The sequence below is a fragment of the Primulina eburnea genome, chromosome 1 (genome assembly GCF_022965805.1).
Source record: "Primulina eburnea isolate SZY01 chromosome 1, ASM2296580v1, whole genome shotgun sequence".
NCBI classification, from domain to species: Eukaryota; Viridiplantae; Streptophyta; class Magnoliopsida; order Lamiales; family Gesneriaceae; genus Primulina; species Primulina eburnea.
Genome location: NC_133101.1, coordinates 21,931,780 through 21,994,640, shown reverse-complemented (window position 1 = coordinate 21,994,640; position 62,861 = coordinate 21,931,780). Strand labels below are relative to the sequence as shown.

The window sequence follows — 62,861 nt, the reverse complement described above, 5'->3', positions numbered from 1 at the left end:
TATTCTGCTGTTATTAACTAATTACTATTTTATATTCATTAATCGTGATTAAGATAACATGCCCTCACATTTGTGCTCTCTCCTTTGTGATGTATAGTCTATTAGCAACTCTAATTGACGAAACTGAAATGCGATATGTTAGGTCAGTGTTGGTAGTGTAACCCCTATCCACGTTTTCTACTAGAACAAAAACCCAATGTTGATGAATAAATGAGCTGTTCAAAATTAAACATCATGGGTGTCCTCTACTCAATAATTGAAAAATAGCATAGGCTCCACATCAACTCCACACTAAATGAAGGAGAATATCATACAAACATGAGGGGATCCTGCAACTAATGTTCTAGTTTATTGGATTTTATGTCATCTTACCCAAATTATAAAAGAAAAATATAATAACCTTGTGCCATCGATTTTAAAGATCTCTAAGTTGCTTGAAAATTTAGTACCCCTATCTCATCTCTCTCTCATTAATGGTCAGCATTGTTGGAGTACTGTTTTCTCGCACCCAAGACGCAACAGAAGTTTAAAAATTTTAGTTTTGACATTCAAAACATTCCTTGGGAGTTGTATAATTTTAAATATTCATAAAGTGTTTAATTCTATTTACCTTTATGTATTTAACGCTGGACACCAAACCATTCCCTGATTAACGTAGTTTTTCTTTCTTGTAAATCTCTACGAACCGATATTTCTTCTTCTTTGATCGTCAAAAAAGGTTTTATCAGTGACTGGATTCCTCGTATAGATCACAATACAGATCTAAACGAAATTTGCGTTGAGATTAGATCGCCTGAATTTTAGAAATCCGGCGGCACTGGAAGTGGCCAAAATTTTTCTTTAAAATTTGTGTGGTGGCCAAAATTTTGCAAGGAAAAGAGAAGGAGAAAAATTTTGGTGCAAAATTATCTCATTTCATATAATCCTTAATGAAATATTTATAGACTTTAATTCCCGATCAAATCAGAAATCTCACTCTTATTATTATTCATAATCCTAATCTCATTAGAACTAATTTATTTCAATTAATTAATTAAAATTCTCATGTTGTATATATCACGCAAATTCATATCTTGCTAATGCATTATATATATAAACATTATTTAAATTTTTAATTAAATGTTAATTAATTTATCAATTCTAAACTCCTCTAGAATATTCTATTAGAATCTTGTACATATTTAAAGTCACAACTACTAACACTGTAATATAATTAGTTGATTTTAAATTTATTAAATAATAACTGTGTAAGGTCTAGAAAATTTGAACTACGTAACCTAACTGCATGCAATCTAGGATTTTATTAAAAATATGTGTTTAATTATTTTTATGCATTTTTAATGAATGAATATTGCATGGATACATGTTATGTCATGCGTATTTTAAAGTTTCATGCATTAGGTTTTAAGTTTCATTTCGCTCTCGAACGAGTAACGGAGACCGGGAATAATCAGGAAAAATATTTTTATTAAATAATTAATTTTATATTTAATGTGAGGTGTATTTAAAGGTAATTTTTGAATATGGGCCATGTTTTTTTACTCGCCGAGACATATTTTTAGTCGCCGAGGTATATTTTCAACCGGTACACAAATTTTAGCGATTCAGAGGACTTTTTGAGGGTTCGAGCAATATATTAAAAAACGTACCAAAACGAAATATTTTTCTGAAGTGTTATTGGGCTTGATGGGTTTATTTTATTGCTTAATGTTGCCAAAACCCTTTCTATCCATTTAATTTTTAATTAAGGTCCATTTATGCTAAGCTTTCTACTTAAACCCATCATTAAGCAAATCCTAAACCTAAATTTTCCTAGCAGCCGTTCCTTCCCCTCCCAACAGCAGCCTTCTCTCATTTTTCAGCAGCAAAACCATCGGCCTCCATAGTTTTCAAGAAAAAACTTTCCCCCGTCTCTCCAGTGCAAGTCCTACGCATATCTTCGAGTTTTTGAGCACGTAAACGTTAAGGCATGCCATGTATCTCTTTTTCTCATCATTTACATAATTTATATGCTGATATATATGTATTTGCATGAGAAATCCTTTGATTTATCATGTGGTGCTATTTTTACAAAGATTTGACATGAAATATGCAATTTCTTGACTCATTGCCGATTTTGAGATGTTAGGGGGCTGCATATGTCGAGAGTGAAGGTAACAACGGGCTGGAGTCGAGATATGGTCAGGTTGAGGGAGGGCCGATTGGTTTTGGGTGAAGGAAATTGGGTTTTCATGGCTAGATCAAGAGAAATGGTTGGTGCAGCCGTGCATGGCTTGATTCCAGTCATGTATCAGACCCTATTGGGTCCGTGACTAGGCTGGGAAATGTCCGTGTGCAGCAGGACGTGAAGGTAGAAGGAACAGGTAGGGTTAAGGGCTAGTTGTGTCACTCCTTGGGAAGATCAGACAAGGCGCGTGCATGGGGCTGTAGGTGAGGTTAAGATCGGTCCAACAGGGTGTCCTTGGCTTGATCATGGTCCTAGTTAACATCGGTTCCAGGTTGGTTCGAGTTGGTTGGGTCTAGGGTCGAAGGTTTGAAGACTTGGTGCATTAGAGTTTGTGGATTATCAAAGGGCTGAAAAATCTAGCAACTTGCAGGGTGGTTTGATGGGCTTAAGTGGGCTGGTCTCGGTGGTCTAGGGACTGGTAGGATGTGTATAAGGTGTGGTAAAAAGTTGTGAAAAATTTGGTTAAGTTTTGGGTTGATTCAGGTTAAAACCGGGACCCCGGTCCAAGTTTTAAAACAAATCGTATAAGTTTTGAAACATGCTCGAGTTTACGTCTATTAAATGCTTACTATTACGTTTTGAGGTGTTTAAAGGACTTTGGTAGGTTTCGGGTCGAAATTTAGAGGTCCAGGGGTAAAACGGTCATTTTGAGTTCTCAGGGGCAAAATGGTCATTTTTCACCCGGGTCAAATTAGCAGTCCTAGCAGCACCCTAAACATGATTTTTCATTTTTTTAAATGTTTATGTTATCACGAATACGAATTTTTATGTAAACATGAAAAATACGTTGCATGCTGCTTGGTTTCAAGGAAAATTTACGTATATGCATGATTTTATTAAGTGATGAATATGATGTCATGTTTTGAAGGATGGGAGTTGGTTGTGACTAATACGATGACATGATAATACGGTGATATGTGAGGCCAAGGCTCAGTGGATGGGTAATACTATCGCTGATGTCCCGTCATCAGGTACCGCGGTTATACGTAGATGGATTAATCGCCTACTACGATGATACGAAAGTCACAACTAATGAACGTTAATAAAATTAAGAAAATGAACACATATATCTTGATATGATGATATATGTTATGAAAATGTTTATGCTTTGACAGGTCATGATTATGCATATGACTTTTAAGATCATGAATTGTAATTTATTCGGTACTTTTCACTGTTGCTTGTTATGTATATGTACTTGGTATAACGTTACAGGTTTTTGAGTCTTTAGACTCACTAGGTGTGAATGATGCAGTGAACATTTTGATTAGGAGACTGGAGGTGCCGAAGACTGAATAAGTGCAGTTGCATGTGCGCACACGAACCCGAGGACCATATTTTCCGCTCATCATGTTTATGAGATAGGAGTGAACATGAAAATTTTTACTCGTTCAATTTATTACGTTACTGGTTATCAGGATTTTTACACGCTTCATACTTGATTTATTTTTAAAACGCATGTCTAGAGTTGACGATTTGTCTATTTTAAACTACAGTATTTTTATCTGTTCGTTGATGGCTATTATTTTATAAATGTAAATTTTCAGCGATATTTCATGCAAGGATTTAGATATAATTTTCGAGTATTAGATTTTTTATAAAAAATTCTAGAAGTATTTTAAGTAATAGAAGTCTCAGTTGGTATTAGAGCCGACCTCTCTTAGTACGGTGTGGTTTGGGAACGAACCAAGAGGAAGCTGGTGCGCATGTGAGACCGGGGGAGGGGGGAGGGGACCGCCGTTGCCATGAGTTTGCACGAACAATGAGCTTTTCTTGGCAGGCATCTAGGCGGAGTGAACATGAATGAACCGATCTTACACCGGAAGGAGAGGGGTTCCGAAACTGTTTAGATATGAGACTGTACAGTTGAGGAAGGCTTAAAAAATTTGATATGTACTACTCATATCAAGAAATTGCATCTTATTTTCGTTAGCTCATCACATAATAACTCTAAAGTTAAGCGTGTTTGATTTGGGGAAATTCTGGGATGGGTGACCCCTGGGAAGTTTCTTAAGGTGCGTGTGAGTGAGGACATAAGCACGCTGGAAAGACTATTCTTGGTATACTGGAGAAAGTCATCGAATCTGGGGTGTTACAGTTGGTATCAGAGCAAGGGTCTTATATAGAGTTGTGCCACCGCCAGCTTCTGCAGCTCAGTCTTCAAACCTCAAATCTGTAAGTTTAAATGTTTTTAATGTTATCACCTCCATGTTTACATGATACGCGTTTTATAGTGATTCAAATTATATGTTTAGCAGTTTACATGATTTAAGGAATAAATGTTTTGAAAACAAGATTAAATTACATGATGTGTTACGTTTAGAATTTGGATTTTATTCAGATATCATGCCTCCCAGACGCATCCCCAGCTTTGACCGTTAGGAGGAGTTTCCTGGAGGAGGTAGAGGCCTTCCATCACCACCCCCACCACTGCCAGCAGATGCAGCTATCCGACTCCTTGAGGGTGTTGTTATGCTTATGGAGCGGGCACAGCAGGCTCCCCGACCTCAGACAAACATATATGAGCAGTTTGACGGCTTAACCCGAAGGAGTTTGGGGGCACCACTTATCCATTCTTGGCAGAGGGCTGGATCCGCTCTGTGGAGCTACATTTTAAGTACTTGGAGATGAGGGATGACGACCGGATCAGGTTCGCCACATATATGCTGAGAGATGACGCATACCTTGGTGAGAGGGAGTCGCTCATGGGGTGGACTTGGCTACCCTTACTTGGGATCGGTTCAAAGAGATTTTCTACAACAAATATTTTCCAACAGATGTCAGGGGTCGTCTGACGGGGGAGTTCATGAGTCTACGATAGGGGGAATCGACTGTGTCCGAGTTTATAAGGAAGTTTGACAGGAGCTGCCAATTTTTACCCCTTATTGCGAGAGATGCCGCTCAGAAGCTGAGGCATTTCATGGATGGCCTGAGACCCAACTTGTGCCGGAATGTTATGCTGATGAGACCGGCGACCTATGATGAAGCCATCGCCTGTGCTTTCCAGGCGGAGCAAGCCCTGAGGGATATTGATTTTGAGATGCAGTGGAAGAGATCCCAGGCCCAGTATAGCTCCCAGCCACAAAAAAAGCAGTTTACAGAGCTACCGAGGCATTAGTGGTAGTAATATTTTCCCATATCCATAGTAATATTTTCCCATTTCCGTAGTCGATCTCAATATCGAACTATGCCATCCTCCTCGGAATACAACTTCTGACCCTTAGCTTCGTCTCTCATTCTTTATTTTTGAAGCTGCTCATCAGAAGACTGACCTTCGTAGATTCTATCTCTCAGAGTCGACAGAATTGTCATAGTAGAAAGATTGGGGGCCTCGCTCCTAGCATACACTGGGAGCTCGAATCGCCGAATCTCTGACTACAATGGTCTCTGAAGTGACAACTAAGTAATAACTGTTGTCTTTCTACTCAAAGCAACTACACTAGCCTTTTCCGGGTGGTAGCTAATATCGCAGTCGTAGTCTTTCAACTTTAACCATCTTCGTTGCCTCGTATTCAACTCTTTTTGGGTGAAAAATTATTTCAAACTTATATGATCAGTGAAAATCTTGCACTTCTCCCCATATAAGTAATGTCTCCAAATCTTGAGAGAAAATACTACTGCTGCAAACTCGAGGTAATGAGTCGGGTAATTCTTCTCATGAACCTTCAATTGTATAGATGCATATGCTATCACTCCAACATCATAGTTATTTATATCACCTGCATCAACACACCTAGTGAGTCTAAAGACACAACACGTCCTATCCTTGATAACAAGTAATACGTAATACAGTCAACATATAACAGTGAAAAATACTTGTACTTAAAATATCATTTTCTTAATAATGCATAAAATTTAAACTTAAACATTTTCAAAACATAACATATCACATAAACATATTCATATTCATATGCATGTTCGTATTCATATTCGTATACATGTTCATGTTCGTGTTTGTTGAATTCAGATCGTGATTGTGACTCGTATTCTTGATCGTATTGGGCGATGAATCCATCTAAAAGAACCACAATGCTGGGCAGCAGGGGATACTGTGAGAACCCGATATTTTCGATTCAAAGTAAATAAGGTAATAAATTTATGAACTTAGAATTTTAGCTTAATCTAAGATCAGAATATTTTATTAACTTAAATATGAAAATAAGATTTTCAGTTAATTCAACTCGGAGAAGAGATTTCAAAGAAGCTCGAGAATTGGCTCAACAAGAAGCCACGCTGCAAATAACCACATCCATCGAAGACTCGGCTCGAGAGAAGTAAAACCCCAGCTCAAGGACGTAAAATTTCAACTCGAAGAAGCTCAACCAAGCTTGTCCTAACAAGACCACAAATGGAGCTAAAAGGTGAGCTAAAAGCCTTGGACAAATTAAAGATGCAAGAGATGACTTTTGAGTAGACCAAAAAAGGGAGCTAAGGGCTTGAGCTAAGGGAAGGACAACATTATGGTGTAAGAAATGACCCTTTATATGATCAAGGTGTCTCATGGGAATTATCAAGACAATAATTGTCTTCCTTGGAGCTCAAGTGATCGACCAAGGGGTATATGGAGGGGCACAATTTGGTCTATAAATACTAGACCACATGCATGAGAAATGATACCAAAATTTAAGCCAAAGTCTCGGCCACCTCCCCTCATTCTTCCAAAATTTTCGGCCCTCCCCTCTCTATCCAAGTCTCGGCCGAAATATTAGAGGAAAGAAGGAAAATTCGTTCATGCGCTACAGTGTGGAAATACTGTGTCGAAGTGCTGCCCAATCAAAGATAGAAAGTATTGGAGTTACGCCAAAGTGCTGTCGAATTTTCGCAAGGGAACTTCGTTTAAGAAAAGTGTAAGTGGGCTTTTGTTAATTAGTTTCTTTCTATTTTGAAACTTGTATAACGTATGGTGCCATGGATATATATTCGAAAATTTCATGATATGCATGTCTATTTTTTTCGAAAATTTGGATTATTATAATTTGAAATTTCGATCGATTATATGTTTCTTTTCGTACTTCGATGTTCTTGGTTCCGCTGTGTCAGTATGAAATTCTAAAATCTGAAACTCTGATAAATTCTGTCTGGAAAAGTCTGAATTCTGTCTGCACTGTTACAAGTCGAATTGGAAATGAGACGAGAATTGTGATTCTGTTCTGGCCCCCATTGGTGGGTATAAAACCATGTTCTGTCTGGCCCCCATTGGTGGGTATAAAACCATGTTCTGGAATCACCCCTTAGAGGATTAACATATTGGGGACAATTTGACCATGGAAAGGAGATGAGTAACAGTGTTCTGTCCGTTCTAATATGTTCTGTTCTGAATCGAGTTAATCTGTTTCTGAATTGTTCTGAATCATCTGATGAATTTGGTCATTCATTTGATTTGTCTCTGTCCTGATAAGTTAAGAATATTACGTTTTGAAAGTCTGTTAAAAGAATGTTTTAAGAAAACTAAGTTCTATATGTATCTTTGGAATCGATCGACCCCCACTTGCTGAGTGTTTCCCAAAACACTCACCCCTTACAAATTTCAGATAAAAATGAGGGACAATTGGATGAGGAAGAGCAAAACGCTTTCTGGGGTTGGTGAATCGGAGATCAAGATCAGAATCCAACATTTTACTTTTCTTTCGTTTCCGCTATTTGAAACTCTGATGTATTTTATTCCTTTGTCATTGTAAGAAAATATTTCATTTATGAAAAAGACTGGTTTGATTTGATACGAGGCTTTATTGTTTTCAATTTAATTGTTAAACAATGCCGTATGTCACCGACGCTTCGGACTCGGGGCGTGACATTTAAGTGGTATCAGAGCCGCCAGGTTCATAATCCCGCTGGGATTTTGACTGACAAAATTTGACAAAGTCAAATTTTGGCAAAAGCCTAGTGCATCCCAATCTGAAACCAACCTTCATCTGTTCCCTAAAAATTCGAACAGCTCCAAAAATCTATCCTTTCAGTCAGTCACTCCGAAAATCCTTATTATTGAAAATTCCACGACTACTTTGTTTCTACTATTTGTGCTTTGTGCCTTTCCATCCTTTATACGATTCTGATGATTTATTTCCATTTTTATCCTAGGAAATGGCTGCCCCTCGTACTCGCGCACAGGCTGCTCTGCGCATGCGTCAGCTTACCATCGATAACCACGCTAGGAAAATAGCAACTTTAAAGGCGCAACTGGCCAAGGAGAAATTGGAAAGGCAAGAGCTGAATGAGATTAGGCACCTGCTGGAGTCGGACGTACAGCGACTCACTCATCATTTGGATGTGGCTGAAAGTCAAATGCTACAGATACCGACGAATTCGATTCGCTTCGCGCGCTTGGTTTCAATCAACAAGGATTTACTTGAGAGGATAGAGATAGAAAAGGATCGCGCTGCTCAGGCCCGTCAGCACCAGGAGGAGTTCATCGCCAGGCAGGATCGGTATATTTCGAAGCTCCACGGCACTATGGATCGGCTCCAAGACCAGAATAACTACCTACATTCAGGGATAGAGAACATAAAGGAAGAAGAAGTAGCACCCATGGAGGTAGATGGAGTCGAGAGCAACAGTGATAGCGACGGAGGAGATATGTTCGATTAAATTAGCAAATTTTTAATAGAATATCTGGATTTTAATAAAATTGTGATCGAGAAAAATATTATGTGTATCAAATTATTTCGAAACTTTCTATTATTGCATATTTGAAATTTGAAAAATATCTTATGAAAATGTTTTTTTTTATTAGGAACACTACATGGATCACCAAAACATTATAAATGAACTCCAAAGTCAACTTCAAAAGCAAGAGATGGAAATTAAAATACTAAAAGAAAGAAATGAGAAACTAGAAAGAGATAACTACCAATTGGATGGAAACAATATATGTATAGGGGAAGACCTTCGGGAAGCCAGAGTTGAGGAAAAGAAATTACGCGATGACGTCAGACGATACGCTGCTTATCATCTAGAGTCGGAACGACATCATGAGATCACCAAACAAGAACTGAAGAAAGCGCAAGATAGGATACTTACGCTCCAAACCCGAAGTGATGGCCTTCTCAGTATTCAACATCGTCTTGAGGAAAAGATTGGAGAACAAGAAATCGATGAGAAAGTGATCCAATCAACAATACAAGAACTGCAAGACCAAGTGAACAACCTTGATCACCACAACACGCAACTGCAGAATTACATCGAGCATCTACAAAATGAGATGGTCAACATGGAAGAACTCATGGAGCAATTGGAAGAAAATCCAATGGAAGAAGAAGAAATTAACGAGGCGGTAGGAGACGGCGAAGTACTAGATGAATAGGGAGAAAAGAACTCTAGAATAAATTTTGATTGTATCTGGGATTATTTAATTTAGTCATTGGTTGTATGCAAAATCTTTTTCAATATTAATGAAATTATTTCTTTGATTAAATGTTATGGCAAACAAATTAATAAAAAAATACATGTTTATAGGAAATGGCAGGCAGACCACCCCGAAACAACCGTAACGCTCGGGATGCCAACCAAAACAATAATCCACCACCACCGTCACCACCCATAGTGAACCTTAGTCAAGAGGATATGATGGCAATAGCAACTATTGTCGCTGCAACATTACAAGGATTTGTGAATCCACTGGCCAATGCCATCCAACCACCCCAAGAACCTCAGCCACGTGGTATTAAGTATCACTACGAATCTCTGAGGAGGAATCGAGTTCCAACTTTTGATGGGAACCCAGACCCTGAAGTCAATCACAACTGGCTCAAGAACGTTGAAACACAACTACATCTATTGGAGGTACCGGAAGAAGTGAGAGTAGAAGTCGTAACGCCATTCTTAGAAGATCGAGCTAGGAAATGGTGGGAAACCGTGTCGCCATCTTTGGCAGAAGTATAGGAAATCACATGGCAGATCTTTAAGAGAGAATTTCTGAAACAATACTATCCGGCCGAGTTCCGTCTACAAAAGCTGAATGAGTTTGAGAATTTCAGACAGTCACCAGATATGACGGTAATGGAGTACACGTCAAAATTCAACGATTTGGGAACTTACGTTCCGACAATCATGTCAGATGAACCGCTAAAAATGCACCGTTTCAAGAAGGGACTCAACAGCCGAATTCAGTCGGCACTGGCAGTATACAAACCAAGCAGCTTTGCGGACTTGATGGGCGCTGCAATGAGCGCAGAAACCGATATCAAGCGACGTGAAGAAGAAAACAAGAACAAGAGACCATTGAACAATCAATCCACACAGAATAATCTCAAGTTCAAGAAACCAAATTATTCAGGAGGGTCCTTCAAAGGAAGTTCTGGCAGTACTGGTAACACCGAAGGAAAATGGTGTGATACATGTCGACAAAAACATATTGGGGAATGTTATCGGAAGACAGGCGCTTGTTTCAAGTGCGGGAAGGTGGGCCATAGAATTAAAGACTGTCCAGACAACAAGGACAAAGGGTCGGGGCCCAACAAACAACATGAAAACAAGACGAATGCTCGGGTTTATGCCATAACCCAAGAGGAAGCCGATAATAGCAACGAAGTTGTGGCAGGTACCATCTTACTCAATAAAATGCCTGCATATGCTTTGTTTGATTGTGGTGCCACACATTCGTTTGTGTCTAGAAGATATGCTAAGAAGCTTAAACTTGAGCATGATATTCTTAGCGAACCGCTAAGAGTAGCAACACCGGCTAGCAAAATAATCGAAACTCACAAAGTATATCGAAACTGTAAAATTTGTATCGGCAAACAAATGTTTGAAGTAGAATTGATTCAACTCGATATGGTGGAGTTTGACATCATTCTTGGAATGGACTGGTTAGCTAAAAACCATGCCATAGTAAACTGTCAGAAGAAAGAAATTAGACTTCAGAATCCGACAAAGAGAGAAGTCGTATATCAAGGGAAATCTAAGGAAAGAAAATCTCTGTTATCTGCCTCGCAAGCCTGGAAGGCCATAAAAGGAGGAGAAGAGATTTATCTGGCAGTAATTAATGAAGTCAAAGAGGAAGAAGTCCCAAAGTTGGAAGATATTCCAATCGTTCAAGAATTTTCAGACGTTTTTCCCGAAGAATTACCGGGAGAGATACCCGATAGAGAAGTAGAATTTGAAATCAATTTGGTCCCTGGTGCTGCACCAATCTCTAAAGCACCATACCGAATGGCTCCAGCTGAATTAAAAGAGCTGAAGGAACAACTGCAAGAGCTACTGGACGAGAAGCAGGTTCGCCCCAGTGCATCACCGTGGGGAGCCCCAGTGCTTTTCGTAAAGAAAAAGGACGGGAGCATGAGACTATGTATTGACTACAGGGAGTTGAACAAGATCACTATAAAGAATAAGTACCCACTCCCGAGAATAGATGACCTTTTCGACCAGCTGAAAGGAGCCAAAGTTTTCTCAAAACTTGATCTCAGATCAGGTTACCATCAGTTAAAAGTCAAAGCAGAAGATATCCCTAAGACTGCTTTTAGGACAAGGTACGGTAATGCCGTTTGGTCTAACCAATGCTCCTGCAGCATTCATGGATCTTATGAACCGGGTATTCAAACCGTATCTCGACAAGTTCGTGGTAGTGTTCATAGATGACATCTTGGTGTACTCACCAAGTGAGGAAGAACATGGTGAACATCTACGTCTCACTTTGCAAACATTACGAGAGAAAGAACTCTATGCCAAATTCAAGAAGTGTGAATTCTGGCTAAAAAGTGTGGCGTTCCTAGGTCATATAATCTCAGAGCAAGGGGTGTCAGTAGACCCTAAAAAGGTAGAAGCAATCAAGGGTTGGCCACAACCAAAGACAGTGACTGAAGTAAGGAGTTTTCTGGGTTTAGCAGGCTACTATAGAAAATTTGTGGAAGGATTTTCTTCGATAGCCATTCCACTCACTAAACTTACTCAGAAAAATTCGAAATTCATTTGGAATGAAGCTTGTGAAAAGAGTTTTGAAACCCTGAAGACAAAACTCTCATCCACACCAGTACTGATTCTTCCCGAGGATGGTAAGAATTTTACCATATACAGTGATGCTTCAAAGGGAGGATTAGGGTGTGTGCTTATGCAAGAGGGTCAGGTAATCGCTTATGCCTCACGGCAATTGAAGCCGTATGAGCAGAATTACCCCACTCATGATTTGGAGTTAGCTGCAGTAGTGTTCGCGCTTAAAATATGGAGGCACTACCTTTATGGAGTGAAATGTGAAATTTTTACCGATCACCAGAGTCTCAAGTACATTTTTACTCAAAAAGAATTGAATATGAGACAAAGAAGGTGGATGGAACTTCTCAAGGACTACGACCTGTCAATCAATTACCACCCGGGAAAGGCAAATAAGGTGGCAGATGCATTAAGTCGAAGGAATCCTGGAAGGGTGAACTTATCTTCACTATCAGTACAACCAGGCATTCGAGAGACCATTAAATTGAAGCAGAGTCAAGACAATTCCATCCTTAAAATTAAAAAACAAATTCGAGAAGGAAAAGCTCCAGAATTTGAAATTGACGAAAGTGGTGTACTCTGGATGAAAGGACGTTTATATGTGCCAGACCTCGATGGAGTTCGAGAGGAGGTAATGGCCGAGGCACATAAATCAAAATTTTCAGTGCATCCAGGAAGCACCAAGATGTACAGGGATTTGAAAAATAACTGCTGGTGGAATGGAATGAAGAAAGATGTAGCGGTCTTTGTTGCAAAGTGTTTAGTCTGTCAACAAGTCAAGGCGGAACATCAGCGACCTGGAGGGCTTCTGCAGCCATTAGAAATACCCGAGTGGAAGTGGGATAATATCTCCATGGACTTTGTAATCGGGTTACCAAAATCGAGGCAGGGTCATGACGGAATCTGGGTAATCATTGACAGATTTACCAAGTCTGCCCATTTCTTGCCAGTACGGATGAATTATAACTTGGATAAGTTAGCTACCCTGTATATGGATAATATAGTGAAACTGCATGGAGTACCGGCAAGTATATTGTCTGATAGAGATCCAAGATTCGTTTCAAGATTTTGGAAAAGTTTTCAAAAGGCCATGGGAACCAAAGTTACGCTCAGCACGGCCTATCATCCTCAGACTGATGGCCAAACTGAGAGGACAATTCAGACCCTTGAAGACATGTTGAGAGCATGTGTATTAGATTTTCATGGAAATTGGAGTGAGCAATTACCATTAATAGAGTTTGCCTACAATAATATCTACCACAGTAGCATCGAAATGGCTCCGTACGAGGCACTGTATGGTCGAAAATGTAGATAGCCCTTATACTGGGATGAAGTCGGAGAAAAAGCTATCACAGGGCCAGAACTCATCCAAATAACTGTTGATAAAGTAGCCATAATCAAAGAAAGACTCAAGGCAGCTCAGGACAGGCAAAAGAGTTGGGCTGATTTGAAAAGAAGGCCTTTGGAACTAGAGATCGGAGAAAAAGCTTACGTCAAAGTCTCTCCCATGAAAGGAGTAGTTCGGTTCAGCAAATCCGGCAAGTTAAACCCAAGATATGTGGGACCGTTCGAAATACTGGGCAAGGTGGGAACTTTAGCTTATCGACTGGCTTTACCGCCTGAGATGTCCAGAATACATAATGTTTTCCACATCTCACAACTACGAAAATATGTCCCGGACCCGAACCATGTACTTAAAGTTACACCTCTGATGATCGAAGGTAATCTGAACGAGGAACTCAAATATGAAGAAGTCCCTATCCGAATAGTGGACACTAAAGACCAAGTGTTAAGACACCGGACCATCCCATATGTCAAAGTACAGTGGTCAAACCATACTGAAAGAGAGGCAACTTGGGAACTCGAAGAGAAGATGCGGTCACAATACCCTCACCTATTTGAATGATCAAGCTAAAGCAAGTTTCGAGGACGAAACTTTTAATAAGGAGGGAGGGATGTGAGAACCCGATATTTTCGATTCAAAGTAAATAAGGTAATAAATTTATGAACTTAGAATTTTAGCTTAATCTAAGATCAGAATATTTTATTAACTTAAATATGAAAATAAGATTTTCAGTTAATTCAACTCGGAGAAGAGATTTCAAAGAAGTTCGAGAATTGGCTCAACAAGAAGCCACGCTGCAAATAACCACATCCATCAAAGAATCGGCTCGAGAGAAGTAAAACCCCAGCTCAAGGACGTAAAATTTCAACTCGAAGAAGCTCAACCAAGCTTGTCCTAACAAGACCACAAATGGAGCTAAAAGGTGAGCTAAAAGCCTTGGACAAATTAAAGATGCAAGAGATGACTTTTGAGTAGACCAAAAAAGGGAGCTAAGGGCTTGAGCTAAGGGAAGGACAACATTATGGTGTAAGAAATGACCCTTTATATGATCAAGGTGTCTCATGGGAATTATCAAGACAATAATTGTCTTCCTTGGAGCTCAAGTGATCGACCAAGGGGTATATGGAGGGGCACAATTTGGTCTATAAATACTAGACCACATGCATGAGAAATGATACCAAAATTTAAGCCAAAGTCTCGGCCACCTCCCCTCATTCTTCCAAAATTTTCGGCCCTCCCCTCACTATCCAAGTCTCGGCCGAAATATTAGAGGAAAGAAGGAAAATTCGTTCGTGCGTTACAGTGTGGAAATACTGTGTCGAAGTGCTGCCCAATCAAAGAGAGAAAGTATTGGAGTTACGCCAAAGTGCTGTCGAATTTTCGCAAGGGAACTTCGTTTAAGAAAAGTGTAAGTGAGCTTTTGTTAATTAGTTTCTTTCTATTTTGAAACTTGTATAACGTATGGTGCCATGCATATATATATTCGAAAATTTCATGATATGCATGTCTATTTTTTTCGAAAATTTGGATTATTATAATTTGAAATTTCGATCGATTATATGTTTCTTTTCGTACTTCGATGTTCTTGGTTCCGCTGTGTCAGTATGAAATTCTAAAATCTGAAACTCGGATAAATTCTGTCTGGAAAAGTCTGAATTCTGTCTGCACTGTTACAAGTCGAATTGGAAATGGGACGAGAATTGTGATTCTGTTCTGGCCCCCATTGGTGGGTATAAAACCATGTTCTGTCTGGCCCCCATTGGTGGATATAAAACCATGTTCTGGCCTCACCCCTTAGAAGACTAACATATTGGGGACAATTTGACCATGGAAAGGAGATGAGTAACAGTGTTCTGTCCGTTCTAATATGTTCTGTTCTGAATCGAGTTAATCTGTTTCTGAATTGTTCTGAATCATCTGATGAATTTGGTCATTTATTTGATTTGTCTCTGTCCTGATAAGTTAAGAATATTACGTTTTGAAAGTCTGTTAAACGAATGTTTTAAGAAAACTAAGTTCTATATGTATCTTTGGAATCGATCGACCCCCACTTGCTGAGTGTTTCCCAAAACACTCACCCCTTACAAATTTCAGATAAAAATGAGGGACAATTGGATGAGGAAGAGCAAAACGCTTTCTGGGGTTGGTGAATCGGAGATCAAGATCAGAATCCAACATTTTACTTTTCTTTCGTTTCCGCTATTTGAAACTCTGATGTATTTTATTCCTTTGTCATTGTAAGACAATATTTCATTTATGAAAAAGACTGGTTTGATTTGATACGAGGCTTTATTGTTTTCAATTTAATTGTTAAACAATGCCGGATGTCACCGACGCTTCGGACTCGGGGCGTGACAGATACCAGCAACACTCTCACCGATCAACTGGGTCTTGGCCTACGTATTAACATATTCATATTCGTATTCGTATCTGTATCCATGGAAACTCGATCGTCGGGCTCCCACTGGGACCATAACCCTCACGATATTTCCAACATATAGTAGTCACAATCCCTTCACTTCCTTCAACATGTTATCACCACTTAATAAAACATGCATATAATATCATTTTATTTTGAAACCAAGCATGCAACATATCTTTTAAATGCCCAATTTAACCCTTAATGATTCATTAACATTTAAAAATCATTTTTAAGCATATAAACATTCATAAAAATGTTACATAATCATATTAGCATATAAAACAGTAAATAGGACACTGCCATGACGTTTACTAATATTCCGGTGTAAAAAGACCGTTTTACTCCTGGACATGACATTTTACGTTTTTGACGTTTTCTTGATTTCATTGACTCTAACATGTCCCAAATAATTATTTAAGCCTAAATTAAAATTCCCACAATTTTATTTAGCTTAGAAACGAGGCTTTTTAATTAATTTGTAATTGGACGTTTTTGAAAGCGTTTTAATTCCGAAAAAATCCCAAACTTTAATATAAAATTCCTATATTCTAAATTTAGTCTTTTTATATTATTTTAGCCCTTATGAACCACGACTCGACCCATGTGAGCCATTTTTCATTTTTTTCAAGTTTAAAAAACCTTAATGACTCAAAATCTTCGACCCCGAGCCATCTCTTGATTTGCACGAGTTACCCCCGAACCATGTTGGTCCAAAACTTGACCAACATCCTAAATTACCCTACTGGACCCAAAGATCGCAAGGAAAACACCCATAGCTCTCAAAACCGAACCATACTTCTTATACTTGCACTAGCCGAGAAGTCCTTATTGGACAAGGACTCTTGTGCTAGCTTCAAGGCCCCTTCCAACGACCCCAACCACTGAACCAACGTGTTGTGCACTTACTTAGGACCCTACGGACTCGACTTGACCTAGCCCAGGCCCCCTGGACCGAGCCCACAAGCCTGCACCCAACTCAGAACTTGTGTGCCCCTCCCTAGCTTCTCTCGGGTAGGAGTCCTTGCTGTCAAGGACTCCTCCCAACCCCTTAGCTCAAGTCCTAGCATGGCTAGGACTCTACCCTGGACTTCCCCACGACCCCGGCTAGCCCCTAGACAGGAGCCAACACCATGCCTAGCCGTGAAGGCAAGAACCGAACCCCGTGCTTCCCCATGACAGCAACCTGCTTTAGCTTTGTGTGTGTTCGGTTTTGTGCATGTTTGTGGCTTATCTTAGGACCCTAACCTCCTGTAAAACAATGTCTAAACATGTCCTGATCATGGCAGCCCCTTTAACAATACAAGCACATGATTTTTGAAGGAAAAACCAAGCAAAAAGTTTAGCATAAGCCACAAATCCGAAAATCCTTAGGGTGTTGTTTTTCCAAAATTTTCATGCATAGAAATATAATATGATGTGATGATGTTTTGAAGGAAATAATAGGCGTGCCTTTGCGTATTTAACGCACAAAAAGCCGCTGACGATGATGAAGAACGGAGCAAGACCCTTGGCTTTGAATTTCCCTTGAAGCTTCCACCGATTTTCTTAGGAATTTGTGTGTGTTTGATCGTGTATGAAGTGTTTTTGGGAGTCCAAATTTCAGATAGTGGCGTGTAGTTTTGTAGGGTTTTAGGAGACTTAACATATATTATATACTAATTAATTACTAACAAGGCTTTAGGCCTATTAAGCCAACAATTTAGGCCCATTAGTCTTAATTAGGATTTAAGTAAAATATTAAAATAGTTTTAGTAAAATTAGCTTTGTGAATTTAATAGTCGGATTGTCAAAAAGTTCATATTTTTGTTGAAAAATCAACACCGATAAAATTTACGTCCCGACATATAAAATCATCTCAAAACCCCTTATTTTCAAAAATAAGAAAAACCCCGAATCATATTTTAAATAATTAGAACAATTATTTAATAAAAACATTTTACGTTTTTCAGCCGTCGGTCTCCGTTCCTCGATCGCAACGTGAATATTCCTTAAAAATACAGTTTTATGCAAAAATGACAATTAAATCATATTTAATATAAAATCATGCATGTCACACAAATAATTTAGCAATTAATTCAACTAATTACTTATTTTCATAGTTCCTAGATTTGCATGCAGTTGGATTACGTCGTCTTAATTTTTGGACCTTACAATTCCTCCCCCCTTAAATTAAATTTCATCCTCGAAATTAGAACGTATCGAATAAATCTGGATAGCGACTCTTCAAGTCCCTCTCGGTTTCCCACGTAGCTTCATCTTTCGAGTGATTCAGCCACTTGACTTGACCATTGGAATGACTTTATTTCGCAATCTCCTTTCTTGCCTAGCCAAGATTTGGACAGGTCTTTCCTCATAGGTCATGTTTGGAGTTAGTTGAAGTGGTTCATAATTAAGTACATGTGACGGATTCGACATGTACTTCCGCAACATTGAAATATGGAACACATTGTGAACTCCTGAAAGCGCTGGTGGCAAACCCTATAAGCTAGTGTCCCAATCCTCTCCGAAATCTCGAATGGGCCAATAAATCTTGGACTTAGCTTGATTTTTTTGCCAAAACGCATAACACCCTTCATAGGTGCTATTTTCACAAATACATGGTCGCCCACTGCAAACTCTAAGTCCCTTCGTCTTTTGTCTGCACAACTCTTTTGTCGGCTTTTTGCAGTCTTCATTCTCTCACAAATTTTGACCACAAGCGCGGCAGTCTCTTCAATCACATCCGGACCAATCTCCCTATTTTCCCCAACCTCGTCCCAATAAATAGGAGATCTACATTTTCTTCCTTAAAGTTCCTCAAAAGAAGCCATCCCGATTGATGATTGATAGCTATTATTGTAGGTGAACTCCACTAGAGGTAATTTTGGTTCCCAACTGCCTTGGAAATCAATAACACATGCACGCAGTAGATCTTCCAAAATCTGTATAACTCTTTCGGACTGACCATCAGTCTGAGGATGGAATGCTGTACTGAATAATAACTAGGTCCCCATTGATGCATGCAGACTTTTCCAAAAAGACGACGTGAATCTCGGATCTCTGTCGAAAACAATTGATACAGGAATCCCATGCAGACGAACTATCTCTCGGTATACAAGTCGGCGTACTGAATCATGGTGAAAGTCGTCTTAATAGGTAGAAAATGCACTGATTTAGTAAGACGATCAACTATCACCCATATAGCATTGAATCCCTTAACAGTCTTTGGCAATCCCACAACAAAGTCCATAGTGATATTTTCTCATTTCCACTCGAGAATAGGGAGTGGCTTTAACTTCCCCGCTGGTCTTTGGTGCTCTGCCTTGACTTGCTGACAAGTCAAGCACTCGGATACAAACCTCAGAATGTCCCTCTTCATGCATGGCCACAAATATAACAACTGCAAGTCTTTGTACATCTTCGTACTTCCTGGATGGATGGAGTATGGTGTGTCATGGACTTCCTTCATAATAAGATATCTCAAAGTATCGTCACTAGGAACCCATAGACGATCTCGATATCGAAATAAACCATCCATCACTGAATACAAATTCCGGCCCTTGGCTTCATCTAGCTCTCAACTTTTGCAACTGCTCGTCAGTGGATTGTCCATCTCGAATTCTATCTCTCAAAGTCGACTGGACTGATAATGTGGCAAGTCTTGGGGCCTCGCCCATAGCATACATTGTAAGCTCAAACCGTTGTATCTCGGACTGCAACGGTTTTTTGAGTGATAATTGAGTGATAATTGCTGCCTTTCTGCTCAACGCGTCAGCCACTAGCTTTTCCCGGATGGTAGCTAATGTCACAATCGTAGTCCTTTACTAATTCAATCCATCTGCGCTGTCTCATATTCAACTCCTTTTGGGTGAAGAAGTTTTTCAAACTTTTATGATCGGTGAATATCTTGCACTTCTCCCCATGAAGGTAGTGTCACCAAATTTTTAGTGCAAAGACTACTGCTGCAAGCTCAAGGTCATGAGTAGGGTCGTTTTTTTCATGAATTTTCAGCTGCCTCGACGCATAGGCGATAACTCGATCATTTTGCATCAGAACTGCGCCCAAACCAAGTTTAGAAGCGTCGGTATAAAGAACATACTCCCCTTGCCCCGATGGCATAGATAGCACTGGTGCCGATATCAAGGCTTGCTTCAACTTGTCAAAACTGTCTTGACACTCGGGTACCCAAATAAACTTTGCATTTTTCGTTGTCAAGGTGGTCATAGGTACCGCTATAGATGAGAACTCATGAATAAACTTGCGATAGTAGCTAGATAATCCCAAGAAACTGCAAATCTCAGTGACACTCTTGGGTACTGGCCATCCTTTCACTGCTTCCACTTTACTCGGATCAACTTCCACGCCATCACTAGAAATGATGTGGCCTAAGAATACCACTCTATCAAGCCAAAACTCGTACTTACTGAACTTTACATATAGTTTTCTGTCTTGCAGTACCTGCAGTGCGATCCTCAAGTGACGGCTATGCTCCTCTCTGCTCTTGGAATAGATCAATATGTCATCAATGAAGACTATAATGAATTGATCTAGATACGGCTGAAATACGCGATTCATAAGATCCATGAAGATCGCTGGCGCATTGGTCAACCCGAAGGGCATGACCATAAACTCATAGTGCCCATATCTCGTGCGAAAAGCCGTCTTGTGCACATCTGACTCTTTTACTTTCAATTGATGGTATCCAGATCGCAGATCAATCTTGGAAAATATCGATGCTCCTTGCAACTGGTCAAATAAATCTTCAATTCTTGACAGTGGATACATATTCTTGACGGTGACCCTATTGAGCTCTCGATAATCAATGCATAGATGCATACTACCATCCTTCTTCTTCACAAATAATACCGGCGTGCCCCATGGAGAATAACTAGGGCGAATGAAACCATTGTCTAGCAATTCTTGGATTTTATCTTTTAGTTCTTTCATTTCAGCAGGTGCTAGACGATAAGGTGCTTTTAGATATAGGAACAATGCCCGACATTAGATCAATGGAGAATTCCACTTCACGATCGGGTGAAATACCGGAAACGTCTTCGGGAAAGACGCTAGGAAAATCTCTAACAATATCGACATCCTCCATATTCTGACGGATAGGAGCATGCGTGGTAGTGACATATGCTAGAAAGGCTTGACATCCATGCTTAATAAGCTTCCTCGCACATAGAAAAGAGATGATGTGCGGCATTTGCTTGTTTCTCGCCGCCTCAAAAACAAAAGATTTACCACTAGGCGGTCGAATAGACACTGATCGCTGACTAAAATCAATCGAAGCTCCATTAGTTGATAGCCAATCCATCCCAAGTATAATATCAAATTCGGGCATATGAAGCACAATAAGATATGCTCGAACAACATCCTTGAATAAACGAAGCTCCAGATTCTTGACAATTTTAGACGTGAGCATTTGATCACCGGAAGGAATAGAATCTTTGAAACCCAAACCCATATCTTGAGAAATAATATTCAGTCTTTTGGTGAAGGTTTCAGATATAAAAGAATGTGTAGCTCCCGAATCTAGCAATGCGTAGGTAGCTACACCTAGGATGATGATCCTCCCTGCGGAGAAAACGTCTTTTAAATCTTTTCGTGTTGAAACTTAAGGATTTACTATCATTAATTCCCGAAGTTATATGTAGATTGCGACTTAAGCTTTTCTTGAAAATTGCATTGTTGACCCCAAATTTTTGAATTATTGCAGATAAATCCATATATTATTTTGAAAATTTTGATTTAGCCCTTCATGTTTTGAGAATTGCATTTTTGATCCTTAAGAATTCAGAAATTGCACTTAAGTCCCTTATCTTTCGAAATATTGCATGTTGACCCTCTAAATTATGATTTTCTTTAAATTTGGCCCAACAACTTTTTATTTGGAATTATTTCATCCTTCACATAAAATAAGGCACAAAATTCATATCATTTTCTATGGTTTCTAAAATCATAACTTAAGTCCAATTAGGGTAGAACATGCAACCTAATTCCCACTAGGTTAAAGCTTAACTCCGATTCAATTCTAATAACCAATTTAACATTTCATGCAATAATAGGCAATATAAAAATGTTAAATGACTAGGTTACCCGTGATAAATGTAGTGTCTGCCTCCTCAGCTTCCTCTGCATTCATAGCATAAGCTCGCCCAACAGTAGGTGCATTCTTCTTTGGGCAATCAGCTGCTTTGTGCCCTTCCTCCTTGCATATGAAACACTTGGAGGTACCCCACGCACATGGCCCATAGTGTAGTTGATTGCACTTCTTGCATGGCTGTGATTCTGCAGGTTTTGGTGCTGCAGGTGGTGGCTTCTGCTGTCCTTGCTTCTTGACTTGACCTTGGGGCTTTTGAGGCCCTTGAGGTCTAGGAAGACCCGTATATAACTTCTTGTTAGGCTGATTATTGTTCTGATGTTGTTGCCTCTTACGCTGTAACTCAAAGTCAATGTCCCTTAAGGATTGCTCAGCCTGATATGCATAGGTAACTGTTGTAGCATGATCCACAGGACGCATCATCATAACCTTATCCCGAATGGTAGGTCGTAGGCCATCCATGAAATGTCTAAGCTTTTCTTCCGCATCCCTGGCGATAAGGGGTACAAAGTGACAAACCCTATCAAAATTTTTCACAAAATCAGCAACAAATACGTCTCCCTGACGGAGAGTCATAAATTCCCTCTTTCTTCGGCTTCTGACATCCGCAGTAAAATATTTCTCAAAGAATTTCGTCTTGAACTGTGCCCAAATGAGTGTGGCAAGTTCAACACCATGCTCAGCTCCTTCCCACCATAAAGAAGCGTCGTCCCTAAACAGATAAGTAGTACACCTCACACGGTCAGCATCTCCAATATCAAAATAGCAAAAGTGTACCTCGAGTGAACGAATCCAACTCTCCGTCGCAAATGGGTCAGTAGTGCCAGAAAATTCCTTCGGTCCTAGCCTTCGAAACTGATCAAAAATATCATGCTGCGACCTAGGTGGCTGTTGTAGCTGCTGCTGCTGCATCTGCTGTAACTACAGCTGTAGCTGTTGCTGCTGTAACTGCTGCTGTTGTATCTGTTGCTCGAAGAGACGAGCCATCCCCTCTAATGCACGAGTAGCAGCATCTGGTGGTGGTGGTGGTGGAGGTCCATTCCCTTGATTATTCCCTCGACGATTAACACTGTTCTCTTCCTGATTCTCAATAACGGTGCACGTCTAGGAGGCATTTTATCTGAACGTTTTTCCAAATTCTAACGTAACCAACATGCATTTAAATCTAAGTTTTTTTAATCATGTGACAGATCCTAACTTATTTTAGCAATTTAAACATGTACAGCATAAATAAAACTAGTAAACATGTAACGTAAACATATTATTCATGTCATCCTTCAGGTAACAACATATTAAATCATATAAAGCATGTAAAACTTACAAATTTGAGGCTTGACGACTGATCTTTCTGGTACTGATGGTGACACAACCCTTTACAGGACCTTTGTTCTGATACCAACTGAAACGTATGCTTATTTGTTTTCTTAAAAAGTACTAGAAATTTTTTTTTTCTCTTTAATCTTCATAATTAAAAATATACCTATGTATAAATACTTTAAAATATCTTGTCACCATTTTTAAAGTAAAACATCCAACTAGTACTTGAAAATCCAAAGAGAATAGTCAAACATGAAATCGGAAATCGTTTTTCCAAACCTAAAAAACAATAAATATTTGAAAAGTGTAGCCCATACTAAACCTCTAAAAATCTCTCAAAAAGAATAAATAACATGTCATAAAAATCTTTAACTTAAAATCATAAACTTAAATGCGGAAAATAGAAGCGCTGGTCCTCAGGTTATGTGCACCGACAGTCCAGCAAGTCACTCGTCAAGACCTCCAACATCATAGTTATTTATATCACCTGCATCAACACACCTAGTGAGTCTAAAGACACAACACGTCCTATCCTTGATAACAAGTAATACGTAATACAGTCAACATATAACAGTGAAAAATACTTGTACTTAAAATATCATTTTCTTAATAATGCATAAAATTTAAACTTAAACATTTTCAAAACATAACATATCACATAAACATATTCATATTCATATCCATATTCATATGCATGTTCGTATTCATATTCGTATTCATGTTCATGTTCGTGTTTGTTGAATTTAGATCGTGATTCTGACTCGTATTCTTGATCGTATTGGGCTATGGATCCATCTAAAAGAACCACAGTACTGGACAGCGAGGGACACCAACAACACTCTCACCGGTCAACTGAGCCCTGGCCTACGTATTAACATATTCGTATTCGTATTCGTATCCGTATCCAAGGAAACTCGATCGTCGGGCTCCCACTGGGACCATAACCCTCACGATATTTCCAACATGTAGTAGTCATAATCCCTTCACTTCCTTCAACATGTTATCACCACTTAATAAAACATGCATATAATATCATTTTATTTTGAAACCAAGCATGCAACATATCTTTTAAATGCCCAATTTAACCCTTAATGATTCATGAACATTTAAAAATCATATTTAAGCATATAAACATTCAAAAACATGTTACATAATCATATTAGCATATAAAACAGCAAATAGGGCACTGAACCAAAAGGTGTTGCATGTATTACGTATTACTTGTCTCTCGAAGAGACGAGCCATCCCCTTCCAACGACCCCAACCACTGAACCAATGTGTTGTGCACTTACTTAGGACCCTACGGACTCGACTTGACCCAGCCCAAGCCCCCTGGACCGAGCCCACAAGCCTGCACCCAACTCAGAACTTGTGTGCCCCTCCCTAGCTTCTCTCGGGTAGGAGTCCTTGCTGTCAAGGACTCCTCCCAGCCCCTTAGCTCGAGTCATACACGTTGCATGTGTATCGTGACAAATAATATTTATATCTTAGTTATTGGAGTTCTTAGTTTTTGTGTTTTTCTTATAACTAACGATACATACACGTTGCATGTGTATCGTGACAAATAAATAATAGTTATACCTTCAAACATACTTTTTCTTTCATTCTAACATACATTTGCACACGTATTGCATTCGTAACGTAACAAATAAATAATATTTATATCTTCACACATAATTTCATTTCATTCTACCGTACATTTATTTGAATTTCATATAGATTCCACAATACAATAAATCTATGTAAGATAATTGTCATATTCGATGATGGCGCAGCGCTAACAGCATGAATTAAATTGTATGTCGTCAGAAAAGATGAAAATCTCATTACTCCATCTCTCGCCTGATTTCCAGTTGCTTGAATTAGACTAATAGTACAACCTCCTATTAAAATTGTGAAGAAATGAAAAATATCGTTATTTTACTCTAATATGCTTAACTTTAATAAATAGTAAAAGATTGTAAACCAAAAAATAAAATAAAATAGCTCTTTTAGTTATTTTTATTTGATTGAAAGACCAAAACAACATAAAGAAAAAAATTTTGTCGCCAAAAATAAAAACAATTTAAAATTTTGAATGCATGAATGAGCTAATAAAAGTAAAAAATTTAAGTTTTGTTACCTAGTGTTGCAATGTAGGAGAACAATTCAATAAACGTAGATGAGTTGAGACAATTGAGAGATGGTTGAAATTGAACACCTAATAACATAAAAAAAACTAACGAATAAAATATTGACCATCCTCCTTCACTTTCAGATAGAATTGAATAAGAGACGCCTCCATCAATAAAAATAAAAACTAAGCTCAATAACAAAAAATCAACTTTTGATTTGGCTTCAAGAAGAAGCCATTCTCACAATGATACACATCTCCAAAAAAAAAAATATTAATGTTATACAAAATATTTATTCAAAGTTAAATAGATTGAGTATAATAAAATAAAAAACTTTATTGATACTGACATGAATGAAAATCGGTTTTTTAGTTCAAAAAAGCAGTATTATGCAAAGTAGGAACACACGATGATGGTAAGAGTAATTTGTTCCAAGTGAATTAATAAATTAATAAACGTAAAAGGATGATAAACAATTTTAAAAACAATAAACCAAATAGAGATGAGTAAAAACTTGTGTCGAAGCTATATACTCTTCGAGGAAAACAAAGTGGTAGACCCATCATCTTTTTTTTTAAATAACATACACCCAGCTAGCTATTCACCTTATCATCTCGGCTCCACCTTATCGATATCCAAAACCTATATTATTTTTGAAATTATTTTCTCCTTTCCTCTGTTGCATCGGCAGCAACATGAAAATTTTAACAATAGAAGTTTAAAATTAAACAAAGTTTAAATTTCCTCAATTTTTTTAGTCTTCACTGTAAGGGCCAAGTGAAAAGATAAAAGATGTAAAGGATTGAATCACATGGAGTAGTAAGCAAGGAACAACTTACATCACATAGTTTTTTCTTTGACAATTCTGAATCTCTTATTGGATGAAACCTTGCAAAATTAGGAGCAATTCATTTGAATCCACTCTCTTCGATTCATCGGCTTTATATGCACATAAAATCCAATTTTTGGTTGGGGCCTTAGAAAACGTATGTTAATTTGGTACAACGATATGGATGTTTTTTTTAAAAAAAATTACAAAAGCAAATTCGACATATTAAAAACTCAATTTGTGTTATTTTGGATTCAGTTTGGTTCTTGAGATGACACACATGCTACCAAGTGAGGTCTTATGTTTCTTTGTGTAAAGTAAATAAATTGCACAATTTTTAAGAAGAAATTACCATGTGGTGAGACAGGGGCCAGTGAATCGTTTTTTCTTCGGCTTCAATCCTCCATGGACCATGAAAATAAAAAAGTTGAAAAACACGAAAAATGAACCAAACGGATCATCATTGATTACAAAAGCATTCCCAAGCAATCAAACTCGAAAAATCATTCTAAAAATTTGAGAGAATCAGGGTTACACTAGTCCACATGAACAAAATAATTCAAAACTCACCGAAGAAAGATAATGGAAGGCCAAAAGCCAAAATCTTGAATAACCCTGGAGCCCTAATGAGAGACAAAAATCAGACAATAAAAGGGGGGAAATCCATTTCAACATGAAGAACAATCAACCGGCGATCACAACACAGTAAAAACAGAGAAGAGACAACCTTGATTATAGAGGAAACAGCGCAAATACCTGGCAACAGAAGAGGATTTGATTATTAGATTTTTTTGGCAGGTTGCACACCATTGATTATTGATAATAAATAATTGCAATAATTATTATTTCTTGTTAGTTTCTGCTAAGGATAAAAGTCAAATCTTTAAACCTACATTAGTTCCATCATTATGATTTAATGACACCCGACAATTTCTTTAAAAAAAGATAGTATTTTTGTATTTAATTTCATAGGTAGAAAAGCACGGCAATCCTTACCTCTTGACCCTCAGTATCAATGATAATCCTTGACATGGAAAATTTTTTAATTTTTCATTTAAGTTTGTGATGCCTAAATGAGCAGAATTTAAATGTATCACAATATAATTTTTTTCTTATTCTTGTTCTTTTCTTACAGCTTGCTATGGTCTATCTTTCTTGACACTTGAAAACTATAAAATCTAACTCAACACAATACAAATGGAATAAAAAAGTCGAATTTGATACCATTCTATTGAAATTAAAAAATACACTACCAATGATTCAAACAGATTTTTTTTGCACATTTTATCAAACATTTAAGGGCAATGACTAATGGTGCAAATAAAACTTGATGATTAAATTACAATTACATAAAATTAGATTATTTTTCGAAAATTGGATGATATAAATCAACAAAGGAATCACTAAAAAACCATACAAATGATGTCCATTGATATGTGATCGAGCAAAACTTGCACAGTAAAATCCCCAATAAAAATATGATTTTGTATGCTCAAAATAAATCGCAAGTGCACGATGTCAAGTTATAATATAGTATACGTGAGTACGAGTATCGTTCCACTGAAGACTGTGTTTTACAATTATTATTTTCAGTTATTGAACATTTAGCAACGAAAAGTGATTTGATTGGTTTATTCCTACTAAAATCAAATAAAAATGCAAATAAAAAGATTCAAAATCAAGTAATGAGATATAATGTCTAAAATGGTTGAGTAAAATTCAATGAGAAATGGATTTGTTGGGAATCTCGGTTCACCTACCCCTCGTTAATCAATTAATTCGTTCGATCGTGATCTACGCTTCCGACAGGATTTCCTAATTTATTGAACACACTCTCTCGAGCTATGCCAAACTAATTCCACTAACTGAAGTAATTAAATATCTTTAATTATTTATCACGAGCGAATCGCATTTCGTTCTATAAAATCCCCTAGTTTTCGACCCTTAGGACTATGACTATCGGCACGTATCCAATTTCATATATCTATGTAAATTGTAGATCCGCGAATTATACTACTCGATCCTATCACTCGTTATTCTCTCGAACTCACTCGTGATATGAAAACGTCGTTAAAGTTAGCTACACTTTAATGACACGACAAAACAGTAGTAAAATCAAGTATAACGCACAACCGACATATAAATTAATTCAAACAACGTTCGGGGTAGGATCCCCTTTAATCCCAACAAATAATAAAGTTAGCCACTAGAATTCATAATTAAAATAAGCAAAACAATGTTTAAAAGATAACAACTAAGTTAGAAATACTAGAATTGATGAAAAACGTGAAGAACGGTGCCCGGAAAGCTTCGAATCTTCAATCCAAGCGTGAATTCCTCTCCAAGGCTTCCGGCGGCTGAAGAATGATGTCTGAATATGTCTGAATGAGACCCCAAAAATCGTCCATCCTCCTTCCATATCAACCACACCCCCAAAATAAGGTAGAGAATCGCGTACAATATTTTCCAAAAATAGGTGGCGCTCGGGCGGTAGAAAAGTACCGCTCGAGCGCCACACTTTCTGTATTCTCCCTAAACTTGTGCGACAGTCGCGCTCGGGCGGTAGAAATATACCGCTCGAGCGCCGACTGTTCTGTCTTCGGATGCACCTTCTCGCGCCCGAGCGGTAGAAAAGTACCGCCCGAGCGCCACACTTTCTGTCTGATTCTTCTTGCTAGTCATATTTGGCGCCCGGGCGGTAAAAATATACCGCTCGAGCGCCGCTCATTCTATCCAAACTTCCTTGTCTTCGACACTTTGCTTCATTCTTGGTTTTTCCGACCATTTTTCCTGCAAATCCATCACATACAAGTGAGACATGATAAAATGCAAACGATTACTCGAAAATAAACAAAATGTAACTAGAATGCATGCATGCACAATGCAAACACAACTAAAAATAATGCAATAAAATACGTAAAAACGACACATATCAACCCCCTCATACTAACCTTTTGCTTGCCCTCAAGTAAAATAGGTTAAAGCACGAGATACTAAACAAACTCAACAACCACAAAATTACTCAAACAAGAAATAACTAACACAAGTAAATATCAATGGTGAGTTAACAAATTTTATGCTCATGCCTCAGTGAACTTTCTCACGTACAAATCATAATCAAGTCAAATCACAAACGACTACTCATTCTCATCTACACATAAATCTCGACACTAATTTGAACGTGTGTGTGTGTCATGATGGGTCTAGTCATTCGTATTTCAAATAGATCAATTATCAAATCATGCGAGTCACTCAATTAACACTTCAATACAAGTCTCACTAGCATGCATCCCCGTGTCCATTTATCACTCGCCATTAATTGAACTTTATTCACTTTTAAGTGCAGATAAAGGTGTCGAAAAGAAGGAAAATAAGCTCAAGTGGCTAAAAGTTGGGAGTACACCGATCAATTTCATTGTGCAATCGTCAAGACTTTTCGTCTGACTTTCCTCGTCTCCTTACATCTCCAAATTTTAGCCTAGGAATAGAATTTAATTCCTTTTATTTCGGCTCCCCCTCACCTTACATCTCCTTCTTTCTTCCCTTTTTCTCTTTTTTTTTTTGAATGCACAATTTTCACACATGTACTCCCTAGGCGAAGAATATAAACATTTGGATTACAGCTGATTAGGAGTATGACATTTTAATTCAGTGCATCGGAAAGGAGGTAAATGTAAAGTTCAAGGCAAAACAAATTTTCTCATTCGAGGTCCCAATTAACGACTTATTTTCACAGGTTTACATGCTAAATCAACTCATAAATGGTGCATTTCAAGTTAACCACACAAAACTTTCAAATTTCACCATTATTCCTACAAACTTCTAGTCCCCACACATATGTGCTCAAAAAGTTCAAACTTGAGCCAAAATTCATGCTTTAACAATCAAGAGTACCGTTCATGAAATGACCCAATCAATACTTTTGTATACTATCAATCCAACCTCTTCAGTGGCGCATAAATTATGTCTTCTCACCATAAACGACACTAGACAAAATAAATGCAACGAATAACTAAGCAAACATAACAATCTACCCCCCCTCATACTAGAGTTGTGCAATGCCCTCATTGCACAAAACGAAACAGACACTAAAAATGCAAACACAAATGCAGACTAAAAATATGAAAGCTAATAAACATGGTAGACTGAAACAATGATAAGAAAGAAAAACAGAAAAGCGGCAAAGAAATAAAAGTGCGAAGTAGGGGAAACAGTAAACTCCCCTGATCAAGCGTCATCCTCATCATACTCCGGCGGTGGCGCTCCTGCGGCTGCCCCCTGCTGAGAGTAATCATACTGGAACTGGAATGGGGGATGAGGTAGCGGAGTCAGTGGAATGGTCGACGGGTCAACACCCCCGTGCACAAGCAAAGATCGCATCATAGAGTCAATGTGAGATAGGTGGTCCGTGACATACGAGTTAAACTGACTCTGATGTGCTTGGAAGGCGAGAGTTTCATCCATTTTGTCATTCTGCGTTCGCCTGCGGGGTTGTGGTGGGAGGCGGCGTGGAATGGCAGTGCTAGATCCACCGGCGTCCTCCTCCCGAGGGGGAAATTCACTGGTTCGCTTAGCTCGTTTCCGCTGGAGGTCTTCGACACAAATAGGCTTCATGGGCTGCAACCACTCCTCATCATCGAGAAATACGACTCCCGCTCTAGCACACAATTCGGAGATAATGGTGGGGAAGAACAGGCCCACATGACTGTTGTGGGCACTCAGTGTGATTTGTGAATTGATAAGTGTGCCCACGTTGATGGCGTATCCCTCAGTCAAAGCATAAAGCAGTACCGCCCGCTCTTTCTGGACCTCGCTCTTATGCGAGACCGGCATCATTCTCCGAGCTACAAATAAATACCAAAGGGCAACTTCGGCTTTCAAATACTTCTCGTCAAAACAACTCGGCGAGCCGCCCAATGGTTTCTATATTGCGCCCGGATGGCACAATGTGGCGAGAATCGTATCATAATTCGGGTTGGCAACTAACGTCTGGAAGTGGGAGTCGTCAACCTCCGCTGTCCCTAACAGTGCATTGATCGCCACCGAGTCATACGGGACATGTTTACCCCTAACAAACACCAAACCATTTCGCCCCTCCGCTGCATTGGCATAAAATTCGCGAACCACAGAGACTACCGCTGCCTTAGGTTGCTCACCGAATTTGTCCCATCCACTTCTTTCCAAACCAACGATAATATCCAAGTACCTGTCCTCCAACTGTCGCCGGACTCCCCTCTCGGTTATTGGGTTGCGAGGAATTTTCGCATGCTCGTATCGAGCCCTAGCCTCCATACTAACAAAACGTGCCCTATCAAATGAGGATGAAGAGGAGGAACCGGGGTTACCTTTTTGCTTCTTGGGAGCCATAGAATGTGAGGATGGAGATGATAGGTGACCGGAGAGGGTTAGTCCTGCTTCCTACCGAGGATGTCGCCTTGTTGCCGGAGACTAGAGTGGAAAGCCTGCACCACAAAATTGAAAGAACAAAATGAGAGTAGTGAGGGATTTTTGAGAGGGAAATTTGGGGATTATTCGTGCAGAATGAAGAATGGGGAAGGGGATCTGCGCTTTTAAAAGTCTTCGCGCTCGAGCGGTAATATTTTACCGCTCGAGCGCCGAGTCCTCGGGAAAAAGTTAGTAGAGGCAAATGCTCGCGCTCGAGCGGTAAAATATTACCGCCCGAGCGCCAAGCTCTCTGGACTTTTGCATTAGCTTCGCGCTCAAGCGGTAATAAACTACCGCCCGAGCGCCGAGTCCTCGGGAAAATTTTCACTTTTCACCTCTCTTTTTTTTTTTTAAAGAAATTAACACAACAGGAAAATAAAATAAGCTGACACGAAAGAAAAAGAAAATTAAATTAAATGCAAGAGAAGGGGAAAGAAGTAAGTTCTCAATTTATCGTCGAGAGCTAGACTGTCGGTCTGTCTCAGTTCGGCGTGTCTTGGAACCGGGTGATTCCAAGTTGCGGCTCAATTGTGCCACCCATGTAGTGCTTCAGTCGCTGGGCATTGACCGTAAATGCCCCATCCTTCCCATCTTTCAATTCTACGGCTCCCGATGGATAAACTTTCGAGATCACGAATGGACCGGACCATCGTGACTTCAATTTCCCGGGAAATAGTCGCAGCCGGGAGTTGTAGAGTAGGACACTTTCACCTTCTTTGAATTCTCTCTCGATGATCCTCTTATCATGAGCCTTCTTTGTTTTCTCTTTGTATGACAATGCAAGATCATAGGCCAGATTCCGGAACTCCTCCAATTGATCTAGTTGAAGCAACCGTCGTTCACCTGCATCAGTGAAGTTAAATTTTAGTGCTTTTGTTGCCCAATATGCGCGATGCTCTAACTCTACAGGTAAGTGACATGCTTTACCAAACAATAATCGGTACGGTGTCGTGCCTATTGGTGTTTTGAAAGCAGTCCTATATGCCCAAAGAGCATCATCTAATCTCACCGACCAATCCTTCCTACTGACACCTACCACCTTCTCCAAAATTCGCTTTATCTCTCGGTTAGACACCTCAACTTGCCCACTCGTTTGAGGGTGATAAGGGGTAGAGATTTTATGTGTGACACCATATTTGCTCAAAAGTTTTTCAAAGAGTTTGTTGCAAAAATGCGTGCCACCATCACTAATGATTGCTCGTGGTGTTCCAAATCGGTTAAAAATGTTTTTCTTTAAAAATTTTAGGACCACTTGAGCGTCATTAGTGGCATACGCTTCCGCCTCTACCCACTTAGACACATAATCAACCGCCACCAAGATGTATTTTTTCGTGAAAGAACTGGGGAACGGTCCCATAAAGTCTATCCCTATACATCGAAAACCTCACACTCAATGATATTATTTAAAGGCATTTCATGACGGTTAGAGATGTTACCTGACCGCTGGCCAATGGATGCCGTCCTTGTTGGTCCGAAATGACCACCTACCTCACGGTCATGGCAATGGTTGAGGATTTGCCCAAACTCTTCCTCTGCGACACATCTCCGAATCATGGCATCTGCACAGACTCTGAACAAGAAAGGTTCCTCCCAAAAATAATACTTCACGTCCGAAAAGAATTTCTTTCTTTGGTGAAATGTTAAATTCGGGGGGGGGGGGGGGTGAGCCTGTAACAAGAAAATTTTCAAAATTTGCATACCATGGACAATTTTTCACCTCAAACAACTGCTCATCTGGAAACCAATCATTAATCGCATCATTCACACAATCATCACTGATAAATTCCAGTCTAGACAAATGATCCGCAACCACATTCTCAACACCCTTCTTATCTTTTATTTCTACATCAAATTCTTGCAATAATAAAATCCACCGAAGTAAGCGTGGCTTTGCATCTTTCTTGGCAAGTAAATATTTAAGGGCAGAGTGATCAGTAAACACAGTTACTTTCGACAAAACAAGGTATGAGTGGAACTTGTCAAGTGCAAACACTACTGCAAGTAACTCTTTTTCAGTGGTGGCATAATTTAATTGTGCTTCATCTAGAGTCCTACTTGCATAGTATATAGTGTGAAATACCTTGTTTAGTCTTTGGCCGAGGACAGCACCAACCGCAGTATCACTGGCATCGCACATGACCTCGAAAGGTAGATCCCAATCCGGTGCCACCAAGACAGGGGCCGTCACCAAGCGCTCCTTCAACTTCTCGTATGACTGCAAACAATCCGAATTAAAATCAAAGGGTGCATCTTTCATGAGTAAAGAAGATAGAGGTTTTGCAATTTTAGAAAAATCTTTGATAAAACGCCGGTAGAAGCCGGCATGGCCTAGAAAACTTCTAACTCCCTTTATGGACGCCGGAGGTGGTAAGTTCTTGATAACTTCAACTTTCGCCTTGTCCACCTCTATTCTGTGCCCCGAAATCTTGTGCCCTAGGACAATTCCTTCTTGTAACATGAAGTGGCATTTTTCCCAATTAAGTACCAAATTCGTCTCCTCGCATCTCTTCAACACCACCTTCAAATTCTGCAAACAATCATCAAAAGAAGAGCCAAATATCGAGAAGTCGTCCATGAATATTTCAAGAAACGTTTCTATCATGTCGTGAAATATAGCCGTCATGCATCGCTGAAAAGTGGCCGGCGCATTACACAAACCAAAGGGCATTCGTCTAAAAGCAAAAGTGCCGTAAGGACAAGTGAAAGTGGTCTTCTCTTGGTCCTCCGGCGCAATCATAATTTGGTTGTAACCTGAATACCCATCCAAAAAGAAATAAAATTCATGACCTGCTAACCTTTCAAGCATTTGATCGATAAAGGGAAGGGGAAAGTGGTCTTTACGGGTGGCATCATTTAATTTCCTATAATCAATGCACACACGCCATCCCGTAACAGTCCTAGTGGGTATTAATTCATTATTCTCATTTGTAATCACAGTAATCCCACCCTTTTTTGGCACACACTGAACAAGACTTACCCATACACTATCAGATATAGGATAGATAATACCTGCATCGAGAAGCTTAATTGTTTCAGCCTTTACTACCTCTTGCATCTTTGGATTCAGTCTTCACTGAGGTTGCACATGAGGTGAGTACTTCTCTTCCATCAAGATCTTGTGCATGCAGACTGATGGATTAATCCCTTTCATATCCGCCACCTTCCACGCAAATGCACCCTTGTGTGCTTTCAATACCTCCAACAGTTTGTCCTCCATCACATCTGTCAAAGCAGCAGAAATAATGACAGGTAAAGTGTTATTCTCACCTAAGTATACGTACTTGAGGTGTGGAGGCAACAGCTTCAGCTCAAGTGTTGGTGGATCCTCGACGCTTGACCTTTGAGGGGTCAAATCTATCCGTTCTCCTAGATCCTCCAGTCGCATCTTCATTGGCTTTCTCCATGGATGGTTGGTATTAAAGTGTGCCACTATTTCAGCTCTTTCTTCATCCAACTCCTCCCCTGCCAATTCAGTATTTATAGTGGCCTCCAAAGGGTCCTTAAGAGCATCCTGCACATAGTGAGACGCAAGAGAGTCAAAAGCATCAATTCTAAAACAACTATCAGAATGCAGTGTGTGCTTAAGTGCATGAAAAACATCAAAAGTAATCTCATCCTCGCCCACTCTCAGTTTCAACTTCCCCTCTTGCACATCAATCAGTGCCTTGCCAGTTGCAAGGAACGGTCTACCCAAAATCAGGGGCATCTCCATATCCTCCTCCATATCTAGCACCACGAAATCAGCAGGAAAAATAAACTTATCTACTTTTAATAGCACATCCTCAATAACTCCCCGTGGATACTTGACAGATCTGTCTGCTAGCTGTAACGACATCCTCGTTGGCTTTGGCTCTCCCAACCCAAGTTTCCTAAACACAGATAAAGGCATAAGATTAATACTTGCACCGAGATCACACAAAGCTTTTCGAAAAACAACATCACCAATCATGCAAGGAATAGAGAAACTCCCTGGGTCTTTTAGTTTCGGTGGGATTTTGTTTTGCACCAAAGCGGAGCAATTTTCAGTTAAGTTGATCGTCATATGATCCTCCAACTTTCTCTTATTTGCTAAGATATCCTTCAAAAATTTAGCATAGCTAGGCATTTGCATTAGAGCATCGGCAAAGGGAATATTGATATGCAACTTTTTAAACACCTCAAGAAACTTACCGAATTGTGCATCTAGTTTTGCTTTTTTAAGTGCTGCAGGGAAAGGAGGAGGTATAACAATTTTTGGTTGTGCAGTGGGTGCTGGTGTGGAGTTAGAAGACTTACCTTTTGATGTCGCATCTTGTTCATCCGGCACTTGGCTTTTCTCTTTTTCTCTAGGCTCCAAAACTTTTCCGCTCTTCAACTCAATGGCCTTCACTTGCTCTTTTGGATTAGTCTCGGTATTACTTGGCAAGGTGCCCGGCTCTCTACTTGCTATCATCTTGGCCAACTGTCCAATTTGATTCTCGAGCCCTTTTATTGATGCATCTTGATTTTGGAGTCGAGTTTCAGTGGATGAAATAAACTTAGACATCATTTGCTCCAAGTTGGACTTTTCTTCTCTAGGAGGATCGGATCTGTACATCGGTTGTTTGCCATATTGTTGTCCTCCTTGCGGTCTAGTTTGACTGTTTTGACCGCCCCATGAGAAGTTAGGATGTTGCCTCCACCCAGGATTGTATGTGTTCGAATAAGGGTCATTCCTTGGGCGGTTTTGGACTCCCACTTGATTCACCGGTGCCTCATTTTGCACATAGAAGGGATTTCCATCTTGACAGTCTTTCACATAGTGCTCTACTCCACACTTTTCACAGAATATCTCTTGAAGACGCATAGCCATGCCACCCACATTCAAGCCGTCTATTTTCCTGTTTAAAGCGTCAAGTTGTGCAGTAATAACAAAAAAATCAGTTACCTGGTGAACTCCTGCACTTCTCCGCTGGTTGTTCCTGTCAGATTGAGGATGATAGATGCTAGCAGCCATTTCCTCTAACAATTCATATCCTTCCTCCGCGGTCTTTCTCAACAGGTTTCCACAAGCAGCCGCATCTATCATAGTATGGTTAGGAGTAAGAAAACCATAATAAAATGTTTGAACGACTAACCCAAGTGGTAACTCGTGATGTGGGCATCTTCGTAGTAGATCCTTGAAACGCTCCCATGCCTCATATAGAGATTCTTGATCGAATTGAGCAAATGTTGTAATGTCTGCCCGCAGCTTCATGGTGTTTGATGGAGGAAAGTATTTGATAAGAAACGCTTTCGCCATGTCCTCCCATGTGGTGATTGAACCTACAGGCAAAAAATTCAACCATGCTTTAGCTTTATCACGTAAAGAGAAAGGAAATAAACGTAACCTAACAGCATCATCAGAAACTCCATTGAATTTAAAAGTATCGCAAATCTCAAGAAAATCCGCGATGTGCGTGTTTGGGTCATCTACTGCAGTTCCTCCGAATTGGACTGTGTTCTGAATCATCTGGATTATAGCTAGCTTGATTTCAAAGTGATTTGCCCGCACAATAGGCCTCACAATGCTAGGGCGTGCACCATCCAAAGAAGGCTGGGCATACTCTAACATTGGTATGCGGCGTGGCATCTCAATATGTCTCTCCTCACGCTGTTCCTCCTCACGTTCTGGCTCGTGTCTCTCCATAAGTTCTTTAAGCCTCTATTGTTGTCTTCTTCTGCGGAAGGTTCTTTCAATTTCAGGATCAAACTCAAGCTCCACGTCAAGTGACTTTGGCATGCACTGGAAGGGATATCTGTAAGAAAATGTGAAGTGTTATCTCAAGAGAAATGAAATAATGCTAAAGGAAATAACTAAAAATAAAATTGTAGATTAACAGTTCCCCGGCAACGGCGCCAAAAACTTGATCGAGCAAAACTTGCACAGTAAAATCCCCAATAAAAATATGATTTTGTATGCTCAAAATAAATCGCAAGTGCACGATGTCAAGTTATAATATAGTGTACGTGAGTACGAGTATCGTTCCACTGAAGACTGTGTTTTACAATTATTATTTTCAGTTATTGAACATTTATTAACGAAAAGTGATTTGATTGGTTTATTCCTACTAAAATCAAATAAAAATGCAAATAAAAAGATTCAAAATCAAGTAATGAGATATAATGTCTAAAATGGTTGAGTAAAATTCAATGAGAAATGGATTTGTTGGGAATCTCGGTTCACCTACCCCTCGTTAATCAATTAATTCGTTCGATCGTGATCTACGCTTCCGACAGGATTTCCTAATTTATTGAATACACTCTCTCGAGCTATGCCAAACTAATTCCACTCACTGAAGTAATTAAATATCTTTAATTATTTATCACGAGCGAATCGCATTTCGTTCTATAAAATCCCCTAGTTTTCGACCCTTAGGACTATGACTATCGGCACGTATCCAATTTCATATATCAATGTAAATTGTAGATCCGCGAATTATACTACTCGATCCTATCACTCGTTCTTCTCTCGAACTCACTCGTGATATGAAAACGTCGTTAAAGTTTGCTACGCTTTAATGACACGACAAAACAGTAGTAAAATCAAGAATAACGCACAACCGACATATAAATTAATTCAAACAACGTTCGGGGTAGGATCCCCTTTAATCCCAACAAATAATAAAGTTAGCCACTAGAATTCATAATTAAACTAAGCAAAACAATGTTTAAAAGATAACAACTAAGTTAGAAATACTAGAATTGATGAAAAACGTGAAGAACGGTGCCAGGAAAGCTTCGAATCTTCAATCCAAGCATGAATTCCTCTCCAAGGCTTCCGGCGGCTGAAGAATGATGTCTGAATATGTCTGAATGAGACCCCAAAAATCGTCCATCCTCCTTCCATATCAACCACACCCCCAAAATAAGGTAGAGAATCGCGTACAATATTTTCCAAAAATAGGTGGCGCTCGGGCGGTAGAAAAGTACCGCTCGAGCGCCACACTTTCTGTATTCTCCCTAAACTTGTGCGGCAGTCGCGCTCGGGCGGTAGAAATATACCGCTCGAGCGCCCACTGTTCTGTCTTCGGATGCACCTTCTCGCGCCCGAGCGGTAGAAAAGTACCGCCCGGGCGCCGCACTTTCTGTCTGATTCTTCTTGCTAGTCATATTTGGCGCCCGGGCGGTAAAAATATACCGCTCGAGCGCCGCTCATTCTGTCCAAACTTCCTTGTCTTCGACACTTTGCTTCATTCTTGGTTTTTCCGACCATTTTTCCTACAAATCCATCACATACAAGTGAGACATGATAAAATGCAAACGATTACTCGAAAATAAACAAAATGTAACTAGAATGCATACATGCACAATGCAAACACAACTAAAACTAATGCAATAAAATACGTAAAAACGACACATATCAATATGTATATAAAATCCAGACAACATTTCCATATGAATTTGAAGAAAGTATTATTTTATATTCATCTATTATTCCAAAAAGAAATTCAGATTTCTTTAGTCAGCAAATCATATAATAATTCTTAGTGGCAGAGGCAACGAAACAGATGGTGGCCATCCACCTTAGTATAAAACACATTAAATCCTTGTAATTTTCCCAACACCACCCACTGAACACCCAAACATTATAGAATTTTCTTTCAAAGATGAATTTACAAATTTCAAATTTACGACGATCGCTAAACGACGCTAAGTTCCAAAGTCTACAGCCAAACCAAAGCAATTACAAATAAACCCCAACTTCACAATCCTAAATCACTATCACGAGCCAAATTAACAATCGAACATAAATATGCGAAACATAAAAACAATAATGCAAAAGGTTCCAATCACAGCGCGTGGGCAAAATTTAAAAAAAAAAAACACACACACACACATGGAATTCACCGAAAATATGCGAAACATAAATATATAAAAATCGAATGATTCGACGGTAACAAAGAGAAGAAGAAAAAAAACTCTACATTCAAACTTAATTGAAAATGGAACTCGCAAGAAACATGAAATTTTCGAGAAATACACAATCAACCGAACAAAATAAAATTCCCCATAAACCAACGCTTTCGTGATTGAAGCATGTATTTTCAATACAGGAATTAATACGAACACATTTCAAGCATTGAAAGGAAGCAAGGGAACACAAATCCGGAATAATACCTTATTTATTCTGGAAAACTCAATCCTGATTCGAGATGTAGAGGTAAGAAATCGGTATTTTCTGAAATATATATATCTAAGATATATTTTTTGAAAGATTTTGAGAGAAGAAAAGGATAAAAGGGCATGAAATGTCAAAGAAAATTGGGTGTTCTCACAATAAATGAGAAAAAGCGGTTTTTATCAAAAGGGGCAAAAGGGGAAAAAGGGCAAGAAACTTGGTGTCTGCAGGAAGCGGTTTTTATAGCCTTCAGATTTTTAATAAGATAGTAGAGATAATTAAAAACAATTATTTAATAAAAGCATTTTACGTTTTTCAGCCCTCGGTCTCCGTTCCTCGATCGCAACGTGAATATTCCTTAAAAATACAGTTTTATACAAAAATGACAATTAAATCATATTTAATATAAAATCATGCATGTCAGACAAATAATTTAGCAATTAAATCAACTAATTACTTATTTTCATAGTTCCTAGATTTGCCTGCAGTTGGATTACATCGTCTTAATTTTTGGATCTTACAAATAATGTGGCCTAAGAACGCCATTCTCTCGATCCAAAACTCGCAATTGCTGAACTTAGTGAATAATTTTCTATCTTACATTGTTTGTAGAGCCGTTCTGATGCAAACACGGATGGTCAAGCTCCAAGGAAAGCATGGGACCCTTTAGAATTGCCGGAGGGACCAATTACGAGGGGACGATCGAAGAGATTCAAAGAAGCATTGCAGGGGCTTATGAGCAAGGAGGAAGGACTTACAAGCGAGGTGAAAAGTGCTGGAGGGTTTTTGATGCATGGAAGTGAGTTTGGAAGTCACAAGAACATTATTCAAGTGATAGATGAAGTTGAATCCAGCAGCATCGGCGCCCGAGCGGCCAAAGATTACCGCCCGAGCGCCATACTTACTGTCCTAGGCGAAGGATTCCAGAAGGCTTCGCGCCCGAGCGGTAATAATCTACCGCCCGAGCGCGAGTAGTCCAGAAGTACCGGCGCTCGAGCGGGCAAATCCTACCGCCCGAGCGTGAGCCAATTTCGGAAGAATCCTAGTTTCCTAGTTAGAGTTTTAATTATTATGGCAACTAGATTTTTTTGTTGTCTTTTTTATATAAGACATATCTTGGACGAAATTTTACAGACAATACACATATTATTTTGATTTTTATCAAAGTTTAGAGTTTTTCTCTCAAACATTCAAAGCTTCGCTTTGTTATTCAGAAATCAAACTTATCAAAGTTTTAAACTTTGTGGCGTTTGTCGATCGTGCTTGTGCGGATTGTCGTTGACTAGTTCTTCGAAGGTTCGTTATAATTACGATTGTTTATCTCGTGATTATTTGTTGCTAGACTTTTCATAGTTTAGAGGTGAATATCACAACATACACACTTGATTCAAAAGATCGGGACCACAACGATTCTTTGTTTGATATTGAATTGAGGGCACGATTCGATTTTAATCGTGTTTGCTATTCATTCGTACAAAGATTCACATCATTTGGTATCAGAACATAGGTTTATTGAAATCAAGTAAGTTATCTTGTTAAATTTCAGATCTGTGTTATTTCTTCAATCGTTTTCAGATCTGTTTCGTTCTATCGTTATTCAATTTTTGTGAAACAGTGTTTCTCGAAAATTAGGTCAATTTTCTTCATTTTTTTTGGGGTTTTCGAGTTGTACTCAGCCTTAAAAAAAAGTACAAAATTTCAAAAATTTGCCTACATTATTGTTTTGGTATATTGTTCTATTCCCTTTATAGAGTCATATTCAATTGTCTCTCACAGTCAAAAAAAAATAATAAATAATATTCCTTATATTCGAATTTCTTGTCTACACAGTCCAAGTGAGTCGGTCGCATTTGTTCACAAGTTTGAACCTTGATTGTTTGATATACCCAGGATACAAAGCTTGAGCACTTCCAAGAGGTCTTTCAAAATTTGAGTGATACACTTGAGTGCGAGTGACTTTTCTTTGGAGTGAACGGTGAGTATTTGTTGTGAGCAAACAAAATTGTGAGAAAAGACGAGTGAATTTCTTTGGAGTGACCGTGAGCATTTGGGTGAGGATTATTTTATTTCTACTAACCTTTTCTTGCAGGTACAAATTTGACATTAAATGGAGAGGGAGGTAGGAGGTAGTTCGAATTCGGGGTTGTCTAAGGCCCAAATAGATGCGTTGTTTGGGGATTTTAGTAGGATGATGACGACCCAAATGGAGTCGTTGCATGAGAGGTTGGATAAACTTGAGGTTAGTGTTAGTGGGGGTAAACCTAAGCCTAGGGATTTGGGTAGAGATGATGAGGAATATGATCTGGGAGGAGGCGATGAGAGTCAAAATGAGAATTGGGGTAGGAATGGAGGAGGTAGAGGATTTGGGAGAGGAAAAAAGGAAGCCATGCGGGGTAGATATGAGGAGACTAGGGAAGATGGTCACATGGGTAGCATTAAGATGAAAATTCCATCGTTCCATGGGAAATCTGACCCGGAGGCATATCTAGAGTGGGAAAAAAGGGTAGAGTTCGTATTTGAATGTCACCACTACTCCGAACAAAAGAAGGTGAGGTTGGCGGTGGTTGAATTCTTAGACTATGCTCTCATTTGGTGGGATCAATTAGTGACCACTAGAAGGAGGTATAATGAGAGACCCATTGAGTCTTGGGATGAGATGAAGAGGGTCATGAGAAAAAGGTTTGTGCCCAATCACTATTATAGAGAGGTTTTTAAGAGGCTACAAACTTTGAGGCAAGGAGCTAAGAGTGTGGAGGACTACTATAAGGAGATGGAGGTAGTCATGATTAGGGCAAATACCGAGGAGGATAGTGAGGCGACCATGGCATGTTTTCTTTGTGGTTTGAACAGGGAGATTCAAGATCAAGTGGAGCTTAGGAACTACTTGGACCTTGACGAGATGGTGCAAATGGCCATAAAGGTGGAACAACAACTCAAAAGGCGTGGAGTTGGCCGCACCAACCAAACTGGAGGTACGTCTTCTTCTTGGCGACCAAATGTGGCAAAGCGTGATGATAGCAAAGTGGTGACCAAGCCTAAGATTGAGACAAAGCAAGAGGCACCTAGACACGGAGTGCAAGGTAAAACTGAAATTCATTCTACTCGTTCTAGAGATACTAAATTTTTTAGATGTCAAGGGTTGGGTCATATTGCTAGTGAGTGTCCTAATAAGAGGGTAATGTTTTTGAATGTGTATGAGTCTCAAAGTGAAGGAGATGGCGAGGGTAGCGATGATGATATGCCTGCGTTGGAGGATCCCGATGAGGGATATGGAGCGGTTATAGGAGAAGCGCTAGTGACTAGGCGAATCATGAGTGCCCAAGTCAAGGATGAGGAGGCTAGCCAAAGGGAGAATTTGTTCCACACTAGATGTTTTGTGAATGGTAAGGTTTCCAATGTAATCATAGATGGGGGGAGTTGCACTAATGTGGCTAGTGTTGAGATGGTGGAAAAATTGGGATTGCCTACAATAAAACATCCTCAACCATATAGGCTTCAATGGTTGAATGATTGTGCGGAGGTGAAAGTAAATAGGCAAGTTCTAGTGTCTTTTTCTATTGGGAATTATGTGGATGAGGTCTTGTGTGACGTGGTGCCCATGCATGCTTGTCATATTTTGTTGGGTAGACCATGGAAATTTGATAGGCACGTTACTCATGATGGGTTCAAAAATCGTTATTCATTTGTTTTAAAGAAAGAATCCATTGTATTGCTTCCTTTGTCCCCAAAGCAAGTATTGGAGGACCAATTGAAAAAGAAAAAGAGAGATGAGGCCGAAAAAAAGAGTGAACTAAAAAGTGAGATGGCCTTTGAAAAAAAAATGAAATGGCTGAAAAAAAGAGTGACCAAAAGAGTGAGATAGCCATAAAAACAAAAAAAGAGAGGAAAGAAAATGAGGGAAAAGAAAAGGAGAGGAAAGAGGCCAAAAAGAAATCATATATGGCCCAAAAAGGTGAGTTGAAACAATTGTTGCACACACATGAACCACTTGTGTTAATTCTTTACAAGGAGATCCTCCTTAACACAAGTGATATAGCCGGATCCCTTCCGAGCGTTATTGTTTCACTATTGCAGGAATTTGACGATGTATTCCCGGAGGAGCTACCTCAAGGTTTACCACCATTGAGGGGGATTGAACACCAAATTGATTTGGTGCCCGGGAGTGCCTTGCCGAACCGTCCAGCTTATAGGAGTAATCCGGAGGAGACTAAGGAGCTGCAACGACAAGTTAGTGAGCTATTAGATAAAGGGTTTGTGCGTGAGTCCATGTCACCCTGTGTGGTGCCTGTTTTACTAGTCCCTAAGAAAGATGGCTCCTGGCGTATGTGTGTGGATTGTAGGGCAATCAATAACATAAACATTAAGTATAGGCATCCCATACCTAGACTAGATGATATGTTAGATGAATTGCATGGTTCTTGCATTTTTAGCAAAATTGACTTGAAGAGTGGCTATCACCAAATTAGGATGAGAGAAGGTGATGAGTGGAAGACTGCGTTTAAAACCAAATACGGGTTGTATGAGTGGATGGTTATGCCTTTTGGCTTAAATAATGCACCTAGCACCTTTATGAGGTTAATGAATCATGTCTTGCGTGCACACATAGGAAAGTTTGTTGTTGTTTATTTTGATGATATCCTAGTGTATAGCAAAAACTTGGATGAGCATGTTAACCACTTGAGGCTTGTTCTAATCACATTGAGAGCTGAAAATTTATATGCTAACTTGAAGAAGTGTGATTTTTGTACTAGAAAACTTGTCTTCCTTGGTTTTGTGGTAAGCTCACAGGGTATACAAGTTGATGAAGACAAGGTAAGTGCTATTCGAGACTGGCCAACGCCTACTACTGTTGGTCAAGTCCGAAGTTTTCATGGTCTTGCAAGCTTCTATAGGAGGTTTGTAAAAGATTTTAGCACATTGGCAGCACCAATGACGGCAGTGATCAAGAAGAACGTTCCATTTCATTGGGGCGAGGAGCAAGAGAAGTCCTTCAATCTCATTAAGCAAAATTTAATTAATGCTCCTCTACTTATTTTACCCGATTTTACTTACACATTTGAAATTGAATGTGATGCTTCAGGTGTAGGTATTGGTGGCGTGTTGATGCAAGGAGTAAGGCCGGTGGCTTACTTCAGTGAAAAGCTCAATCGGGCAGCGCTAAACTATCCCACATATGACAAGGAGTTCTATGCGCTTGTGAGGGCTCTTGAGACGTGGCAGCATTACTTGAGGCCTAAAGAGTTTGTGATTCATACGGATCATGAGTCTCTAAAGCACCTCAAAGGGCATCAAAAGCTGAACAAGCGGCATGCTAAGTGGGTGGCTTTCATAGAGACATTCCCCTACATGATCAAATATAAGCAAGGTAAAGAAAACATAGTGGCCGACGCACTATCACGGAGGTATGTGCGTTTCTCTACTTTGGAATCTAAAATCTTGGGGTTTGAGCTTGTTAAAGAATTGTATGTGCTAGATGATGATTTTAAATAAGTGTTTGAAACTTGTGTGCATGGTCCACATGATAAATTCTACTTGCATAAGGGTTTCTTGTTTAGAGAGGATAGATTGTGCATTCCTAAGTCCTCAATTCGTGAGCTACTTGTTAGGGAAGCACATGGGGGTGGTTTAATGGGACATTTTGGTGTGGCGAAAACTTTGAATGCTTTGCATGAACATTTTTATTGGCCACACATGAAGCGTGATGTTGAACGTATTTGTGAGAAGTGCATAACTTGTAGACAAGCTAAGTCTAGGACACTACCACATGGATTATATACACCACTTCCCGTCCCTAGTGAACCTTGGGTTGATATCTCTATGGACTTTGTTTTGGGGTTACCTAGGACAAAGAAGGGGAGGGACTCTATATTTGTTGTTGTGGATAGGTTTTCAAAAATGGCACACTTTATTGCTTGTCACAAGACTGATGATGCGTCTAACATTGCGGACCTGTTCTTTAGAGAAGTCGTTAGGTTGCATGGCATGCCTAGGACTATTGTGTCTGACCGTGATGTTAAATTCCTAAGTTACTTTTGGAAAACACTATGGGCTAAACTTGGCATTAATTACTGTTTTCTACGACCTGTCATCCTCAAACTGATGGTCAAACCGAGGTAGTTAATAGGACGTTAGGAACTTTATTACGTGCTATTCTTAAAAAGAACTTAAAGAATTGGGAAAATTGCTTGCCATTTGTTGAATTTTCTTATAATCGTTGTGTGCATTCTAATACTAGCTATTCGCCATTTGAAATTGTATACGGTTTTAATCCTTTGACTCCGTTGGATTTGATGTCTTTACCTGTGAGTGAAAGGTTAAACTTGGACGGCAAAAAGAAGGCTGAATTTGTTAGGGGGTTGCATGAAAAGGCCAAAGCCAATATTGAGAAGAAGAATGAACAATATGCTAAGCAAGCCAACAAAGGGAAGAAGAAGGTGGTATTTGAGAAGGGGGATTGGGAGTGGCTACACTTGAGGAAGGAAAGGTTCCCCGAGAAGAGACATTCAAAGCTATTACCTAGGGGTGATGGACCATTCCAAGTCCTTGAAAGGATCAATGACAACGCCTACAAACTCGATCTACCGGGTGAGTATAACGTGAGTTCTACTTTTAATGTTAGTGACTTGTCGTTGTTTGATGTAGGTGACGAACTGGATTTGAGGACAAATCCTTTTCAAGAAGGGGAGGATGATGCAAACACGGATGGTCAAGCTCCAAGGAAATCATGGGACCCTTTAGAATTGCCGGAGGGACCAATCACGAGGGGACGATCGAAGAGATTCAAGGAAGCATTGCAGGGGCTTATGAGCAAGAAGGAAGGACTTACAAGCGAGGTGCAAAGTGCTGGAGGGTTTTTGATGCATGGAAGTGAGATTGGAAGTCACAAGAACATTATTCAAGTGATAGATAAAGTTGAATACAGCAGCATCGGCGCCCGAGCGGCCAAAGATTACCGCCCGAGCGCCATACTTACTGTCCGAGGCGAAGGATTCCAGAAGGCTTCGCGCCCGAGCGGTAATAATCTACCGCCCGAGCGCGAGTAGTCCAGATTTACCGGCGCTCGAGCGGGCAAATCCTACCGCCCGAGCGCGAGCCAATTTCGGAAGAATCCTAGTTTCCTAGTTAGAGATTTAATTATTATGGCAACTAGATTTTTTTGTTATCTTTTTGATATAAGACATATCTTGGACGAAATTTTACAGACAATACACATATTATTTTGATTTTTTATCAAAGTTTAGAGTTTTTCTCTCAAACGTTCAAAGCTTCACTTTGTTATTCAGAAATCAAACTTATCAAAGTTTTAAACTTTGTGGAGTTTGTCGATCGTGCTTGTGCGGATTGTCGTTGACTAGTTCTTTGAAGGTTCGTTATAATTACGATTGTTTATCTCGTGATTATTTGTTGCTAGACTTTTCATAGTTTAGAGGTGAATATCACAACATACACACTTGATTCAAAAGATCGGGACCACAACGATTCTTTGTTTGATATTGAATTGAGGGCACGATTCGATTTTAATCGTGTTTGCTATTCATTCGTACAAAGATTCACATCACGTTCTCAAGTGCTGACTCTGCTCTTCTCTACCCTTCGAGTAAACCGGAATACCATCTATTATGACTATGATAAAATGATCCAGATACGACTGAAATACGCGATTCATGAGATCCATGAAGATCTCTGGCTCATTGGCCAACCCAAATGGCATGACCTTAAACTTTTAGTGCCCATACCGAGTTCTAAAAACCGTCTTATGAACGTCAGACTCCTTCACTTTCAACTGATGGTATCCCAAACGAAGATCTATTTTCGAGAAAATCGATGTTTCTTGCAACTGATCAAATAAGTCTTCGATTCTAGGCAAGTGATACTTTTTCTTGATGGTGACTCTGTTCAGCTCTCCATAATCAACGCAAAGTTACATACTACCATCATTCTTCTTCACCCATAATACCGGTGCATCCGACGGAGAACAACTCGGGTGAATAAAACCCGTGTCTAACAACTCTTGAATTTGATCTTTCAACTCTTTCATCTCGGCGGGTGCTAGATGATAGGGTGCCTTAGAAATTGGCACTGTACCCGACATCAACTCAATAGAAAATTCCACCTCTTGGTCCGGTGGAATGCCAGAAATGTCCTCAGGAAAGACGCTAGGAAAGTCTCTGACAACCTCAATATCTTGTAGCTTCTGACTGATAGGAATAGGTGCAGAAGTAATAATGCTTGAAAAGCTTGGCAACATCGCTTCATAAGTTTCCTCGCACAGATGCAGGAGATAATGCACGACATTTTCTTGTTCCTTGCTGTCTCAAAGACAAAAGATTTCCTGCTGGACGGGCAAATAGATAATGACCTCTGCCGAAAATCTATTGAAGCCCCATTCAAAGGTATTCAATCCATGCCAGGAATGATGTCAAATTCAAGCATTGGGAGTACGATAAGATCTGCCCGAATAACATCCTTTCTTAAACGAAGCTCCAAATTCTTTACAATGCTCGAAGTGACCATTTGATCACCAGAAGGAATAAAACTTTAAAGCCCAATTCCAAATCCTCGGGTATAATCTTTAATCTCATGAAGAACGTATCATGAGTGTGTAGCTCCCGAATTCAGCAATGCATAGGTAGCTACACCTAAAATAAATATCCTTCCTGCGACAAATATACCATCAAACCCAATCATGTTGAAAATTTAAAGAATTTCTATCATTAATTTTCAAAATTATCGAATTTCTACCATCAAGCCCTTAAACTCGCGATTTTTGTATTTAACCCATATACTTTCGAATTATGCCATAAATACTCCAAAGTTATCGATTTATCCATTATAAGCCCTAAAATTCTTATTTTTTTTTTATTTTATTCTCTCCTTTGCATGATTACGACTTATATTTTATGCAAAATTCCTAAAATTCTAAATATCATCTCTTAAATCTAACTAAAGGAGAGCATACAACCTATTTTCCTCTAATTTATTCATTATCCCAATCAATTCCCATAATTAAATTAACATTTCATGTAATAAAAGCAATATAAAAACGTTAAACAACTAGGTTACTGGTAATCAGAGTCGTGTCTGGCTTTGCTTTAGTCTCATCGGCATGCATTACATAAGTTCTGTCAACAATTAGTCCTTTCTTCTTTGGGTAGTCCATGGTTTTATGTCCTTCCTCCTTGCATATGAAGCACTTGTATGTTCCTACATACACTTGCCAAAGTGTGAGCGATTTCATTCTTTGCAAAGTGGTCTCTCTTCAAGTTTTGGTGCCCCAGACTGTGGTGGCTTCTGTTGTCCCAGCTTCTTCAATGGTCCTTGGGGCTTTTGCTACCCTTGAACTTTAGGAGGTCCCATAAACTCTCTTATTCGCCTGTGAGTTTTGCTGGTGCTGCTGTCTCTTGCTCTGCCTCTCAAAATCAATATCTTCAGGGCTTGCTCAGCTTGGAATGCACAAGCATTGGCAGTTGCATAATCTGCCGGTCGCATCAACCTTTCATTATATTCATCCCTTATAAAAAATCCATGCATATATATATCATTTTTCTTTTAAACCAAGCATATAACACGTCTTTTAGAATTATCGTTTTCCATCATAAAATTCCTTAATATTTCAAAATAAAATTATTAACATTCAATAGTGCATGTAGGACACTGTCAGGACACCCAACATCTTTCAGTTGTAAATGATTGTTTTGCCCCTGAAACCCTAACTTTTCCAATTTAACCTTAGACCTTAAAATGACGACCCGAATCCATCCAAACATAACATAACACCTTAAAATACACCCATAAACTACTTTTAGATGTAAACTTAAGCTCCTCGACTAGTTTCCCAATTCGTTTCAAAACTTGAACCTACGCCCTAGTTTTAACCCGAATCGAGTTGAAACTTTGTAAAACTTTACTAAACTTGAACTATAGCTTATTAACACCTAATAATACCATGTGCAACCCAAATAAAGCAATTTATAACCTTCAGAAAAGCCTAGACAACCTACTGAATTTTCCTTGCCCTTGTTCGAACCCTAGCCGTAGCCTACATCAAATCCATCGAGCCTAGCACTTAACCATCTTGTCCAGACCCTAACCAACCATCCTAGGACCTTGACCAAACCCTAGACTAGCCGCTGGACCAAGCCATATAGGCCGCGCATGAGCAGCCACCAAACCTGTGCGCACGAAGACCCGAGCGACCACCCTCTCTTGTTTCAGCCCTAGCCTTTGCACCAGCCTTCCCTCCACCTATCTAGGACCATGAATCTAAGGTCTAGGAAATTCTAACTACGTGACCTTACTGCATGCAATCTAGAGTTTTATTTAAAACACATGATTAATGATTTTTAATGCATGATTATTGCATGGTTAGGGTTTATTTCATGATTATTGTTAAGTTTCATGTATTAAGGTTTTAAGTTGCATTTCGTGCTCAGGGAAAATATTTTTATTAAATAATTAAATTTATTTATTTATTATGAGGTGTTTTTAAGTGTGTTTTTTGAAAATTGGGTCATGGTTGGTATTTTTACCCGTTGGATCATATTTATAACCGGTACGCAAATTTTAGCGATTCGGAGGACTTTTGAGGGCTCAGACAATATTTTCAAAAAAATACTTAAAGGAAATATTTTTCGGAAGTGTTATTGGGCTTGATGGGTTTGTTTTAATGCTTCCCTTTTAATTTTTAATTAGGACCCATTAGTACATGTTTTATTAACCTAAACTCATCTAATCAAACCCTAAACCTACTTAACACCCCTTGGCCACCCACCTCATTCTACAGTAGCCACTTTCACGTGAAAACAGTAGCAAACCTACAGACATTTCGAAATCCTCCATAATTCGTCAAGAATGCTTCTCCCCCGCCTCTTTGTTTCATGTCCCACGCGCGTATCTTCGAGTATTTGAGCTCATAAACGCTAAGGCATGCATGTATTTCCTTTTTATATTCATTCAAACCAATATTATGCTGAAATATATGTAAATACATGAGAATTTATTGATCTATCTTGGGGTTTGGTTTTTATGAAAAATTTTGACATGAAAGTGCATCTTTTTGTTTCATTCTCACGGTTTCTTGTGTTTGTGCAAGGGGCTCCCGATTTTTTATGTTTCTAAGTGGCGGTACACGTCGAGTAAGAGGGGGACTTAAGGTTGGAGTCGAAGCTTTGTTGGTTTAGGAGAGGGTCGATCGAGTTTCTTAGGTTTATGACTTGGTTGTGAGTGGATCGGGTGATGGGGCTGAGCCGGCGGTGCAAGGGCCGATCCAAGACATGGACCAGACCCTGGTTGGTCTGGCACTTGGCCTAGGAAAGCTCGAGCACTGCTGGATCAAGCCAGGAAGCCGATCGATCGGGGTGAGAGTAGTTTGGTCGCGGGTTGGGTAACTTCGGTGATTCTCGGGTGTGCATGTGTTGCGGCGTGCATGGGACCGTGTGCTCGAGTTAGGCTCCTAAGGAGGGCTAGGAAGGGTTGGTCCAAGACTGGTTCAAGCCGGTAGGGCCTAGGGTCGATAGTTTTCAAGTTTAGTGTATTAGGGTTTGAAGATGTAATGCGCAGAAAATTCCAGTAAACTTTGGGCGTGTTTCGTGGGTCACAAGTGGTCTGGAACAAGAGTTTTATAGGCTGGTCATGTAGGTTTAAGTCATGGTTCGAGTTGGGAAAAATTTGGTTGAGTTTCAGGTTCATTCGGGTTAAAATCAGGACCTCGGTCCAAGTTTTAAAATGAATCATATAAGTTTTGAATCGGGCTCGAGTTTACATCTAAGAAATGCTTATAAATATGTTTTAGGGTGTTTTATGGAGTTTGACAAGCTTCGAGTCGAAATTTTGAGGTCCAGGGGTAAAATGTTCATTTAGGTTTTCCGGGGACAAAATTGTCATTTTGCAAGGTCGAGTTTTTAGTCATGGCAGCGCCCTGAGCACAATTTGACAAGTTTTTAAACGTTTATGTTATCAAGTATATGACTTTTTACGTAAATATGAAAAATACGTTGCATGTTTTGTTTGATAAGTGATGAAATTGATTATATTTTTTGAAGGATGAGAGCTGGTTGTGACTGACGATATATGTACGATGATGATGTAAGGCCAAGGCTCAGTGGATGGGTGATACTATCGCTGATGTCCCCGCCGTCGGGTACCACAACTATGTAGATGGATCCATCAAATAAAGCTGAAACGATAGAGCTGATACGAAAGTTGCAACTAACAAACTGAATTCAATTAAGGAAAATGAACAAGTATATGATAGATGTTTTCGACATGCTAAGCTATGATATGAAATGTTTAAGTTCATGTTTCTTTTCAAGTTCATGAAATGTACTTTTAGTACGGTACTTTTCACTGGTGCATGTTATGTATATATACTTGCTATTAACGTTACAGGTGTGTTGAGTCTTTAGACTCACTAGCTGTGAATGATGCTGGTGAGCATTTTTGATCAGGAGGTTGGAGGTGCCGAAGACTGAGTAGGCGGATTTGGATATGCGCACGCGAACCCGAGGACCTTATTTTTCTTCCGCACATCACGTTTATGAGATAGGAGTGGACCTGAATAGGTTTTACCCATTAATTTGATCATGTTATTGGTTATTAGGATTTTTACTCGTTCATATTTGCTTTATTTTTAAATTGCAGTATTTTTATCCGGGACATGAATAATTTTTACTCATTCATTTATTTATGTATTGGATAATAGGATTTTCACTCCTTCATGTTTATTTTAATTTTAGCAGTATTTTCATCCGATAGATGATTACTATTATTTTTGAAAGGTGAAATTTTCAGTAGTGTTTTATGCATGCATAATTATGAATTTTCGAAAAGGTGCTTGTAAAAAAAATATATTTTAGTAGCATTTTAATTAGTAGTCGTTTCAGTTGGTATTAGAGCAAGGGTCCTGTATAGGGGTTGTGCCACCGTCAGCTTCTGCAGCTCAGTCTTCAAGCCTCAAGTCTGTAAGCTTTTATGTTTTAAATAGTTTATTTCCATCACATGCATGATTGAATGTTGTACGTTTTACAGCGATTTACAGGGCATGTTTAGTTGCTTTCAGGATTTAAGGATTTTATTTTTAAAAGACTAGATGAAATTGCAAGAGGGTTTACGTTTAGAATTTGGACTATATTCAGATATCATACCTCCCAAACACGCCCCTAGCATAGACCTTCATGATGATACTTCTTGAGGCGATAGAGGCCTTCCACCGCCACCACCACTACCAGTGGATGTAGCTACTCGAGTTTTTGGAGGCATGGCTAGACTTCTGGAGCAGACGCAGTAGGCTCCTAGACCACAGACAGACATTTATGAGGAGTTTTGACGGCTCAACCCAAAGGAGTTCGGGGTAAATACTGACCCTTTCACAGCGGAGGATGGAATCGATCTTTGGAGAAACACTTCCATTACTTGCAGATGATGGATGGAGATCGGTTCAGGTGCCCCACTTATATGTTTTGAGATGATGCATCCCTTTGGTGGGAGAGAGCAGCACACGGGTTGAACTTGACTACCCTCTCATGAGATCAGTTCAAGGAGGTGTTCTACGATAAGTATTTTCCAGCAGATGTCAGGGGTCGCCTGATGAGGGAGTTCATGAGTCTCCGAACGAGGACTCTACTGTATCAGAGTTCATCAGGAAGTTTGATAGGGGCTGTCATTTTGTGCCCCTTATTGCGAGAGATGCCGCCCAGAAGGTGAGGCTTTTTATGGATGGCCTTAGGCATACTTTGCGTCAAGATGTGATGCTGATGAGACCGGTGACCTATGATGAGGCTACCGCTTGTTCTTTTCAGGCAGAGTGGGCCTTGAGGGACATCAATTTTGAGATGCAGAGGAATAGATCCCAGACCCAGTCAAGCACTAAACCACTGAAGAAGCAGTTCACGAGGCCACCGAGACAGTAAAGGCAGCAGAAGCCCCAGGGCTACCTTAATAGGCCTGGACAGCAGAGGCGAGCTCAGGTACCAGGGGCTCCGAAACCGGCAGAGAGGCAGCCATGCAAGCAATGCAACCGGTTCCACCTTGGCAAATGTTTATGGGGAACCTACAAATGTTTCATATGCGGGCAGGATGGTCACAAGGTGGCAGATTGCCCAAGAACAAGGGCCCCACTACTGGTAGAGCATATGTGATGCATGCCGAGGAGGCAGAGGCTGAGCTCGACTCTACTTTGATTACCGGTAACTTTTATGCTTAAGTTTTATTTATTTACTGGCTTGATTGCAGGGCTTATCTGATTATTGTGTGAATTATTTTGGGATTGAAAACCTAGAATAAATTAGGTTGTATGTTCTAAATAGATAGACTTAAGGTTGAATTGAATTGATTAAGAGTTTTAGAGACCTAAGTGCAATAACCGTAATTATAGGGACCTATTTGCAAAAACCAAAATTTTAAGGGCCAAATTGCAATTACTGAATTTTTGGAGTTAAATTTTGAGATTTTATTATGGGGTGCTAGAAATAAATCAGTATATTTTTCGAGGAACTTGGGATAATTACTGGTAGAAATTTCTTAAGTTTCAACGTGATCAGATTTGATGGTATGCTTTGTCGCATGAAGGGTATATATTTCAGGTGTAGCCACGTATGCATTGCTAGATTCCGGAGCTACACATTCGTCAAGTGGCTAGAAATCATATCAGAGGCTATGGATTTGGGATTCTGAGTATCGATTCCATCCGGGGATCAGATGTTTACCTCACAGATGGTGAAGAAATTGGAGCTTCAGTTACAGAAAAATACGGTGCATGCAGATTTTATTGTGCTACCGTTGCTGGAGTTCAAAATTATTTTTGGTATGGACTAACTTTCTACGAAGGGAGCTGCCATATATTTTCAACAGAGTTCAGTTACTGTCCGACCGCCCAGCGGTAAACCGTTTATATTCGAGGCAGCCAGACACCAGCAGATGCCTCACATTATCTCTTGCATCTGTGCGAGAAAGCTCATGAGGAGAGGCTGCCAGGCATTTTTGGCCAGTATTGTGACAGTGACCAAGCCAGTCAGTCAGAGGCTAGAAGAGGTCAAAGTGGTCAGGGACTTCCCCAGTGTTTCTCGGACGATGTTTCAGGTATTCTACCAGACAGAGAAGTGAACTTTTCTATCGAGCTTATGCCAGGTACCGTGCCTATTTCTAAGGCACCCTTTCGTCTAGAACTTGAAGAGATGAAAGAACTGAAGGATCAGATACAGGACTTGCTAGATAAGGGTTTCATTCTCCCTAGATTTTCTCCATGTTGTGCACCGGTATTGTTTGTTAAGAAGAAGGATGACAATATGCGGCTCTGCATTGATTACAGGGAACTGAACATAGTCACTATCAAGAACAAGTTTCCTCTGCCAAGGATCAAGGATCTATTTGATCAGCTTCAAGGAGCATCAGTATTCTCGAAGATAGATCTCCGATCAGGGTATCGCTAGCTGAAGGTGAGAGAGTCTGATATGCATAAGATGGCATTCAGGACACGTTATGGGCACTATGAGTTTATGGTGATGCCCTTCGGTTTGATGAATGCGCCAGTGATCTTCATGGATCTCATGAATCGCGTATTTCAGCCATATTTGTATCAGTTTGTTATAGTTTTCATCGACAACATCCTGATCTATTACAAGAGCAGAGAGGAGCATAGTCAGCATCTGAGGATCATACTGCAGACTTTACAGGACAGACGACTGTATGTCAAGTTCAGTAAGTGCGAGTTCAGGCTTGACAAAGTGGTATTTTTGGGCCACATTGTATCTCGAGACAGAGTGGAAGTCGATCCCAGCAAGGTTGAGGCAGTCCGAGATTGGCCAGTGCCTAAGAGAGTGACGGAGATCCGCAGTTTCTTGGGATTGGATGGGTACTATCGGAAGTTCATTCATGACTTCTCTTCTATTGCGGTGCCTATGACCGCCTTGACGAAGAAGAATTCAAAATTCATCTGGGGATCAGAGTGCCAGGAGAGTTTCGATAGACTCAAGCAGTCGTTGACCACAGCACCAGTTCTAGCTTTGCCATCAGAGCAAGGAGAGTATGTGGTTTATACGGATGCTTGGAAGCTCAGTTTGGGCGAAATTTTGATGGATCATGACAGAGTTATAGCTTATGCGTCCCGATAGTTGAAGGTCCATGAGAAAAACTATCCGACTCATGACCTCAAGCTAGCACCAGTGGTTTTCGCCCTGAAGATTTGGAGGCATTATCTGTATGGGAAGAAGTGCAATATTTTCACTTATCATAAGAGCCTAAAGCAGAAAGATCTGAACATGAGACAGCGGAGGTGGCTAGAGCTAGTGAAGGATTATGATTGTGACATTAGCTACCATCCGAGTAAGGCTAATGTGGTCGCAGATGCCCTGAGCAAGAACAACTCAGTGATTGCCCACTTGTCGGTATGGAGAGCGTTGCAGGCAGATATGCAGAGGTTTGAGCTTGCAGTTTATGCCACGGGCAATGCCCCAAACCTTGCTACCCTGACAGTACATACAACTTTGAGAGACAGAATTCGGGCAGGGCAGACTTCTGACGAGCAACTGCAGAAGTGGAGATAGAGGGATGATGCTAAAGGTTGAAGATTGTATACCATTGTGGATGTCATAATCAGATATAGAGACCAACTATGGGTTCCTAGCAGTGATTCCATGAGGACAGATATCTTGAGTGAGGCCCACAACACCCCGTACTCCATCTATCCAGGGAGTACGAAGATGTATAAGGATCTTCGGTCTCTTAATTGGTGGCCGAGCATTCGTCTCCAAGTGTTCGACATGTCAGCAGGTCAAGGCAGAGCATCAGAGACCTGCAGAGAAACTGAGACCACTCCTGATTCCCGAGTGGAAATGGGAGAAAAGTACCATGGGCTTTATGACAGGGCTTTCGAGGACTACTGGGGGATATAATGCCATCTGGGAGATCGTTGATCGCCTCACCAAGTCAGCATACTTTCTACTGATCAGGAAGACTTTCCCCATGATTCAATACGCAGAGCTATACATCAGAGAGAGAGTCAGACTGCATGGGATTCCAGTGTCCATCATGTCATACAGGGATCCGAGATTCACATCTGCATTATGGAAGAGTCTGCATCAGGCATTGGGTACTAAGCTGCTATTCAGTACTGCCTTCCATCCTCAGACTGACGGACAGTCAGAGAGGGTGATTTAGATTTTGGAGGACCTATTTAGAGCTTGCATGATCGACTTCCAAGGAAGCTGGGAGCCAAAGTTATCTCTCGTGGAGTTCACGTACAACAATAGCTATCACACATCTATCAGTATGGCTCCATATGAGGCATTGTATGGGAGGAAGTGTAGGTCACCAGTGTATTGGGATGAGGTAGGACAGAGAGCAGAGTTGGGTCCGGATATCGTCATTCAGACTGCAGAGTTAGTGTTCAAGATCAGGGACAAGATGAAGACTGCTAAGACTTGACAGAAGAGTTAATAAGATAAGCGGAGCATGGATCTTGAGTTTGCAGTAAGGGATCATGTTTTCGTGAAAGTCGCAACAATGAAGGGTGTGATGAGATTCGGGCAGAAGGGCAAGATTAGTCCTAGATTTATAGGACCGTTCGAGATCCTAAAGAGAGTTGGGACACTTGCATACCGAGTTGCATTACCGTCAAATTTTGTGGGAGTTCATAATGTGTTCCATGTCTCTATGCTGCAGAAGTACATGTCGAATTCTTCGCATGTGCTGAACTATGAAGCACTTCAGCTGGCTCTGCACCTGTCCTTCGAGGAGAGACCCACTCGGATTTTGGATATGCAGGAGAGGAGTCTCCGCAACAAGGTGATCCACATGATAAAAATCAAGTGGCTGAATCATTCCAAGGAAGAGACTACTTGGGAGACGGAGTCCGAGATGAGGAGTCGCTACCCGAAGTTATTCGGTATGTTTTAAATTCGAGGACGAAATTCTGTTTAAGGGGGGGGGGGGAGAATTGTAAGGTCTAGGAAATTCGAACTACGTAACCTGACTAAATGCAATCTAAGATTTTATTTAAAATACGTGATTAATGATTTTAATGCATGATTATTGCATGGTTAGGGTTTATTTCATGATTATTGTTAAGTTTCATGCATTAGGGTTTTAATTTGCATTTCGCACTCCAAAGAGTAATGGAGACCGGGGATAATTAGGAAAAATATTTTTTTTGAATAATAAATTTTAATTATTTATTATCCGGTATTTTTAAGTGTATTTTTCTAAAATTGTGTCTTAGTGGGTATTTTTACCCCTCGGGTCATATTTCTAACCGGCACACAAATTTTAGCGAGTCGAGGGACTTTTTGAGGGCTCGGGTAATATTTTCAGAAACATACCTAAACAAAATATTTTTCGAGAGTGTTATTGGACTTGATGGGTTTGTTTTAATTGTTAATGGGCTCAAAATCTTTTTAATTTTTAATTAGGGCCCATTAGTGCGTGTTTTATTAACCTAAACTCCATCAAATCAAACACTGAACCTACTTAACTCCCCTTGGCCGCCCACCTCATTCTCAAGCAGCCATTTCACATGAAAACACCAGAAAACCAGCAGCCATTTCTAAATCCTCCATAATTCTTCAAGAAAGCTTATCTCCCGCCTCTATGTTTCACGTCCCACGAGCGTATCTTCGAGTACTTGAGATCATAAACGCTAAGGAACGCATGTATCCTATTTTTCTCTTCATTCAAGCCAATATTATGCTGAATTATATGTAAATTCATGAGAATTTATTGACCTATCTTGGGGTTTCGTTTTTATGCAAAATTTTCACATGAAAGTTCATCCTTTTGTTTCATTCTCACGTTTTCTTGTGTTTGTGCAAGGGGTTGCCGACTTTTATGTTGATAAGGGGCTGTACACGTCGAGTAAGAAGGGGACTTAAGGCTGGAGTTGAAGCTTTGTTGGTTTAGGAGAGGGCCGATCGAGTTTCTTGGGTTTACAGCTTGGTTGTGAGTGGAACGGGTGATGGGGCTGAGCCGGTGGTGCAAGGGCAGATCCAAGCCATGGACTAGACCCTGGTGGGTCTGAGACTTGGCCTAGGAAGGCTCGACCGTTGATGGGGCTGAGCCTGTGGTGCAAGGGCAGATCCGAGTTAGGTTGGTCCAGGAGGGTCCTAAGGTGGGCTAGTAAGGGTTGGTCCAAGACTAGTTCGAGCCGGTAGGGCCTACGGTCAGTAGTTTTCAAGTTTAGTGTAGTGCAGAAAATTCCAGCAACCTTTGGGCGTGTTTCGTGGCTCACAAGTTGTCTAGAATGAGTGGTTTAGAGGCTGGTTATGTAGGTTTAAGTCACGGTTCGAGTTGGGGAAAATTTGGTTAAGTTTCGTGTTGGTTGGAGTTAAAACCGAGACCCAGGTCCCAGTTTTAAAACGAATCGTATAACGTTTGAATCAAGCTTGAGTTCACGTCTAAGAAATGCTTATAAATATGTTTTGGGGTGTTTTAAGGAGTTTGGTAAGCTTCGGGTCGAAATTTTGAGGTCCAGTGGTAAAATGGTCATTCAGGGTTTTCGGGGACAAAATGGTCATTTTGCACCTGGGTGGAGTTTTTATTCCTGACAGCGCCCTGAGCACAATTTGACATGTTTTTAAACATTTATGTTATCAAGTATATGATTTTTTACGTAAATATGAAAAATATGTTGCATGCTTGGTTTGAAGGAAAAATTTCGTATATGCATTATTTTGATAAATCATGAAAATGATGATATTTTTTGAAGGATGAGAGTTGGTTGTGACTGACGATATATGTACGATGATGATGTAAGACCAAGGCTCAATTGATGGGTAATACTGTCGCTGATGTCTCCGCAGTCGGGTACCACGGTTATGTAGATGGATCCATCAAATAGAGCTGATACGATAGAGCTGATACGAAAGTCGCAACTAACAAAATGAATTGGATTAAGGAAAATGAACAAGTATATGATGATATAATGAGATGTTTTCGACATGCTATGCTATGATATGAAATGTTTAAGTTCATGTTTCTTTTCAAGTTCATGAAATGTATTTTTAATACGGTACTTTTCACTAGTGCATGTTATGTATATGTAATGGCTATTAACGTTACAGGTGTGTTGAGTCTTTACACTCAACAGGTGTGAATGATGCAGGTGAGCATTTTGATCAGGAGGTTGGATGTGCCGAAGACTGAGTAGGCGGAGTTGGATGTGCGCACGCGAACTCGAGGACCTTATTTTTCTTACGCACATCACGTTTATGAGATATGAGTGGACCTGAATATTTTTACCAATTCATTTTATCATGTTATTGTTTAACATTATTTTTACTCTTTCATATTTGCTTTATTTTTAAATTGCAGTATTTTTATCCGGGACATGAATAATTTTTACTCATTCATTTATTGATGTATTGGATAATAGGATTTTCACTCGTTAGTTTCAGTAGACAAGGATAAAGCCTACTGAAATGGAATTGTACTAGGTGTGCTAATTATTGTTTTCTACTATTATCTTCTGGAAACCGAAGAAAATGTGACATAGAAGGGTTTGTCCTTCAAACTTCCAGAAACAAGTATTGTGTTATATGTTCTTCTACTACTTTTTGTTTTCTTAAGTGTTGTGCACTATTTCGTACTTTTCAAGTAGCTTGTTGCACTTGCAAATAATGAGACTAGCTTTTGACTCCTTGAACAAGTTTGAAGCACACTTTTTAAAAGCAGAAAATGAAAAGTTAGAGTAATTTATTCAACCTTATTCTAAACTACTCCATCGATCCTAACATGATAAGCACCCACTTGCATCATTTTACGCCATATTTTATAAAAATATTACAATCAATATAAACAATTTAGAATTCAATAATAATTAAATGTCTAAATTGTGCATTCTTTCCTCATCGAGTAGATCTTCAAGCTTAATATCTTCCTCTAAGGAGCAAAGGATTTCTTCTGTCTTGTTGTCTTCTAATTCTTCTAAAAATTTACAGTAAATTCTTGTATAAAAATAAAAATCTTTAGGAGCATCTATGTAGAAATCTGAAAAATGATCAACGCATGATGATAGGCTCATTATGTATATTTTGTAATTTTGGTTCATAAAATATAATCTGTAGTGTTCCTTTATTTTTTTCAATGAATTTATGCTGAAGGCTAATGTCTGTAATCTCTGTTGTTTTATTTGTTTGTGGATTGTATTTCTGTAAATGGTTGGATGATGGACTTCAGGTTCTGCTTTTTGTTTTCTCCATTTATAAAAGGGCTTGACCCAAATTCTCTGAAATGTTGGTTCTAATTCTGTTGTAATCCATTCTGGGCATGTTGATCTTATTTCTAGTTTAACTTCATTATTTTCGGTATCAAAGAAATATTGGACAGCACTTTTGAGGGCAACACTGTTGAGGCTGTTTATGTCATCTTCATTTTTAACCATGTCTGAAACTAATTCTAAATCTAATAAGGAATTTATACTTTTTCTTTCTTCCTTATTATTTATCTGGATGGAAAAAATCTCTGAAGGATAAAAAGTATATTTTATTAGAAAAGATGTAAAATTGAAGTTGACAAAAACAATTGTCTATGTCTAAAGTTTCTTTATGACAATTAATTTTATGTTTGGTATATTCATTTATTTTTTTTAAAAGAATAATTTTTATGCCTTCTGGTTTTAAGAAAAGAGTTTCTTGGATCATTTCGAATTTTTGGTGAAAATTTTATTTGGCTTTTGAGAAAGTAATGTCATTTATTTGGGTATGTAACATGCTTAATTTTGTAAGGGGTCTAATTAAAATTCTTGTTTGAAACGTCTACTAATTAAAATGTTACTAATTTTTTTTTTAAAAAAACTACATTTCGAAAATAAACAGTTACAAGCATGCATGCAATAACTACTATAAATCACATTTTTTTTGAAATATTAGAATTGCGATACTGAAAATTACTGCAGTTAAAAATATTCTCAAAACTCCTGTCGAATCATCAACACAAAAAGAAACATAGTTTGAAAATATCCAATAATCACTCTTATCCCATAAACATGATGTGCGGAAGAAATGAGGCCCTCGGGTTAGCGTACACACATCCAGCCCTGCCTACTCAGTCTTCGACACCTTCCATCTCCTGATCAACAAACTCACCGGCATCATTCACACCTAGTGAGTCTAAAGACTCAATACACCTGTAACGTTATAGCAAATAAATATACATAACAGGAAATAGTGAAAAGTACTATAATAAAGATACGTTTCATGATCTTATAAAATCGTATGCATAATCATGATCTGTTAAAGCATAAACATTTCATAGCATAACTCAACATATCAACATATATGTGTTTGTTTTCTTAAATTGAATTCCGTTCATTAGCTGTGACTTTCGTATCATCATATTAGGCAATTGATCCATCTACGTGTAACCGCGGTACCCGGTGGAGGGGACATCAGCGACAGTATTACCCATCCATTGAGCCTTTACCCTACATATCATCGTATTAACGTATTCGTATGAGTCACAACCAACTCCTTTCCTTCAAAAACATGTCTCATAATCATCACTGAATAAAACATGCATATATATAAAATTTTCCTTAAAATCAAGAATGCAACGTAACTTTTTGAATTTACATAAAAATTCGTATCCATAATATCATGAACGTTTAAAACATGCAAAATTGTGTTTTGGGCGCTTCCAAGACTTCTAAATCTACCCGAAGATGACCACAACTAAATCATAATTCAAGGGTTCCTAATCAAGCTTCGCATGATCTAATCCAACCCTCACTAAGTTCGGTCATAACGAAGTACCAATACCCAAATGAACAAATGATGCTTAAACTAAGAGTTCCTCAAACCTTGAACCAGCGCCTAGGCGCTGACATTGTGGTGCTGCGGCGCTTGGTTAGCCTCATCCCTCTGTTCCACTTCTGCAACTGATATGCCGTACACAACCGTATACAGTCCACAACCATATACAGTCTCTATAATTGAATATGCCGTCCACGATCGTATACAGTCTCTGGCCCTTAGCCTCATCCCTCTGTCTCCACTTCTGCAACTGCTTGTCAGAAGTCTGCCCTGCCCGAATTCTGTCTCTCAGTGTCGACTGCAC

The 62,861-nt window shown here is 39.5% G+C and overlaps 1 protein-coding gene, 1 long non-coding RNA gene and 1 other non-coding gene across 5 annotated transcripts; 2 read left to right on the top strand and 1 right to left on the bottom strand.

Annotated features, from left to right (window-relative positions):
• Positions 1-24,972: 24,972 nt before the first annotated feature.
• On the bottom strand, positions 24,973-40,054 carry LOC140829272 (uncharacterized). Of its 3 annotated transcripts, XR_012117429.1 has the most exons (4): positions 39,821-40,054; positions 26,610-26,880; positions 25,437-25,514; positions 24,973-25,181 (listed from the first exon to the last, which is right to left on the bottom strand). It is a non-coding gene; the product is annotated as an uncharacterized lncRNA (long non-coding RNA). The 3 variants fall into 3 exon arrangements; XR_012117426.1 differs by lacking the exon at positions 39,821-40,054 and having other exon boundaries at positions 26,610-27,608; XR_012117428.1 differs by lacking the exon at positions 39,821-40,054 and having other exon boundaries at positions 24,973-25,156; positions 26,610-27,608.
• On the top strand, positions 36,808-36,913 carry LOC140814820 (small nucleolar RNA R71). Its single transcript, XR_012114174.1, has one exon. It is a non-coding gene; the product is annotated as a small nucleolar RNA R71 (small nucleolar RNA).
• A 17,212-nt stretch (positions 40,055-57,266) lies between the features above and the next one.
• LOC140805685 (uncharacterized) lies at positions 57,267-59,951 on the top strand. Its single transcript, XM_073161946.1, has 2 exons — positions 57,267-57,699; positions 59,896-59,951. Exons 1-2 carry the CDS (start codon positions 57,267-57,269, stop codon positions 59,949-59,951), a joined length of 489 nt encoding a protein of 162 aa, XP_073018047.1.
• The last annotated feature ends 2,910 nt before the right edge of the window (positions 59,952-62,861 follow it).

Coding starts and splice junctions, on each gene's coding strand:
- LOC140805685 (XM_073161946.1), top strand. CDS start 57,267: ATGGATCTTGAGTTTGCAGTAAGGGATCATGTTTTCGTGAAAGTCGCA. Junction 57,700..59,895: donor TCGCTACCCGAAGTTATTCG/GTATGTTTTAAA, acceptor TACACTCAACAG/GTGTGAATGATGCAGGTGAG.